This window comes from Saccoglossus kowalevskii, chromosome 6 (genome assembly GCF_978046115.1).
Source record: "Saccoglossus kowalevskii chromosome 6, keSacKowa6.1, whole genome shotgun sequence".
Classification (NCBI taxonomy): domain Eukaryota; kingdom Metazoa; phylum Hemichordata; class Enteropneusta; family Harrimaniidae; genus Saccoglossus; species Saccoglossus kowalevskii.
Window position 1 is genome coordinate 16,476,761 of NC_140646.1, and position 72,089 is coordinate 16,548,849.

The 72,089-nt window shown below is 34.3% G+C and overlaps 4 protein-coding genes and 1 long non-coding RNA gene across 6 annotated transcripts in view; all 5 read left to right on the top strand.

Annotated features, from left to right (window-relative positions):
• The first annotated feature begins 430 nt into the window (after positions 1 to 430).
• LOC144356999 (uncharacterized) lies at positions 431 to 12,015 on the top strand. Its single transcript, XM_085500595.1, has 7 exons — positions 431 to 592; positions 2,557 to 3,292; positions 4,271 to 4,352; positions 5,264 to 5,372; positions 6,903 to 8,019; positions 9,182 to 10,284; positions 11,860 to 12,015. Exons 1-7 carry the CDS (start codon positions 431 to 433, stop codon positions 12,013 to 12,015), a joined length of 3,465 nt encoding a protein of 1,154 aa, XP_085356721.1.
• Positions 12,016 to 12,173: 158 nt separating this feature from the next.
• On the top strand, positions 12,174 to 13,001 carry LOC144357000 (uncharacterized). The gene has a single exon (XM_078011541.1). The coding sequence runs from the start codon at positions 12,174 to 12,176 to the stop codon at positions 12,999 to 13,001; it is 828 nt and encodes a 275-aa protein (XP_077867667.1).
• Positions 13,002 to 20,925: 7,924 nt separating this feature from the next.
• LOC102803418 (multidrug and toxin extrusion protein 1-like) lies at positions 20,926 to 36,227 on the top strand. Its single transcript, XM_085500764.1, has 16 exons — positions 20,926 to 21,038; positions 24,019 to 24,107; positions 27,110 to 27,211; positions 27,302 to 27,370; positions 28,317 to 28,465; positions 29,080 to 29,122; positions 29,277 to 29,419; positions 29,552 to 29,649; positions 31,214 to 31,327; positions 31,543 to 31,610; positions 32,547 to 32,655; positions 32,949 to 33,024; positions 34,390 to 34,456; positions 34,654 to 34,786; positions 35,442 to 35,536; positions 35,679 to 36,227. The coding sequence occupies exons 1-16, from the start codon at positions 20,999 to 21,001 to the stop codon at positions 36,048 to 36,050; spliced, it is 1,767 nt and encodes a 588-aa protein (XP_085356890.1). The 5' UTR covers positions 20,926 to 20,998; the 3' UTR covers positions 36,051 to 36,227.
• A 13,426-nt stretch (positions 36,228 to 49,653) lies between these two features.
• Positions 49,654 to 52,980, top strand: LOC146741832 (uncharacterized). The gene is made up of 3 exons (XR_014929792.1): positions 49,654 to 49,708; positions 49,846 to 50,115; positions 52,880 to 52,980. It is a non-coding gene; the product is annotated as an uncharacterized LOC146741832 (long non-coding RNA).
• Positions 52,981 to 54,899: 1,919 nt separating this feature from the next.
• The window catches only part of LOC144357001 (uncharacterized), an 18,323-nt gene continuing 1,133 nt past the window's right edge, over positions 54,900 to 72,089 (top strand). The window contains exons 1-19 of one of the 2 annotated variants that reach the window (XM_085500765.1): positions 54,900 to 54,967; positions 55,823 to 56,082; positions 59,078 to 59,222; positions 60,276 to 60,395; positions 61,977 to 62,099; positions 62,916 to 63,071; positions 64,766 to 64,879; positions 65,361 to 65,477; positions 65,627 to 65,737; positions 66,533 to 66,562; positions 66,717 to 66,818; positions 68,790 to 69,093; positions 69,769 to 69,875; positions 69,980 to 70,143; positions 70,407 to 70,496; positions 70,861 to 70,969; positions 71,520 to 71,592; positions 71,852 to 71,909; positions 72,068 to 72,089. The exon at positions 72,068 to 72,089 is cut by the window's right edge and continues 49 nt beyond it. In XM_085500765.1, coding sequence (XP_085356891.1) covers positions 55,825 to 56,082; positions 59,078 to 59,222; positions 60,276 to 60,395; positions 61,977 to 62,099; positions 62,916 to 63,071; positions 64,766 to 64,879; positions 65,361 to 65,477; positions 65,627 to 65,737; positions 66,533 to 66,562; positions 66,717 to 66,818; positions 68,790 to 69,093; positions 69,769 to 69,875; positions 69,980 to 70,143; positions 70,407 to 70,496; positions 70,861 to 70,969; positions 71,520 to 71,592; positions 71,852 to 71,909; positions 72,068 to 72,089 — 2,203 coding nt within the window. In that variant the 5' untranslated portion in view covers positions 54,900 to 54,967; positions 55,823 to 55,824. The remainder of the gene's footprint in view (positions 54,968 to 55,822; positions 56,083 to 59,077; positions 59,223 to 60,275; positions 60,396 to 61,976; positions 62,100 to 62,915; positions 63,072 to 64,765; positions 64,880 to 65,360; positions 65,478 to 65,626; positions 65,738 to 66,532; positions 66,563 to 66,716; positions 66,819 to 68,789; positions 69,094 to 69,768; positions 69,876 to 69,979; positions 70,144 to 70,406; positions 70,497 to 70,860; positions 70,970 to 71,519; positions 71,593 to 71,851; positions 71,910 to 72,067) is intronic. The other variant, XM_085500766.1, reaches the window with a different exon arrangement.

A 72,089-nucleotide genomic window follows, 5' to 3' on the forward strand; every position in this document is an offset into this window, starting at 1 on the left:
GGCCCAATGAAGATCCTTAAAGAGTTATGGACCGAAGAGAGCGATACTTCTGAGATAGTTAATAGTTACCAGTATGTGTTTGAGTTGAGAGATCGGTTAGAACAGACTTTAGAGATTGCTCGAGAGGAATTAAAAAAAGGCACAGAACCGATACAAGTGTTACTATGGTCATAAAACGAAGAAGCGAGTGCTTAAGGAAGGAGATAAGGTGTTAATTTTTCTGCCAACTGACAACAACAAGCTATTGATGCAGTGGAAGGGTCCTTATGTGGTGGAGCAGGTAATAGGAGAAAACGATTATCGAGTGAGGGTTGGTGACAAAGTGAAGACGTATCATGTAAATATGCTAAAGTTGTATGTTGAGCGGGAGACGTCACCTCAACCAGATGGAAGTGGGACAAGTTACTCACCAAATACGGCCATAGACTTGATGAATGCTGTGCGCGCAGCTACAGCAGGGTTCAATGAGTCAGATGAAGAGAATACTGTAGACGAAGATGATCTTCTAGAGTTAGGAACTTGTAAACCTAAGGAGTCCGGTAAAGATGTTCAAATTGGTACAGACCTGACAGAACACCACAGGAAAGAACTGGTGGGTTTAGTCAATACCTATGATAAGGTGTTTACTGACTTGCCAGGAAAGACCAAGATAATCAGTCATAAGATTGACCTGACAAATGATACACCAATACGATCTAAGCCATACTCACTACCATATGCTATAAGGGAGAACCTTAGGCAAGATATTGAAGATATGTTAAAAATGGGAGTAATCAGGAAGTCCACATCACCCTATGCGTCACCAGTGGTGATTGTAAAGAAGAAGGATGGATCGAATCGCATTTGTGTAGACTATAGAAAATTAAATAAGGTCACTGTAACCGACCCTGAGCCAATGGTAACAACAGGGGATATATTTCAGAGGCTACATAAATAGTAAGTTCCTGTCAAAATTTGATTTAAGTAAGGGTTATTGGCAGATACCAGTAGCTGAAGAAGATATACCAAAGACAGCATTTGTTACTCCCGATGGAATACTTATTGGGCAAACCAATTTTGAAGTTGTCAGACCCACAGAAACCATTTGTGTTGTGGACGAACGCGTCTCAGGTAGGAATTGGAGCAGTACTTATGCAGAATCATGGTGAGAAGTTTCATCCAGTTGCGTATGCAAGTAAGAAGTTATCCGATGCAGAAAAGAAATATTCAACTGTAGAAAGGGAATGTTTAGCCATTGTATGGGGCGTGAATAAATTTCGCCCATACTTAGCCGGTGTGGAGTTCATTTTGCAGACGGATCATAAACCATTGTCTTACCTGGATAAAGCCAAGTTTGCAAATGACCGAGTGATGAGATGGGCGATGACTCTGCAAGGATATAATTATCGTGTTGGAGATATTCCTGGACGGGACAATGTGGTAGCGGACTACCTGAGTAGATTGATGGACTGAGGAACTTTGAACAGTATAGTAGAATGTTATTCGTTTATGACTGTATTTCATATTTTATTATATTCTACTGTATGTGATTTTCGAATTTATGTACTCAGTTCGATTTGATATATTGTATTGTTGTTTTATTTGAAATTGTTATCGTATTCGTATTATTGACGTCGTTGCTAGTCATGTAATATTATATGTTATAATATTCTTGAGAGGGGAGGTATGTCGCATACGACTTGTTTACCACTTCCGTGTGACTGAGAATGTTCTAGAACCGTACTGTGTCTGGGTGGAATTTTTTTTAGAAACTGGTTGAATAGGTAATAGAACACTGTAGGAGGCAATAGAAGATAATGGAACATTCTAGAAATTTGTAGTAAGTTCCAGACTCATTATGTATGCTGATGTAATGGTCTATTTATAGACAGTGTGGTTATATATAGGGGAGTTGTTCAGCACTGAGATCAGATCGGAGATCTCGTTGAATTGTATTGGAGTTTAAGTATCTAGTCATTGGAGTAGTGGAGTTTTACCGCGTTATTGTACTTGATGTTTGCAGAATATAATAATACCAGTACCAGTTGAAACCTCATCTGTTGGCTCCGTGTTAGTATGTTATCATCGCCGCAAGGGAAGTTTTTCTGTTACTGTTGCCATTTCGGTATTTGAACCATCACACCTGTACTATACCAAATACGGTAATATTACGTTGCGTGTGACAATGGCACACTAACGTAGAGAAGCAACACTCTGTCATTATGATTTTCATCTTCCCTTCCTTACTTTTTTTATTCACATAAAAAGTATTTAGCTTATCCACCTCTATAACTGAAGTTATCATTTTTGCAGCTCATTGTGATTATGTCATAAGGAATTTGATATTGTAACTGACAAAGTTGATCTTACAAAGAAAGGAGTTGCCACCCTCATCGAATAAGTCAAAAACGTAATGATACATCTCTGTATAACAGCTTTACATCTAAAGCTCATGATAATAGTTCTGTGGTCAAAGTACGCAAGAACTGCAGACGAGACTATACGACGAAGCGACAAAGCCTTCGTTAGTCTGATGACAGAAAAGACCTCTCAACACCAAATAGATTGCGTTCACAGGATGCAAATTTTCAGTGGAAAACAAAATGCTTCTTTTGTGCTGAAACCATTGACGAACGTCATCCAGAGATCCCTTCTCGTAAAGCAAGTATTCTTCCCTTCAAAAATATTATTCTTGGACAGTGCAAAATACAAAGAAATGAATGGGCAACAGAGGTGGAAACAAGGTTGAATGGATGTTTCGATTTACCTTCAGCATATGCTGTCTATCATAAGTTATGTCACACGGAGTTTATGCTAAATAGGCAGCTTCCTTCATCTGGGCAGGTTTCTGAGAGTAGCAGGGTAAGAATATCAGATGCTACCATGCTACAATACTTCAATATGCTGTTCATTTGGCTTGAGAATGAAGCAGACGAGGAGCTTTACACATTAAATGAACTTGCAGTAAAGATGTCTGAATTTGCAGATGGAGAAAGTGTATACAGTGCTGAATGGCTAAAGCAAAAACCTATTGATCGATACAAGGATTTGGTGTACTTTGCAGAAAAAGAAGGCCGATCAAACATAGTATGTTTCGGGAGTACAACAATTATCAATGAGAAATGGTACAGTAATAGAAAGAGCAAGGTACAAGATGAGGCAGAACTCATTATTGAGACAGCTGCAAAGATTATTTTGTCTGAGATCAGGGCTATGGAGTACAACAATGATCAATACCCTACTGTGGAGGTCATATCAAGGCCAGAGAAAACAGGAGTCATGCATACCAAACTGTTTGCAGAAGTTTTTGAAAGTAAAATCACCTGCGACACAAAAAAGCATTGAGCAATGTATTGTGTATACTGTGCGGCCAAGATCTGCCATACTTTCGATATTGTTTGGTTTGGGTGTTGAAATGGACCATGTCATTGGTTCAAAGTTGGCCATTAATGAACTGAATAGATTAGGATTTTTCATTTCCTACGATGAAGTAACACGATTTAAACAAAATGTTGTACAAAACATAAATGTGGAAGACGTTTTGAGCTGCCATCCTGCTGGCAGTTTTACTCAATGGATAGCTGACAATGTTGATCACAACATTGTTACAATCGATGGCAAACATACTTTCCATGGAATGGATATTGTGAGTGTCACAACAAGCACATTTGGAATTGAATGAAACCTCAACAGCATTCAATACCTAGGCAGAAATTGTTGAAAGCAAATGAAGCTGTTGCCAACAAAGGAGTCAAGATAGTCAAATATATATTTCCTGTAAGACTGGCTTGTCAGCAACCATATTTAGGCCCTTTGAAAACTTTGATTTATTATACAGTCATCCAGTTGGCCTTAAGTACGACCTAGTTTGGCATTCTATAAATTACTTCAGGATTTGAGACAAGGTTGGTCTGGATTCATGCAAGATGCAAGCATTGGAACATATTCACCAGAAGCAGATGTCCATCTTCTACCAATAATAGATCTGACACTGCGCGAAAAGGCTATAATTCACATAAATACAGCCATGCATTATATTGAGGTTTCCCATATTCCAGGCACTGGGAAAGTGCAGTTTTTGTAGATGCTTTATCATGACATTTCTACCAGTTTTAATCATTTCATTTGTTATGCTATCTTCACCGGGAGATTTTCTATTCTTTAAAGCACTGATTGCAGTTTGAATTTCTAATTGAGAGATATTTTGGTAAACCAAATACCATAAATGTTAATTACATGTATGACGCAGCATGGAAAAATTATTCCAACATGTGTTTACTTTCAATTGCAGATTTAATATCAGATACGCCGAATGAAATAAACACTTGTGTTTCTCAAGATGAATATAATCAAACAGCACATGAATCAGAAAGGTAAGCAAAAATATCCTGCACTTTTAAGCAGATGTACCCTAATGATGTATTAGTTACTTTTTTGACGGTGTACTGAAGAAGCAATGCTTCCAATAGAAGTGCACATAGTCCAAACAAAAATGTGTATACACTGCTGTATGCCAAATTGAATAAATAATGTGGAAAATTCTAAGAAAAAAAATATATGCAAATCAGCCCTAAATTGTTTGTTTCTATGCACATTAAAGTTGAGTGTCAGTTGAGTTTCTTTTGTCTTGCACAACAGGAAGTGATGCACATAATGAGGAGTGTCACACTGGAATAGATATGGAACAATACATTAATACATGTAGTGGTTTTACACAATATTTCTTGCAAGGTTGTTAGTTATAGTCTATTTATTTTTACTTTTATTTTGCTGCTTTTAAATTTGACTTTGCAGTTGGTTCTGCATAAATTATATACTAGTAGATAGATTTGGAGTTGGTGTAATTAAGTATGTACATATCTCTGATAAATGCATAATTAAAAAAAGTCTGGATAACCATAATATTCATAATTTTCTTCAATTTCAACCAATTAACCCTGGATACATATAAAAATATGATGATCAGAATGATCTTGTACTTCATGTTGGCCCATCTGTACAGAATGTTCCGCCAAATCATCATTTTCAGGATGCAGAATATTTAATTTTTTAGTTGTTTACAATCATCAGTGTATTTTTGCACATTGTGACTTTTTAGTTTACTTCTTGTATTTTTTTATCTTTGTCTGGAAATCAAAGGGTTAATCCAAACCTGTGACAATTGACATTTGCATGTCGTTCCAAAGCAGTCAGTTTTTGTTTGTATTATGTTAACTCTTTGCAAAAATTGTGTACATGTTTAGTTTCTTTCAAACTATTAAATTGAAATCTCTTTCTTGCCTAGCTGTCAGCAGTATTATGATGAACTGTACAGTGATACAAATGAAAGTGACTTGGAACAAGATCATGGACTAAATAGTGGAGAAGATGTAACTTGTATGTCAAATGATAGAGTAAGTTTTATTTTGTTAGTAGATGTATATATAAACTAGAAGATTTGCAGTGTTAGCTGCAAGATACTGTAAAGGAATACATATCTACTGGAAATTTCTTTCTCTATTTTACTGTGTTTGAAATAATGAGTTGCAGGGATCTGCCCACGCTGGTCGGCACTCAAAATTTCCGACCAGGACAAAAAGTTGGTGACCGGCACTATTCTATTTGTTTATGATACACACAGGATGTCGGCAACTGGACCATCATTCTATTGTCATTGTTGGTTTTAACACACAACACAATGCAAAAAATTATCACATAACAAAACTTTAATGCAAGAAGACACTGCTGTTCAAAATCAACGTACACATATGTGACATCGGCCTAATGTGTTTTTGTTTTAACCTCCGATTGACATTCTGTTAGTTTTAACAAATGAACCAGATCGGAATAAGTCGTACATCAAGATAACGGAAGGGAAGTCAACGATAAATAAACAGAAGGAAGGATTACCATTATAAGTTTAGTTGTGTGTAGGATTTGTCGAGTTGAACAATAACTTGCTCACTTCACCAGCAGCGATGCGTCAAGCTGTCGTTCGTTTAATCTGCACTTCATCAATGTTTTTGGCTTCATGACTCGTTCATAAAATTAAATTCATAAGCTATATTCAGTCAGCGATACAAGGAATACTTATTTCTCACTATTAATGTGATTTACCAGCATTCCATTGGAAAAGAAACATTAAATTCTTGTTTCCACTTTGGCCGTAACAAACAGATGACATACTTTGACCAAAAAAAATGGCTGCCAGGTCAGAGGTCAATGTCTCAAAATACGTATTTTAGACGTAATTAAGAAAATAAAGTGTATATATTTTTTCACTTTTATCAAAGCAGATAAGTTTTACATTGAAATATTTAAAATATTTAAAGTTAAAATAATTAAAGTAGTTAAATTGTAGCTAGTAAAATGGAAAAATGAATATTAATTATCTCATGAATATCAAATACTGTAAAGGGTTAATTATTCACTGGGTTTTAATTTGGCATATTTCGCTGACTGGGAAATGCGCTAAATTAAAACCCAGTGAATATGTAAAATTTAGCATAGTACACATTGTCTAAATGATAAAACCGTGAATTTAAAACCCACTGAGTATGTCTGAAATGGTAAATCAGTGAAATTTAAACCCAGTGAAAATTAGTCATTTTACAGTAGCGACCGGCACTCAAATCAGGCTGGGCAGAACCCCGAGTTGTATTGATCATACTGGCAAAAATGTTTACAATATATTTTTACATATGCATATTCATGAATAAAACACCCATTCATATTGCTAAAGTCTTTACTTTGGTTCATTCATGTATTCTTTACCATCTCTAACCACAATTTTGACTATGTGCATCATCATTTTTCTGGTTATGCATCGGTGAAAACATTGTGCATCTGGTGACAGAAAAAAATTCTTTAAATTTAAAAAAAAAATAACATCACCACATAATTTTTTTCTCATTGCCTAATCATGTTTATATTTTTTTCACTAGTGTTTGAGTGATAACAGTAGTACCCCAGATGATAGACGAGTGACTGATGACAATATTGCTGACACTGAAGTGTGGGAAGATGCCGCAGACATATCAGAAGTAATGCATTTCAATGAGATATTTATTGACCATGACAACAGTGATCAACCTGGTGATAGTGAACACTCCTCACTAATGAAAGCTATGTTTATGTATATATTTTCATGGCAAAATATACATGGTGTCTCAGACAGGGGTATTCAGTGCTTGGTGACATTCATAAAACATGTATTAGTTACTATAGCAACTGTATTCAAAGTTGACCGTTCAGCTAACTTCTGCAAACTTTTACCAGGAACACTCCATACCATCAGAAAATGTCTTGGACTAAGCAGAGATAACTTTAAACAGTATGTTGTTTGCCCAAAATGCCACAGCATTTATCCTTATGAAAACTGCTTTAAAGTCAAGTCCACCGGAGAGAAAATATCAATGAAATGCTCCAATATAGAATTTCCACAACACCCACACCAGTCAAGACGCAGACCATGTGGCGAAGTTTTACTAAAGCAAGTGAAGGGACAGAATGGACAGCAATATCTTTACCCAAAGCAGGTATACACTTACCGTAGTGTTATATTATCCTTGGAGACATATGTGAAAAGAAGAGGTTTTATAGATGCCTGTAACAAGTGGAGAACACGTAGTTCTCCAGAAAACTCCATGGGTGATATATATGATGGACAAGTGTGGAAGGATTTCCAAAGTCAGGGATATTTCAGGAGCAGATACGATTTAAGCCTGACATTGAACGTTGATTGGTTTCAACCATATGACCACACACCACACTCTCTTGGAGCTATATATCTTGTAATAAACAATCTACCAAGACAAGAAAGGTTTCTACCCAACAATATGATTCTTGTTGGATTGTTACCTGGACCTAAGGAGCCAAAGAAACACATGAATTCATATATGGAACCTCTTGTGGCCGAGTTGCAGCAACTGTCAACCAGTGTGAAAATGAAAGATGAATCCAGTATAGGAAATATCTACAGGGCTGAAGTGATGTGCATATCCAGTGATATACCTGCAACACGTAAATGTGGTGGATTTGTTGGACATGGTGCTCTCAGAGGTAAATATGTGTTTCTTCACTCATGGTAGATTACATACATTAACAATTTGAATACCAACATCATCCTTCACAAAATAAACCAGTGTTTTTTGTTCATTTTTTTCAAAATAATTCTGATCAAGCCATGTAGCAAATTTTAATTATAATATCTAAGGCCAGACTTTTATTATCCCTTGTTTCGCGAACCCACCGAATGAACAGGAGCCAAAAACGAAATAAAAATATAATTTTATTTCAGTGTAATTTCTCGCACCTGCCGACTTGTGAGTGCAAAAAAATTGCTAAAAAAACTTATTTTTATCTTCATTTTTTTTCTACCCGCCGCATAACAAACTCAAGTTGCATTTTCATGGGAGTATCATGATCAAAGTACCGAAGTGTCGCGCAGATGAGAAACAAGGTCATACATGGAATAAAATTTTTATTTCATTTCTTCTCTCCGATCAATGATCTCACTTACAATTCTTTGAGAATCACACAAATCTAATGGAAAAAAAGAATTAATTTAATTTTTTCCTGCCCTCCTCAAAAAAATTGCCTTATAAAAACTCGAGAAACAAGGAATAAAAAAAATCTGGCCTGATGTGCTACAGCTAAACTGCATTATGAGAAAGAAATTACCACGTAGAGAGTTAATAATTAAGGCAATTACTTTCAAAGTAGTTAACTTCTACCGGTACTAATTTTCCTCTCTGGAAAAAAAAATGATTGCATGGTTAATCCCTATGATTTTCATTTCACATACTTGTGAGTTAAAACACTCGCCTAACCAACAGATATTTTAAACCTGAACAAAGCTTTTATTTAGTCTCTACTCTATGTTCATCATTATGACATGAAAGTTTCTGAACAATTTAAAATTTAAAACAATTTAAAAAAAAACAACGTTTGTTATCGCTCCTTTGCTTCAAACACAAATTGTCATTATTTTGGAGTCTTCTCCATGGTGGTGAGCCATGGCCATGTGCATTTGCATTTGTATTGAAAAGTATTATAATTCTTCCTTATCCATGGTGTTGTATTATTACTGGTGCATAATTTGCTGTTCCAATATTATATATATATATTTATTACAATTTTAACTATGTTTTCTTATCATGCAAGAAACTTGGGACAATTTATTTTTATAAAGGTTTAATTTGTACATTTACATTTTCTGTAGGATGCAGCAAGTGCTTGACATCATTTCCAAGAGAAGAATTTGGTGCCAAGGCTGATTACAGTAATTTTGACGATGAGAGCTACCCTCCCCGCAGTGATGGTGAACACAAAGAACATGCATATCGGGCTCTGATGGCCAGAACGCAAGCTGATCAAACAAGGATTGAAAGAGAGTATGGGGCAAGGTGGACACATCTCAACTACTTAAAGTATTTTCAACCTGTTCGTTTCCACGTTGTAGATCCAATGCACAATTTGCTTCTTGGGACAGCAAAGAATGTCATCAAAACATGGAAGACACTATCAGTCATAGATGACACCAAGATGGAGACAATCCAAGACAGAGTCGACAAGATGACTGTACCATCACATATTGGGCGTATTCCAAGGAAAATCGCTGCTGGTTTCTCAGGTTTCACAGCTGATCAATGGCGAAACTGGGTGGCTGTATTTTCTATCTTCGCTTTGAAGGATGTTATTCCAGATGAACACTATAAATGCTGGCAGATATTTGTCGAAGCATGCACAATAGTGTGTGCCAGGAAAATAACAATACAAGATGCATACAAGGCACATGCTTTGTTGAAAGATTTTTGTAAAACCTTTGCAAATCTTTATGGCAAAGAACACTGCACCATAAATATGCACATGCATATGCATTTAATTGATTCCATTTTGAATTTTGGCCCAGTGTATGGGTTTTGGTGCTTCAGTTTTGAACGTTTTAATGGCATTCTTGGGTCGTTTCCCAATAACAAGCATTCAATAACTGTTCAACTGATGCGCCGATTTCTCCAGGATCAGCAGGTGTCTGACATGCATTTTCCCACTGAATTTTCTGACATGCAGTGTATAGATTTGGATTCATCTAGAGGCACATTATCAGAGATGCGTAAAGTAGAACCTGACCATTCAGTTTATTTGACCTGTACATCCACAGATATTGATGTTAGTAATATCACTGATAGCAATGTGACAGCTTTGCCACCTGAAAGTAAATTCACTTTTGATAAGGATGATACTTTAGCTCTCAATGAAATGTATGCAAAGTTGTACCCTTCTCATCGTTGTATTATTTTACAGATTGCTGAGTGTTACAAAAGGGTCAGATATTTAAATAATATTTATTCTGTTTGTAATTCAAGGGGACAAAGCTCATCATGTATATATGCAAAGTGGGTTAGTGACAACTCAATAAATAGTGTCTTTCCAATAGACACAAGTGCAGAGGTTCGACCTGGAGTAATAACTAGAATTGTTAGAAGTGAGGTTATGCTTTGTGGTTTAGACAACAAGCGACAAAGGAAATCACATGTCCTTGCACATGTATGATGGTATAAGAAGCATCCTATGATTGCCTATTATGGCAACCATGTGCAGGTTTGGAGAACAGATTTTGAATCTGTAGAAGGTGCTTCTTTTATTCCAATACAACGAATTATGGGTCATTGCATCTCTGTAACAGACGAAATCAAGTTTCCATACTGTAGATCAGTCGGTGAAACTGTTATTGTGATTGTTCCTTCTGCTCCGGTGTACCAGTGAGATGTAAATGTTTGTTTAGCTATTGATCTCAAAAATGAGTTGACAAATGTTACCAACAAGTATTAATATTAAGGATGGACATATCCAACTTTATATTTTTATCCAGAACTGTATATATAATTTATATTGTTTTATTTTTTAAAACTGTCTGTTCCACACCGGAACAGAAAAAAAATAATGAAAAGATATTATTGTGTGCAATTTGCTGAAGATTTCATTTTGTTTGTAAATAAATAAATAAATAAAAACATTGGTTCTGTATTGAATGGCAATTTATTATATACTCCCTTAGTGTTTTATGGTGTGCATGTGTGTATAATGGCAACCAAATCTTATTAAAATAAGGCCTTTATGGGTTTTTATTCCATTTTAACTACATGAACATCTTTTTATTTCGTTGTGATTTTAATTTAATATTTAATGAAGAATAAAATCACAGAAAATAAACTATTGAATCTATTCAAACTATTGAGAAATATTTAAATTGCATTGTTTGTTGTTCGGAATGAATTTACAGAAAAACAGTGACAGTGACATGAAGCAAGTAGATCACACAGCAGGTTGTGTGGCTCAAACTTAAATAGTACAATATGTTCAGCAAAGGCATACATTTTATGGACACAACAGGAGAAAATTGATATCAATTTTACAGATAGCATAGTATAGAATGTCATGCTAAAGGCACAACTGCAATGACACAAAAATAGGAAATGTATAAATGCAAATGCAAATACGTGCAAAAATACAGGCTGATAAATGTAGTATTATAGCTGTTTCACGCAGTGTGACCAAACATGTTTTTACTCAACACTGTTGTTTGTTGAATCTCCAGCCAAGAAACTAAATATTATCACACCATGCATCACATTTGATCAATCACATTGGGTTAAAGCTATGGATGTTATAAAAAAAACAAATCAATGCACATTTGTGCCGATTGAGTGGATTTCACACTTTAATGAGTTTCATGGGCAGTATTTATACTATGATGAGAGGATCAGGATTGGAAATTGTGTATGGAGAAAATGCTGTTCAGCATATGATGTCAGGTAAAGCCGTTTCAAGAGCACTGAGAGGGCACTTTCTGGTGGAGGCTGCCTTCACCAATTAGCTTTATAACATTTCCTACCCTAGCAACATAAGGACAACCCTGTTCCAGAAGATGATACAGAACACCCAGAAAGTTCTAGTGCCAGCGATGACGAAGCTGATGTGGAAACAGAAACAACAAACAGTTTTGCATTGGTTATTCATGATTCTGTGGCTGACAAAAATCAAACTTTTCAATAAGGGGGAGACCGAAAATTTGCAGAACTGCAGTCTGCCGAACAAAAATAAATTTGAGGGCTCTGAAGAAATACCTAGCTATACCTAGAAGTCGCGTACTACGCGTACTAGAAATACCTAGAAGTCGCGTACTACAAAACTCTGGCTTCAGTATATGAAATATGTTGCACTTTATGTTAGATCTGCCAAAAGAATACCCATGGCTATACTACAGATTTGCAGAGCTTGGATATCACACGGTTCGGCGAAGTGACAGGTTCTGGGAAGGATTATGGACTGATTTAATCTTTGACCAAGTGATAATGTGGTCAATAAAAAGTAGAGGTGGTTTGACAAGAAGTCGTGGATTTTCTGAATCTGTGCGATTGATGTGGGTACACAGTGTTCATGAATATGGTGAAATTCATAATGTCATGACAATCCTCACAGGTCTTGAGCATACAACGAGTGAACAGCATATTGAGCTGAGAAAATCACAGGTAAAGCGAGTCAACATTGATTTATTGAAGATCCAGTACTGGTTTGAAAAGTTTGAACCTTTTGATTCCAATGAACCAAGTTTGAGAAGTATATTATCAGGAGTTGTTACCTCGATTGAAAGTGGGGTTAATTGTCATAACATTGAGAAAATAGGAGAGACCATTCAAAAATCACTTTACAACATGGCTTTGCAATATGCCAAACTTGCCAAAATACTGGAAGGTCTTAAAATCGGTATTACGATTGGCAAAGAAACTGTGCACATCGATCCCATGGTTCTCTTCGCTAGACTGATGCTTATACTTCAAAGGGAGGTTGATCTTTCCCCCTACTTTGCTTATGAATTAACATCTGTTCCTACAGCTCTGTTCGAAGACAACGTCATGAGAAAAGCCAACAAAGCACTCCTGACAAAATCTTTGATAAGTAACACACAACCCAAAAATGCAAATACAGTGACGACAGAATATGTTCTTGATGGTGGATCGCTACTGCATATAATTCGTTGACTACCAAACCTGATCTATAATGATATAGTCCAACAGTACTACGCATATATTGACATGAAATTTGGCCACTGTTATATTGTATTTGATGGTTATGAAAGTGGAGCCAGCACTGAAGACCATGAGCACCTGCGCAGAGCAGGGAAAACATCTGCAGATATCCAAGTACGCAGTAACTTACCAGTTTTCAATGTCAGGGAGCATTTCTGTCTAACACTAATAACAAGGTACAGTTTATTAAATTACTTGGTCAAGCCCTAGCAAATGACGGTCGTCGAGTGGTAATACAGTAAAGGTGATGCTATGCTGACACCTTAATTGCATCAACAGCATTCATTTGGCTGCTTCTGGTAAAAAAAGCACTGTGGTGGTAGATGATGCCGAAGTCTTAGTCTTGCTCTTCTACCACTGGAATAAAGAAATGACCAATATATATTTCCGTTCAGAAGCTAAGAAAGACAAAAATAACATTGTTCCAATTTTTCCATCGAAACCAAGTCAGATTCTCTTGGCAACAATCTGAAGTCTGTCATTCTTTTTGTTCATGCTTGGTCTAGGTGTGACACAACATCTTCAATTTTCGGTCAGGAAAAAAACAGTATGTTAAAAAGGTTAAAGAAATCAAAGCAGAACAGGAGACATGCTCTATATTTGGCAGTGATGTTGCGACACAAGGACAAATTTCTATTTGCGCTTAGCTATGGTGGAATTGCTGGACACTCCCTGGATCATCTGTGGTATAGGAAGTATATCGATATGGTTGCTTCAAGTAAATCAAAAATTAAGCCACAGAAGTTGCCACCAACAGAGACAGAGTGGCATATTTCCACTGTCTGCGGGTTCATTATCAAGTTCGAGTGTGAAAGACATTTGACAGCTGTCACGAAAACCCATTGGAGTGGGACTGGAGACAAATTAACAATCGCTTGATGCTAATAGTGACAGATGAAGATGTAGCACCGGACAATCTGCAGATAATTATCAGATGCATGTTTGTGGTACAAAGTTGTGCTCTTGTCGCAAAAGTGGGCAAAAACGTGTTGCAGCATGTGAAGGGTGCAGAGGTGATAATTGTCATAATGCTGAAGAGCCACTTGTTGAAGAAAATGACATTCAATAAACTATTGTATGACCAAATATTTTGGACATATTTATATTAGTATTGAATTAGTATTTGTGTTTGTATTGAAGAAAATTACATTCAATAAACTATTGTATGACCAGATATTTAAGACATATTTGTATTAGAAGAATTGGTTAAGCTAAGGCGTCTATTTCTAAGCCTGTTGTTATTACCACTATTCATCTTAAATATTTTTTTTCATACACTATGATGTCGTGAATTCTGATCTGTAAACTATCATATGTCACGTGATTTCTGGTTCCATTTTCTGAACTTTCTGATTTTCTGATAACAACTCGTTGAAATGACATAAGCATGTTTCATCATTGTAAATCTGTAACCAAATTTACATCAAGAGCTTTTACATGGATGATATGCAAATCAATCTCGCCTCGGCATATATATTGGTTCTAAACTTTGAGTAAAACGGGTGCCTTCAATAAAATAGCCGTCATTTTTTCCGTGGGTGGATTGCGGTGGATTTTAGATATGTAACTCGCCTTAAAATTCAACTTGGTTTATTCCCGTTTCCAACCTAAAACGACTACAGTATACCTTTTTAAGTTGTCTTTGATTATCGTGTGACATGTTGCACTTGTAACAGTAATCTTTGTTACCCACAGGCCATGTGATTTAATTTCCGGTTTTATCATTCATATATTCTTTGACGAACAAATCCACCACAAAAAAAATGATGTATACTTATACATTTTTGAAGCACTGTTATTATTATTATTATTATTATTATTATTATTATTATACCTTCTTTCAGACTCTGAAATATAAGCGCCTTTGGACGTTGACACATTTCTGATATTGTTTGTTTCAATTACTTAGCCTACATATAAACTTCCCGATGTTTCACCATTTTGAAGAAACACAATGTAAAGTTAGTGTTAACAAATTCAGGAAAGATTTTGATCAACCACAGTGAAATAATAATTGTGAATATATTCTAGAAAATTACAGGTCAAAAGCATAATAAACTTAAATTAAACTTAAGAAACCAGTTTTAATATTATTTCTTTTTGACAGAAGTAATTTCTGTCCATCTCTGCATATACCATGTGGCAGTGATGTGGGTTTGCTTTTTCGTGTTAACGAAATTAGTTGTCAAAAACTGAAACTATATGATTTGTATATTTCAGTAATACACTATATTTATAATCAAAAAATTAAAATGAATTCAACCATCCATCTATCAGCATGCATCCCTCTATCTAGTCATTAAACCTCTTCATCAGTTTATTGTAACTCTACGCAAATACACGAGAGGAAGCACATACTCTCATTACATTTTTTAAGCAGGTCAGTAGCACTAGAAAAAATCTCCATAGTTTCGTCGATAAGTCGTCCTCTCCAATCAACAATAAGAAAATAATAAAATCAAAGAGTTCCTAGTTCAAACCAATCAAATGCCAATGTACTGTGTCTTGTGGATAGTGTTAAAAATCAGTCAGAACATTTTTGAATCATATCACGAATATTTTCCTTGTTTATTCATACATTTACTTAAAATTGTTTCAGTCATAAGCTGAGGAAACTCCTTAATTATGACTCCCGAATCTCTATCAGGGACAGAAGTAATCCATTTACGCGTGCTCGAATATATTGCACATCAGCATGTGCATGTGTGGACTGTCCAATTTGTTGACTAAAGATTTTCTTTTAATTTTGAACATACGAGGGACTTTCAATAAGTAATGCCCCTGACCCATTTCCCATAGCAAGAGATTAATGAAACCTGGCACAGTTATTAGTCCTTCTCTACATAAGAACCACCTAGAGTTATGCATTTCTCCCATTGTTTGATGCAGCTCTGGACACCGTTTTTGTAGAACATACAGGTTGGTCCTCCAACCACGTCGTAACTTCAGAAATCAAGGCTTCATCACCTTTTTTTTCAAAAACAACTTTATGGCTGGGAAGAGATGGAAGTCAGAGGGTGCAAGGTCAGGGGGGTGGGGAGGATTTCATAGCCACAGGCCCATACTTCTGATCCAGCGACATGCGAGTTGTGGACCGAAGCGTTGTCCTGCAGGAGGAGGATACCTTTACTTATCTTGCCCGCCTCTTGATTTTCATAAAAAGTGAAGCGTGATAGGCTCCTGTAATTGTGGTACCCGTTGTCAGGAAATCTGTCATCACTACTCCGTCCTGGTCCCAGAAGACTGTGAGCATGACCTTTCCAATGGATGGTTGCACCCTTGCCTTCTTTGGAGGTGGTGAGTCCAAGTGCTTCCACTGCATTGACTGGGCTTTGGTCTCTGGATCATAGTGATGGTCCAAGTTTCATCCTGTCTAATCAGTCTTTTGAAAAACTTTGACTCATCTTTTTGGCACATCTCAAAATTCATCCTCGAGCAATGGAAAGGTGTGAGCAACCAGGGAATCCATCTAGCAGACATTTTATGGATATGAAAATGGTCATGACTGATAGTTTCCACAGATCCTGTACTAATCTTGACCTCTTGGGCTATTTCGCGAACAGTTATGCGTCGATCTTCCAAAATGGCTGCCTCAACTTGACGGACAGATACCTCATCAATGGCAGCAGAGGGACGACCAGGTACAGGAGCTGTTTCCACAAACTTCTGGCCATGTTTTAATTCACGATGCCAGCGTTTTACAAGATCATATGATGGGGCATCATCACCATAAGTTTCTTTCATTTCATCAAAAGTCTCCTTTGGTGTGCATCCTTTCAAATACAAAAATCGGATCACTGCGCGACACTCAACTGGCTCCATTTCACACCTGACTCAGTTCAAACACCTTTAAATCAGAAACCACAATTAGTTCAGATCTGTATTTTGCAACATAACCCATGGAAATGCAAGTCATTACACATGCAAAATTTCATTTAGATCAGACAACTGGAAGTGGGTTACTTATTGAAGGTTGAATAAGCTGCGTTGCATTTTCAAATTTGGCCTGTTTTTTCGACTGTGGCCTTTTTTTAATTAATGATGGTCGAATCACTTTTTCGTGTTAAATGCATATGAAGACTCTTAACTTTTGCCGATAAGTTTTTCCTGAAATACGCCCGCAGAGGTTAAAGGAGAAACATTTTTAGATTGAATTTCAATCATAATCATGGTATTCTAGACTAATATATTGCTGATTTATTGTAATAGTAATGTAGTGTATAATACTAATTACAGCTTAAAACAAAATATTCCAACCAACCAAAAGCGTTCTTTTACACGTACCACCAATATAATTGTATTGTTCTAGTAGAGTTTGGCCAACGTTTAAGGTAGCAACAGGGGAAATCCCATCGTTTAGTTAAAATGATCTGAGCAATTAAAATCAAAACATATTAAAGGCAAACTATATATTTTCTGCAAGGTAAAATATTCAGGAATTTGATAACTCATGTTTTGCAAAGATTGTTATAGAGGTAATATGATCGGAGATTAACTGGACCCTGTCAAAATAACAAATCAAAACGTTCTTCCCCTGCGATTTAACCATTTATTTGGAGTTTTCAGAATAATTTCTCTGTGAACGGTTTTTATAATGTGCTGATTACCGTTTATATGTGATTATTTTTCAAATAATTATCACAAATAATCAATATTTCTACAAAAAATAAGTCATATCTGATGCTCAGGGGTCATAAAACATGAATAAATGATAGCAAAACTCTCCCCATGGACATTTTTATTGTTTAATATCCTGAAATCGCTTGGTGCTAATTTGAAGCGCGTACTGTGAGAGAAAGTAATGCCACCTTTTTCTTGAAAAGTTCAAAATAATGCACATATGTGAACTGAGAAAACAACAACTTTACCTGGATGTTCGTCGTAAAAGAACACATTGTTTTTTCTTTTTTCTTTTGTGAAATTGAGATAATTGGTTTTAGGATTGCTCAACCATTTGTCATGTTTTATTACTAAAATAAACTACATGGAGTGTGAAATCGGCGAAAAATTCGTAAGTGTTTGCGAATATTCATTGCACTGGTTTGCCAACACATTATTAATTCAAATGCTTTGTTATGCTAAACATGTTATCTCAGTGGACTCTTCCACAAATAGAGGGTGTGTCATTCTATATATATATATATATATATTCTGGTTATGTAATCGCAATCTAGTTTATTTGCGGAATAGGTGAACCAGACCATCAATATGCTTGTTTAAACTATCAATACCGTTACAATAACAAAACTAGACCGTATTATTATTACGCGTATAGTTGTAATTTATTATGCGTAATTATCATCTTCTAAAAAGTTTACATGAACAAAAAAACTCTCAATCATCAAAGTCACGACGTGACATAACTTACTTCGCTATGTTATATACCGGTTATACCAATAATTTCCATTACTCAGTCACGAAGCCATGCAAAAATATTACTTCATTCTTTTTTATATGAAATAAAAGTAAAATTAGTTTTACCGAGAGCAAATATTTATGTTCACTCGATCGCTTCAGTAAAATAACTTAGACCCGCCATGATGATGATCATGATGATGATGATGAAAATAATAGTGATCATAAAAATTACATTGCGGGAGTAAAAAGATGTCTTAGCACGATGTGTTGGCATGGATTTGAGTTGAACGTGGCGAGATCCCTGGGATCACTATACAAATTAATCTTCTGTGCCAAACAACTCCATACAGAGGTGTCATTTTCTAAATAATCTGAAATAGGATTTAATTTTCGGTTGTACCCACTGTCATGACAAACATATGTAAAATTAACAAATACACAAAGAGGTGTAATATTAAGTTTCATTTTAGGCTTAGAAATATTTCCTTTCACTCAGCACATGCATGAAACTGCCATTTAGCTTCAGCTTGTCTTCGCCTTGGGCGGGGGGACAACATTGATTATACAAAGCGTAAACACATTGTGAAGACTTATCAATCAGGAAAGAAATCCCAGACAACCACGTACTTGTGTTGAAATGCATTTTGTATTTAACGTCAGAATATTGTTTCAAATAATATATTCAATCAAAGCCAAATCGAGGTCAAAAAGGTCAGATTGCGTGAATATAATTATAGATTATATTGTCGGCTGTTCAACATCTATAAAACTAGAAAAACAATTATAAGACAATGTGAACTATGAAAATTTTCTGTTAGTCCGAATTTTAAATGCGAGCGAGCGAGCGAACGGGCAGTGATATTTTGGGGTTTGCGCTATCGAAAATAAAGCCGAAATTGTCCGGTAGAATTCAACAAGCGGTCACAAAAGCGAGCAAAAAACAAGGGAAGTCATTGATCGTGTTCGCACGCTTGCTACAACCGTACCATGGTTGCACGGCTATCATTTTTACAGTGAGCAGTATTCAAAACTAACTTGAAGATATCCTGTGCATACGGCTTAAACCGTTTTCTTTATTCCGAATGACTCCGCCTCTACATCATATTTGTAATATGCAAATCACTACGTCACTTTCGCGGGAAGTCGTCACGTTATCGGTTGACGCACGATAAGGCTGTTCTGAGATTTCAAAACACATTTCATCCTGTCTTTAATGCGTATAACATTTAGCTCTGACATTAAAAAGCATTATTTAGTAGCTGGCCGATTGGCAGACATGTTTCAATGATTATGACTTCATATTTTTCAACATTTTTAGGCCCAATTTGAGATTCATTGACCTTGGACGTTTTTTTTGCGTTTATCTCGAAAGTAATTTCTACATAGTTCTACTGATTCAGTACGCAATTTCTAACACATAAAACGTCAGATCGTCGCCAATTTTTGATCAAATTCACCGCTATATAGAATACTGAAGAAAAGTTCCTGAATTGTTTTCCGTCTGCCTTCGTCTCGATTTTTTGCTTATTTTTTTACGTTATTTTTTTTTTACTTGTATTAACGTCCAAACATTTGAAATAGAGCTACATAAATATAGATTATAGTTGCCAAAAAAAAAACATTGTACCTGAAGCACTCTATACTATTTACATGGAAAAATATATTCAGTCGTGCTGTAAATTAATTATTAATTGCGTCATTAACCGTCAGTTACGCGTATTCCTTTGATCACGTGATTTGGTAATTGCATAAATTAAAAAAAAATGCATATTTTCAAAGTTTGAAACAAGATCTTTATCATTGTGTATAACATGTATGGGTAAAGTTTATGTTTCAGTATGTGTATTGAGTCCAAAAAACTAAACCAGCGAACATATGCTAACCCCTTAAACATTTTACAAGAATAACTATTTAAATCATATGTTAAAATGCTCTGATGTGATTCGAACCACAAAATGCGGATTACCAAACTCAATTGGGCCACAAAGAACTTCGCTACCTGAGACTCATGTCATTTTGTAAGGTCATATAGGAGTACATACAAATAAATGTTCCATGAACTGACGCTAAGGATGGTAATGATATGTTGCTAACTGATGGAGTATTTTAATTCAATGAAGTCGGAACATCCTAAACTATTTTCTGATCGTGCAGTTAAATCGATGGCATATATTATATCATAATGTTTACTCACGAGTTCAGATTACAGACTATAGTTTAATTTCTTTTTACTCAACTTTGTTAGTATTGTTGGCTTCATAACATTGGTTGCATTAATCGAAAGAAGTTCTATTAATATACACTTCAATGACTAACACATTTATGTCGCCGTGTTTTATTTTGAAAAAGTGTATTTTTGTTTGTTTAATATGTGCTTAATTTTCATCCAAAAGTGTTTTAATAATTCCGACAAACACGTGAGTTGGTATTTGAAAGAACAAGCTTATTCATAATTGACAGGTGTGTGCTGGTTTCTATGATTATTTCTGGATGGATTAAACTATCAGTATTTAAATTTTTTTACACACGGGCATAGTCCTCATTGGAAGTACGTTTTCCGTATCTCAGTCTTAATACTATACACTCAGGAAATGCTCGGTATTTTGAAAAACGTCATGAAACACAGTTCAGGTATGTGTACAATTATTTGATGACACTTTATGTATGTATGAATGAATACCCATAGGCATGGTGGAAAATGTTCGCTATTGTAGCCGTCTGAGTAGCGTTAGTATAGCTCATATGAGGACTATACTCTGGTAGAATATTACATGAGGTCTTTCAAACTATCACGCTGTTATTTAATTTGTTCTGTGGTTCCTTATTTTTTCTGAAGTAAATCTGCATTATTATAACATAAAAACAACATAGTGTTTAAGGTGCGGGAATCTAAACAAAAGTGACAAATAGTACACGCATTTTTTTCTATCGAGAATTGATCAACCCTAAAACTGAATACCTATTTTTTAATGAACTGGCCGATAACCGATGACCTTTTTGTTGTCAGTTTCTACTACAGTATTCCACATCTGTATAGCTAATCGGAGTTAGGCTCATGTTTCAAGCGTATAAGGGATTAATCAATGGCCATGGTCGACTTTTATACCTTCTTATACCTTTATAAATATTAAATTTCACACATAGATTATGTCGGACATATGCACATGTACTATTTTAATGATCAGCTTCGGAATCGCAGAATAGCTGTCATTGCTAGGCGAAAAAATATCTAAATCTCACGTTTACCAAAAGCATCCAGACCCCAGCTGTACAGCTGGACTTTCTACTTAACATAATAGAACCATGATACAGCTATGTTTTAACAATAAGCTGGGTAGGTGTATCCACAGTACTGACGTACTGGGTCGTGGGTTTATTTTTCGATGAATTAAAAAGTCAGCAATTTGTACATTTTTTTTGTAAAAATTGATGAATTCCTTATGGAATATACACACATGTGCCTCCGTTGCAATATGAAACTCTCACATTCATATTTCAGCAGTTCTGTTCTGGTTTATGTTCGTCTCTTATAAGCAGGTATTTATGTCTGGCTTATATTGAGAAAAAAAGCTTATTCTCGACAAAAGGTCAATCCGATCGAATATTGGTGTCGATGTAGGGTTGTTTTCAATGAAATTTTGAAAATGAGTTTGTCATTTTAGAACTCCAAAGGTTAATGGGCAATTTTTCATAAAATCATCTGGTGTGAGTTTCATTTCGGTGGGGGGGGGGGGGTGAACCCAGTTGAAATGAAAACTGCAATTTAATTTAGAATTGATTTAAATAAATAAATTGACAAAATAAATAAATCAGAATGATTTTTTGAAACATGAAGTCCTTGACACAGGTAAAAATGGAGGATTGGTTGCCACAAAATAGACATGTTTTGAAGGGTTTTTTATCTGTAACCTATACATTATGGATTAATTGCCTTTACATTTTTAGGACGGATTGCCCTTTACCAACGATTACATTTTGCTAAATATGCAGATCGCGTTGCAATGGAAACAAACGGGATTAATTTTGTATTCATAAATAAAAAGTGATAGTTTGTCATGAGATTTTCAGAAGGGGTTGCGTTCAAAACAATTGCCATTCTTTTCATTACTCATCAAGTTAATGGAATTTTTGTTGGAGGCGTTGTAAAACATAACAGTTATATTCTAACAGATATCTGTATCGAGTTGATGTGGAAATAGTACACTCATACCGGATTCTTCACATTACTGATTTGTTGAGCATGTAAACTATTCAAAACTATATTTTAAACAAGCTTAATATGTAAATATATATGTTGGTATATAAAGACATACAATAGTGTAGATGTTCTATTGAGAATACGATATTTGAATCAATGGCAGACTTTGGGTCCTGGGAGTACAATCTAGTTTGCTTTGACATTGAATTATGAACATCTTCAGACTAGATAATTACAATACGGGAACATTGGAATTGGTAAAATCATTAATTAAAAACTACATTCACTAAGTTTATGGTTGTGTGTTTTTTGTCAAATTCGAGACAGTGTAAATGATGTTGCAGATGCAATGTTGTCTGTATGTATGCTCCTTATACTTCTTAGTTGTCATAACATGGGCACATTAAGAATATGTCCTCATTAGATATTACTAGTACACTACTTGCATGCCCAATTCAAGTCATCCAGGTAAAGTACACTAGTTGCATTAACATTCCACTTATGTTACATTCATGATATATGGTAATTATTAAATGTCCCACCGGTCCCACAAGTCTACATGTAAACTTACTTCCGAGAAGTTGGTAGCTAGATAATTATATGTTACAATACGGGAACATTGGAATTGGTAGAATCATTAATTAAAAACTACATTCACTGAGTTTATGGTTGTGTGTTTTTTGTCAAAGTCGAGACAGTGTAAATGATGTTGCAGATGCAATGCTGTCTGTATGTATGCTCCTTATACTTCTTAGTTGTCATAACATGGGCACATTAAGAATATGTCCTCATTATATATTACACTACTTGCATGCCTAATTCAAGTCATCCAGGTAAAGTACACTAGTTGCATTAACATTCCACTTATGTTAAATTCATGATATATGGTAATTATTAAATGGCCCACTGGTCCCACAAGTCTACATGTAAACTTACTTTCGAAAAGTTGGTAGCATAGTGCATTTAAGTGCAAAGATGAATAAGTACAACGATTATCACTGAAATCAGACATAGATAATTCGGAAATGGAGCTGTGTATCCTACTGTATCATTACTATTGGATTGAGCATATCTCGTTACACACGTGGAACCTCCATAGTTTGTATGGTTCGCTGTTCAAATACAGTTCTCCCACTTGTTGTGTGTTAGTGGACATACATTGTCTCATATTTGTACATTTTTGTTTAAACAATGACATCAATATTTCCTTAACATGAATGAGTTAACTAATTGAACTGGGACAAATTCTATGCAATACGCGCTCGTGCATAATATTTATGTTTACCCATTATAATATTTCCATTTTCACCCCACAGTAAGAACATACCATATCTTTAATTTTAATATGCGATTACAGCATTTTTAGCAATTGCCCAACAACCTCAATAAGTTCATACTATTCTTGTTAATTAGGCGCCACGGTTACAGGAGAGTCCGATAGTCTATTTGGCGGAAGGCTATTTAAGGAATTGGAAGAATTACTTAAACATACTTGTCCAATGGTAAGTTAAAGAATAACTCATTTTGGGTATTGTTCAAGCAAGATTTGCAAACACTGGAGGGTATGTACGACCTAGAAAATATGCCGTATGCGAGTACCAATTTGCGAGTCGCAAGTAGCAAAATATGTCATATGCGAGTGGTAAAAACGGCATATGCGAGTGGTAAAATGTACGGGACCTCGGTACTACAGGAATGCCAGTTTGATCAACAGCTGGATTCGCTTATGTATAATAACGTACGCTCAAATGATTTGTATCACGGTAAAATCTAATATTTACCATGATTAGGAAATGTTAGGTACATGGTTGGTTAAGATTAGCATTATGCTGTTGAAGCTTTTACTTTAGGTGGGATTCATAAATAAAAATAATGGTAGCAAATAGGTGTCAACGCGATCTAGTAGCATAGGTGTCAACCGGCGCACGCCACCCGGTACTCAACGTTACAGTCGGCCAATGTACGTGGATAACATTGTGAAGGTCGCAAATAAATGAAGCTTGAACTACTGTGTAGTGCGTTTTGTTTATTATTCATTTGAGTTTTTATATCAAAAAATTCGTTCAGTTGTTTGCATAGAATCGATGTTTGCTCTTCACAATTTTATTTGTGCATCTTGGAGACTTTTTCTGGAAACTTTCAATTGCTCGGCACAACACGTCCATGTATCTTGTTCAAAATGTAGAAGGTTTTCCATTTCAGATAATAATAAATCACAAACCACAAAATTAACATTACGTTAATCCAGCGAAACAGCGAGTTTAATTGTTGTTCATGTCTTGTCTGGGACAAAATTACTTTCAATCCAGCCATTATTTTCATTGGTGCGAGTTCCTATTCAGCGAGTACTGATGATAACTGTACTTCTATGATTATTTCAACGCTAACATGTCCATTCTTATTTTAACGAAACATACAACTTTTTACTACTTATACAAGTAAAGTGGTTAGGTCGAAGTTCTTGGGGCATTGAGGATAAGTCTTCTATTTACCCGTAAATATTGTCTCTCTATCCCGCTGAAGCAATGGCAATTTGTTTTAATTTGTTTCAATTTAATTTGATCGGGGTTGCGTGTAAATACACTCCATGTGTGAGGGACATCACACAACATGCACTTTATTTTTTCACGCATACTATCATCGTGTCGATGTATTTATCTTGGAATTGTGTAACAGTTTACATTTGGCTTGTAGCAAATTTAACACCTCTCAGAGGTGTGACTATTTTTGAAGCCTGCCGTTGTTTTTATTTAACCGGCGGCGCGTGACACAAGCATTCTCTTTTACAGTCGCGACCCATCTGTGACCACCCGTTTTTACTGACTACAATTATAATTCTATGATTCTTTCACGCAGACTACGGGTTCATACTAATTTTACCGAAACAAAAAAAATGTCCACATGTGAATGTGGAGTGTGATGGCTGTTTCATGAAGACACCTTCATGGTCGTTTATCAACTTATTGTGCTGTCATGTTTCCTGTGCTTGTGAAGAGCAAACATCGATTCTATGCAAACAACTCAACACCCAAATGAATAATAAACAATAGAAACTACATAGAAATAGTAGTTCAAGCTTCATTTATTTGCGACCTTCACAATGTTATCAGCGTACACTGGCTGACTGTATCGTTGAGTACCGGGTGGCGTGCGCCGGTCGACACCTATGCTACTAGATCGCGTTGACACCTATGTGCTACTATTATTTTTATATATAAATCGCACCTAAAGTAAAAGCTTCAACAGCATAATGCCAATCCTAACCAACCATGTACATACCATTTCCTAATCATGGTAAATATTCGATTTTACAGTGATAAAACTCGTTTGAACGTACGCTATTATACACGAGCGAATCCAGCCGTTGATCAAACTGGCATTCCTGTAGTACCGCGGTCCCGTACGCATTCTAACAGATAATGTTTACCACTCACAAATGACTCATTTCATCCCTCGCATACACCCGTTTTCCTGGCCTTTGTTTTACCACTAGTAAACAAACACATTTGCCCCCTGGCATAGGCCTTTTTTGCCACTCGCAAATGATACATTTTACCACTCGCATATGCCGTTTTTACCACTCGCATATGGCATATTTTGTTACTTGCGACTCGCATATGGCATATTGCTACTTGCGACTCGCATATGACATATTTTGTAGGTTGTACATACCTGAACACTGGAAATATCGATAAATATATGATGCTACAATACCACCGTTCAAAGATCACTGGCTACAGCTTTCAACATCTTTTTTCCTAATACGCAATGTACACATGAAATGCTTTCGTCACAAAAAGATGTCTTATGTTCTCATTTCAGTGTATTGTCATGATTTATTTCTATGTGTCTAGAGATCGGTTACTTATACAACTTGATAACTGCTTTCAAGTGAATAGCTGGTTTATATTATTCAACACATTCCCATTTAAGTTTATACGAGGTCCTGGACGAAACTTGAATCAATGATTGGAACTAAATCTGACAGTTTGGTATGTGTGGTTTTCTGATATAGCGGATGATTAATCAATATATATGACGTGTTAAGTACTTCGAGTGATTGGCTGTATGCGAGTTGAATGTTTGGAGGCTACGCCTTAAGATTTTAAACTTCCCTGTAATTGGGTAAGGTTTGAGAAGTAAATAAAGCAGGTTTTAGTCAGTCGGTGGCGAGCTCTCGACGAGGCAGGCAATGAGAAAGTCTTGGAAGAGTTCCGGACGATGCGGTGAGCCTTGGCGAGCTCTCCTCAGGGCGACTGAGACGAGAAGGTGACACGTATTCTAGATCTGTGTATGTGTGTTTTTCGGTGAAAGGTCGGGAACTCCCCGATCCCCTGTACCTGAGATTGAAGTTTAATAACACGATATTTAACTGCATCATAGAATTACATTGACATGGCACCTTTTCTTTATTTATATAGCTTATAAAAAATAATTGTATTGTATGTCCGTTTACGTTATTTTGTAGATATTATGCTAAATAGTAATGATTTGTTTATATTAGTTTATAGCACAGTTTGCAGTGTTAACCTTACCGGCCGTCGTAATCATTATATGTGGACATATAGGGGAAGAAGAAATGGACGGTTCCACACTGGGTTTTGCAGTGAGTACCACAATATTATAATATCTTAGTTAGTTTGCATGTGTTTGTTGAGGTCATATTTATAATCGTGATGGTTATGATTGTTTTCAGTTGTTTTGTCCTTTGGGTTTAGCCATTGGTTATGGTTTGTCAAGTGCCAGTAGTACACTGTTATCGCAGGTACGTTTCAAAAATATATATCTTGCATCTGAATATGTCTTTCACGATTGTTTACTTGGGAGAATTACAGTCGATCAAAACGAAGTTGAAAATTGAAACTGAAATTGTACCCGTAAAACGATTTTAGATTCACCTAATATAATTATTTTATTCTCCCTGGTTTTTAGACTACAGAACAATCGAGTGAAAGACTGATTTAATGCTTGTTATTAGTTATCTAGCAGACAATCTCTTTTGTTTTACCATCAAATGATTCAACAATACAGAACTGCACGTTACTATTAATTAATACACACACTATGATGTATTGTTTCAGTAGCGTTGTTATAGCTAATAATTATTAGAACATATGTTAGTAGTTGGAAATTTCAATACACTTTGTATATATTAGTTGTGTAGTTAAATGCTTCCCATAAACCAACAGAACAATTTTCGTTAGAATAAATAATTTTTCAAACAAATACTGCTAAGTAAGTAATATGCTCAAACGTGTTTAATTTGGTTTGTTGATATGAAGGTAGCTTATGTATGAATGTCGTGATTAATATAAAGCATATCATTGTTTTAGAGGCTGACTTTATTTCATATGCACCATAAATAATTTGATTACACAAGAATATTACAGAAAACGATAATTTGTTATTTTGCCTTTTATTTGTCTTGAATTATGACTGAAAGAACCTGAATGAAAATAAAAACTATCTATGTGCTCAACAACTCACGTATGAACAATAACTTTAATAAATGTGATTTTATTTGGTAGAATATTGTATCTTTCTGCATGAAAATGAAAGGATTTCACAATGTCAAAAACGAAAAGTTTATCTCAGCGTTCTGAGCTGTATTGCAGTCAGCATGACTTCACGAGCGTAATTTGTAAATATGTGAAATATGAATATGAAATTTTAGTAACCACTAATTCATTTACAATTTGTTTAACCTAAAGACGTTTGGAAGTGGAAATTATATACAAGTTGGTATTGTGTTGCAGCGTTCTATCTATGTTCTTCTTCTATCTGTTTTCCCATCTTGTGCCATACTCTACAATGCTGAAATAATATTGTTGTTTTGCAAGCAAGATCCAACAATTGCAAGGTGAGAACACATTGACAAATTGACACATTTTAAAGCCCACCATCAAACAATTACTATTTTATAGAAAGACACCCACACCAACATTCACACAAAAAACAAAAAAACACAACTTTAGTTATTTAAGTTTGAACTACTCTGACCAACTGTACAAAGCTAAATGGGAAAATGGCAAAGCTACATAATCATTCACAAATTACAGACACGCATGATAAAGTGACTTTTACATTTCATTCCTCATCTGCATTCTTGCAAATTTAAAAAAAGTTAAAAAATATACATTATTATTTCTTTTCCAGCCTAAGTATTTTTATACAACAACAAAGGATGTTTAAGTAAATCGAGTTGCATCTCATAGTACAATTTCGTCTAATAACAGAATATTGTTCATAGTATGCCTTGTTGTACATATACATACTCATTAGAACGTGGCGATGGTTTCGTTTTCATTCATTGATGTATGTTTTTTTCCTTTATTTCATATCTTTACTTTTTATAATGTTAAATACATATTTTGTGTCAACAACATCTTGAGTATTGCAAATTACAGTATGAGACTTTGCAAAGTTATGCATCATTGTTTAAGTAATAAACACTGTGTTCATCCCGTTTTAAAGGTTAGGTGGCGTATATTGCAAGATTTCATGCTTCTCACTTCCGGTAAGACACCCTCCTAAGTGATTATCTTGAATATATCTTGAATATAAGCTACTTTCTACTCGCCAACATGTGCATCCAGATAAGGTATGCATTCATATCCTTTATTTTACATTGTTATATAATAATATACACTAGTTTTCTACAATGTATTCAGAGTTTGTTCATTAGCTTTACGTTGGTGGCATACCTACAAAGCCAGAGTATTATCAAGCCGATAGTCATTACTCACGTTGCTGCAGCAGTCTGTCAAGCTGTCACAAGCTACTTTCTGGTATTGCAATTTTCGCTTGGTTTTAGGTAAGTTTAGTTTTCATTTAGAAGCGAGTACATACTGCACCCGGTCATTATATCAGTTAAAATGGTTGTCTATCTCTATCGACGCTGATAATACATAATTTACGTACATTGTCTGGTTATTTTTTTGTTTAGTGGGGCTGTTTGGTCACAGGTTGTAACCTATTGGTTTTTGGCTGGTGTGCTTGTCATCTATATAAAAGTAGCATCTATACAAGAACAAACGTGGGGAGGTAAGTTGTTATACTATTTCGTAATATAAAGCTTTATTGTCGAATTCTTTACATTATATACATGCTATCCCTGCACCGTGACGTCTATTTTTAATCCATATATGAGGTGTACACACACATAAATGAAAAATCTTCCAGGCAGAAAAATATACTATGTTGTTGTAGGATTAACTATTTCGTATACAACATGCTATATGTGCACATGGCGCCCTCCTGTGATGAACTATCAGTATTCTTTGGTATGAACTCATTATCTGATCGCCACCTTGAATAATTCACGTCGTGGGGAAGGGCAATACAAAGAATTTGCCTAATTGGGACGTGTCCCTGAAATGGGTCTCGTTTTTTTGGATTTTAGATATAATTATCGGTCTTATTTCTGGTCAAGATAGGTATAAATATTGGTAATATTTTTCCGATTTGGTATACTATTTTCAAAATTCATATTTTAATAAATCAATACACAATGCAACTGTTCGCTTACATGTGCATCTATTGAAGATGCTCTTCTAATAGAGCAAATACGATAACTGTTTTATTTGGAAGAACAGTGATGGCAGAAATGGTACTTTGGTATAAATATGGGTATAGCTTTTGCCACGATAATTTCAATATGGCTGCATTTCAATTTTTTTGTCAAAAACATTGATATGTTTTACTCTGAGTTGCATTGTAAATAAACTATATCGGTTGACAGGCGCTATCTATGTTGGGGAGAATGGAATTGTCGGATACCACTGCTTGATATTGTCTCGATTGGTGCTCAGATTAATAGTATTGTCATTAGCAGGTCTCGGAACATTGTGCAGAACGTCATATCCAAGCTGTGCGTTCTGCCATGTCAGCCATGAATCTACCTAACAAACATTCTCTCACAATAGTCCTGATATACTGATTAGCTGTATTGAAAGTAGCTGGTGAATTAAATTATAGAATCATAGAAAAACATCTCTTCCACCAATTCAATCAGTTAGTGCCTCAGTATGCATTCGTCTTGTGAATTATGATTAATTGCATGAAGTTGACTGGGATCTAATGGCTTCAGGTCTCAACATCAATTTTTTTTTTCACATGGCTAAAAGTACAGGATATAAAAAGAACATTGTTATGAACATCTGAATAAATATTTGACCTTTCATCCAACATTACCCTGCTTTTTATTAGAAAAACTACATTACTCATTAATATTTAAGGGACATTAACAAGGAATATGCCAATCCCCATATTGAGTTACACAATCTACACATCCTGGTTATTTTCCTGAATTAAAACAATTCCTGCACATTCCGTTACTATGATGCACAATTTCAAATAAAAAACAAATGCTCATATTACTACATACCTCAAATCGGAATAAATTATTAAAAAATGTCAAGTTTTTGTTGGAGCCATATTCCAGGTATTCGTTAATGAAGTTGGTTCAAATCTGTTACTGAAATGTTTATACATGTCGAGATGCTCAACACGTACAATATACAGATATATACACATGCACATAGATATAACATGCGAGTTATACAATAATGAACCATTCCAAATTTATCTTTGTGTTGTTATTAAACAGGTTGGACAGTAGAAGGTCTATACGATTGGAACGAAATTGTACATTTGGGGATCCCAGGCATAATATTTACGATTATGGAATGGAGTTGTTTTGATATTCCATCTTTGGTAGCAGGTATCCATTTGATTAGTTCAAGTTCGCGAAATATTAGAACATGGAATACAATGTATTTTGGAAATCGTCAGCAATATAATACGTGCATGATAATATAATATGTATCGATCGAAGTGAGTAATCATTGATATCATTCTGAACCACTCATATGCACATTTAACTTCATTGTGTTTCATTTAAAATTCTCACTTTATATTTTGTTCTAAAACATGCAGGCTTGCTAGGTGACGATCAACTTGCAGTCTATTCCATAATATGGCAAGTGCTAAACATTTCAATTATGGTAAGTTGAATATAAAAATGTAACGCTTGCCGAGAAAACGGAGCAAAGGTAAAAAGCTCAGTGTTATTTCTATACAATCGGGTTGTTCAAGTGTACATATAACATTTAAATGTTTCATCCCAGAAGGAAAATGCTACAAGTTAGATCTGAATAATACATGCTTCTTCAGCGTAAAGTTCACCAGAGTACGCATTCGCAAAATACATTTTCTCTATATATGGCGTGCATTGGTAAATCTATACATTGTGGATGAATACATCCAATCCAAAACATGCAATGAATGGGATATGGAATTATATAAATTATACGCTTAATAAACCAACACATATATTTATCCCATCAACAAATCTGTCTTGTCTACAAAGGATTTTAAATGTTACTTCATGTTATTGTTTTTGTTCACTCTGTTATTATTAAGGTTACTAGCAAAGCCTGTAACCTTTATGTTATTGTTCTTTTTCTACACAGAAATGTTCAGTCATTCTAAAATAAACAAACAGATAATCAATCAACTTGTGAAAATGTGCAGTGAAAAATCTTTCAATTTTTGTCGGCCATCATTCCCAAGCACTTAAAATAATATATATATATATATTAAGGGAAACCTCAAAATAGTCTATTTTGTAATTATTTTCGCTATTCTATTTTATTTTGAACATCCCCCAGTCCTACTCACAAAATCACTCAATACTCAACTTTCATAACTTCGTGTCTTGGTGTTGGAATATCACCGTGTGTATTGTGAATTCATATAATAAATATTAGTATTCGCCCCACAATATCGAAGAAACGTTATTAAATGATATTTTGTAACATACAACAAAATGGTCGTTAATTGAACCCATTCTACGACATATTGTGAAACCGCGGGAAACTAAATTTTAGTACTCACATTTTATGTTTGCAAATGTAACATGTCTGTTTTTGCTATCATAGCCTTGTTTCAGCATGGCTCGAATTGTCATTGTACGTGTTGGAAATTTCCTGGGAAAGTACGAACCTTCCCACGCACGAATCGCTGGACGTGTAGCTTTATTGATCAACGGTAAGTGCGTACCTTGTTTTGTCATTTAATTTCGTGAAAACTGTGACGGTTTCAGACTAGTTTCTTGCGGAAGTGAGCACGAGTTGCTTTAACGTTGTGTACAATACATTACTGCGTAGCCTCCCGCGTGACAATAAATAAATTTTATATCATCAAATATTGAAACTGACAAAATAATAAATGGAGTACACAAACATATCACAACAAGGATACATATGAGAAGTTTGTGATTGATTCGTTTACTGCTAACATTTTTTTACTAATCACGATATTTCTTTCTTTTGTTTTTGCAGTGATTTCCACCATCATCATTGTGATTATTGTAGTGTGTATGCGCAACATTTTACCACTGCTTTTCACTAGTGACAAGTGAGTTGAAATTTGAACTTGATGAACCATTTAGATGTTCTCATGGCGTGGCCAACCAGAATGTTTTTTTTTTAATAATGGCGTCCAGCGATGACATTGCATGTAAACATTGACTTTGCTGTCTTTATTGACGTTTCAACAACTGCATGGTAGACAAAATTACATATATAGTGAGATATATATTTGTTAATAAAATGTTCGAATAAAAATTCATTGATGTTTTAAGTATAAGACCAAGTCGTGTGAAAACAAGTGAATGTATTGCAGCCATTTTGTAGATGTACTGTCAGTGGATGGCCGAAAAATGTTACTAGAAAGTAATGTTTTGGTAAAAATAGCCTATTGTTCCGAAATGTAATAAAATTGTGTTAAACAAAATATTGCCAAAACACTGAATTCTCATATGAAACCAGTATTTATTTTTACATTTTTTGATTAAATGTTTTTTTGAATCGACGCGTATTCTATATTAACCACGCTCTGGGTACTATATAATTAATCGAGCAGTAATTGACAATTAATCACATTTCCGTGGTTTTAAAGTAATGCGATGTGTGTCAAAATTGACTGATTATGAAATATCAAATATGAAAGTACTCCAAGTAATGTTTTTTTAAAAAAGTCTCCAGTAGTTAATGGGAATAACTTACGAACTTAAGAATGGCTCGATGACAGAATCGGGAAACTTCGATATCAAATTATGGGAAATATAATGTCAATTCTGAAACTTGAATTAAAACTTAAAAAAAATATACAAATAATATACATGTTTTATTTTATTTTGGTGGGTATTGATTAATTATTTTTGTTTTATTCCACCCACATTAGACGCTACTCACGTCCTTTGTCATATAAATAAAACATGGCGTTTTAAAGAGACATGTACATAAACATAATCAGATGTAAGTCGGTATTATGGTGGGCAGTGTTACCAACTAACATTTAGCTATATTGATGTAACACGATGTTGTATTGTTACTGAACGGCTGTATATGTATTGATTGCGAGTGTACATGTACGTGTTATTATCAAAGCAGGTTATCAAAGCAGCATGTAGCGGTCAAAACAATAGAGACTCGAACGCGTCTTTTATTAATCAATGTACAGAAATAACATTGAAACCGTTAATTAGTTCAAGTTTTTGTTAATGTTTCCTTTCACAACATGTTCCAACTTATCGTGTAAAAAGTAATATCTGTTGCCAATTACAAATTTATATGCCAACATTAAAGTGCTCAAGTTGTCATGTAGAACGATTTGCATATCGCGTAAACTATATACATTACATTACATTACATTACATTTGCTGTATGTACATTTCATGGGACACATTTTGATACTACGTATTTCTTTTTATTGCCATAGATATATTGTTCAGTTGACGTCATCAACCTTACCAGTTTTAGTATTGCTTATTCCCTACAGCAACGCAGTAAGTATTTATATATGAAATTACCGTCGCTGATTCTGATATAATGTTTCTCTCGGCATGTATGAATCGATAAATGTGGGTGTATAAAAATAAAATGGCTTTCTATAGCAGGATATATACACCTCTCATATAAACAATTATTTAATATTGAATGAGTGTTCAGCGCACAACTGTCTCAAATATCCGTCTTATACCAGATTACCCAAGCTGCTATTTTACAAGGAATCGGACATCAACGGACAGTAGCAATTTACAGTTTTATAGTATACTATCTTATTGGTTTACCGATTGGTTTTTTCTTAATATTCGTCGTTAAAACTGGAATGGTTGGTAAGTCTTCCGAATTAATTACATTTCTTTTAATATCGTTAATTTATCGACACTGTTAAATCTGCCAGGAATAATGATATATTTGTAACTGTTCGTGACATGCATATCATGGCAGTTCCATGTGACATATATTGTTAACACATATACACAATTAATGAGTCATGTTGAATACTGACTTCAAACGCTGCTCCATTCATAGCCAGCTGTACTTCACATGGTATCTAGCGATCACATATATTAGAGTTGCTATGTTTTGATCGGACCCTTCCCCTTTTATTCTCTGTCTCGGGGTGTTTGGCAACCTTCCCATGATGTATCCATAATGCAACGCATGCGATAATTTAAAGAGCCACCCTGGTGCCAGAGAGCTGTATTTTATCGCGTGATTGGCGGATAACCTAATATCTCATTTTGACAATGCACTTTCATTACCTGGTAAAACAAGTTGACCACTTGACGTGTGTGGCTTCACGAATTTAACGAAACAAATAGCGATAATATACAATATACTTATACTATATACAAATAGCGACTGTAAATTGTTTAAGAACTAAAATATTATTAATCAATCAGATATTGTGAGGGCCCTCGTGATATATGATATATGCAAGAAAGTAGTTTACCACGTCATAATCAACATGTTCATATTTTGTAGGCTACTGGATTGGTATATTTTTAGCCTCAGTGTGTCAGAGTCTCTTCTATGATATTGCAATCACGAGGATCGATTGGGTACAAGAGGCAGAAAAGGTGATTTCCAATTATAATTTAGGTTGTAGTTGTGACATTACAAGTTGCATTCATAAAATAAAATAAAAGTTAATATATTCTATTTTGGTAAAATTTCCCACGAGATAATAACCTGAGTAATACATCTTTCTTTCTTTGCCAGGCTCACATGCGTGCTTACATCAATATACAGGGCAAGTATACTACATCTTTAAACACCTCCGATGACGATTTTGCGGAAGATTATATAATAGAAAACCTTAATTCAAAGAGCAACTATCATTATGATGCCACATACGATGGTCAGAATGAGAGTACTTCACTCTGTATGAAAGAGAATGGCTCAACAAAATCATTTTCTACAAATGAACGACCAGTTATCAAATCAATAATAATGAAACGAATTGCAGTCCTTGTTTGTATGATTATTGTTCTTATAGTCGGTGTCTTGATTGAAAGTTCGATGACGTCAAGAGTAAGGGAATTTATGAAGGAGGAACTTAATGTGGATTTCAATGCTACATCTATAGAGTGACAGTGTATTCAGACATGTAAACGTATATAGAGCCTCGAGAAGTTTAATCCATGATAACCACCAAGTGTTTTAGAATATGAAGTGTGACCCATAAAATTTAAATTGAGTTATATTACAACACTACTGTTTTGAAATAAAACATTAAAGTATAAATAAATGTGTGCGCACTTAGAAAAACACTTCAAGTGTATATTTTTTTGTTTACATATAACACATTACGTAGTATTTTTACCCCGGGGATTTCACATGCATTGAAAGATGTAAAGGCATGAGGAATAGTGTCTTAACTGGTTTTAATGGGGCGTTTACTATAATAACGCTTTGAAAAGTGATTTCACACATTTTTGAAAAGTACTTTCACGCAAAACACAACCTGAATATTTAGAGGGCTTTTACCAGGGACACAAAAAATATTAATGCACTTGCGTGTGGCACACAAGCATTTCTCCATTTTGGAAGGTTTCGCAATCTAGCACTTTGCAATACTGCACAATAATGATAACATGCAATAAAGAAATTACATTCGTAAATATTTAGTACTTTAAACAATAATAAGGTAAGTTTGTGTAAAACGTTTAAAAAAAGACATGTATAATTATGTCATTGACTTATGTTGCACCTGAATAAATGTGTTTACTGAAATTAGAAGATTTCCTGAACTGTGGAACAATATCAATATTGTGAACATGAACACATTAAAACCTATGAGTAATACACCTAAAATACACCATCCCTCAGCACTTTGCCTGATTGCGCTATCACAAAGCACATCATATTCCTGGGGAAAAGAAAAATAGTGAAACAAATAAAAAAAATCATTAGTTTCAGAGAAACTTCCTTCTTCACTGGAAATAAATTTATCATATTTCAATCCCATTGTCATCTATTCATCAAATTTGTGCATCTATTCATTTTTCTATTTTTCCCATTTTTAAAATAACCCCATAACACGGCTCAGTGTGATATTTTACAAGTATATTTATCTATCGTGGCATAGGAGAAAAGGCGAAAATCAGCAATAATCCATATTAACATGACAAATATACTGGCCAAATCATCTCATTCGCTCTAGCAAAACCTGCTATTTTCTCTCCAAGCTGAAAAATATATTATTATCAATAGTAGTCATTGCAACCAATGCAATATTAAAATCAAAGATATGTGATGTAAAATATTATTATAATGGAAGTTCATGCCAGGTGGAAACAAAAATATGACCACCCATCAGTAACACAAATCTAAGTCCATTTTCTGGGTAAATTCTGGTTACTATAATTTTATTTTGTAACTCATATAAAGTCTCTAAAAGAGTGTGATAAGAATCCTTTTGTACTGATAATGCATTTATTTGAGTTAAATAATTTATACTACGAATATGGGACACACTTGTACTATTGATGCAGGAATTTAAGACGTTATTCTGCGCATATACAGACAACGAATATTTCCTTACAAACCCTTAGTCGGGGAAATTGTCTGCACGTATTGAATAATGTATGAGAATACTTTTTCAGGACTCCCGAATCTACTATTCCTCACCAAAAAGTAAGCTGTTAACAACCATTTACACGGTTGTGGCAATATTTAGATAAGCTTGCGATAGGTAGATGTGATGCTTGAATACATCTTGTTCGTCTTTCCATATTATTTGAAACCATATGTTTATTCAAAATCAGGCAATTATAAGAGAGAACAGATATTCTTGGGTGACCGGTACATCAGTGACACATACATTAGTTTCTCATGCTAAATCAATATAACCTAATATATGTCAAAATAAATGGAGCATTCGAATTACAAAACACATTCACCATTTTAAAATTTCGTTCAAGAAAACTAAATTTAGCGCATAAATTCGTTTCATACTGCACCAGGTACCATTGAACTCGCCCCCATTAAAAGCGTGCTCCAATGTATTAGGAACCAATTGTGGTCACTGGGGCTGAACAATTTCAGAGGTTTGTTCTTCCATTGCTAGATAGCAAATTCATCTGGCATCAGTCACCATGTCAGACCCTACTCTGATAGATTCAAAAATACAACAGTTTCAACAAGGGATTATTGATGTAGAACAATTTTACAGAATTGTATTTGGCCGGCCAGTGCGATATTCATTAAAATATAGATTCACATATACTGTTCCAATCAGTGACGTTTTTGTCTTGTATTGCAGTATTATATTGCAATCCGAACTTTTGAGGATGCTGTGGACAACACAGACTAATTGAGACATGTTAAATAGATCTCCCCCAAAAATGAGAGGAATATTTTAGTCGCAACCGTTAACACTAACATTCAATTCTAAAATTTGGTGCAACGTTATTTACAGATCGGCACGCCAATCAGGGAAATTACATTTAGCCAAGCAATTACACTTGCACAATAGAGAAATAACGCATGGCATTGGACATGTTTTTACTTTCTTGAGCTGTTGGTCGAACAAACAAACCTAGTGAAAATGAATTCATGGCATTGTCGATATGTTATGCTATATGCTAACCTCTTTAAAATATACCGAAAGCGTTCTTTGTGCCCCCATCCCGAACTCCTAACTCTACCCCTACCCTCCAGCTCTTCCAAAATGAATTGTATATGTCCCTCTTAAGGACCCTTATCTAGAAGGGCATATACAAGTGAATTGGTGGGGGGTGGCTTTGGTCAGAGTTAGAATTAGGGGTATGGGTACAACTTCTTCTAAAAAGCCTTTCAATTCATTTTGTAATAGTAAATTATAGTCAATAAAAGCAACACAATATCTACAAGTTTTGTTAAGATGGCTTCCGGCGTACCATGTGCCCTCGGACACTTCAATAATATTTCGGTTGCTGTTTCTTCACTCACCTATATTTTAGCTCACATGTGCAATTGTTTATAGCTATATCAATTGTGTCATAGAAGGCTCGTGCGCAGGTCACTTTTACATACGTAGTGGAAACAACATCAGTTTACTTGTTTTCACTACATTACAAAAACGCTATTTCATTGTTCAAACACTAGTATATTGTATATTTTAGTTATAACTTAGAGGAGCGCATTCAGGTTATACGTAAATAATTTACAAAGGTGCCGATTGAATCAGCATATTATCTAACATCCTAAACTATTTCCTGATCGTCTAGTTACGTTAATGGCATATATATCATAATGTTTACTCACTCGTTCCAGGTTCAAATCACAGACTATAGTTTAATTTCTATTTACTCAATTGTGTTAGTACTGTTGGCTTCATCACATTGGTTGCATTAGTCTAAAAATGTTCTATCTATAAACACTTTAATGACACATTTTTGTCGCCGTGAAACACTCAGTGTTTGATGTGAAAAATTGTATTTTAAAGTGTTTAATATGTGCCTAATTTTCATCCAAAAATGTTTTAATAATTCCGAAAAACACTTGCCTATAAATCACGTCTGTTGGTATTTGAAAGAATAAGCTTATTCATAATTTACAGGTGTGTGTATATTTAGAAATGACATGCTCATTTCTATAATTATTTCTGGATGAATTAAACTGTCCGTATTTAATTTGTTGTACACACGGGCATAGTCCTCATTATAAGTACGTTCTCCATATCTCAGTCTTAATACTATACACTCAGGAAATGCTCGGTATTTTGGAAAACGTCATTAAACACAGCTCAGGTATGTGTACAGTTATTTGATGACACTTTATGTATGTATTAATGAATACCAATAGACATGGTAGAAGAGGTTCGCTGTTGTAGCCGTCTGAGTAGCGTTAGTATATCTCATATGAGGACTATACTGGTAGAATATTACATGAGGTCTTTCAAAATATCACGCTGTTTTTTAATTTGTTCTGTGGTTCTTTACTTCTTCCAATGATATTGAATATTACACAGCTATCAATGTCTCGTATCATGGAATAAATCTGCAACAAAATCGTCTATTTAAGGTGGGGGAATCTAAACAGAAGTGACAAATAGTACACGCATTTTTTCCCACCGTGAATTTATAGTGATCAACCCTTAAACGGAATACCTATTTTCTAACGAATTTGCCGATTACCGATGACCTTTTTGTTGTCAGTTTTTACTACAGTATTCAAAATATGTATAGCTAATCGGAGTTAAGCTCATGTTTCAAGCGTATAAAGGATTAATCAATGGCCATGGCCGACTTTTATACCTTCTTATACATTTATCAATATTAAATTTCACACACACATTATGTCGGACATATGCACATGTATTATTTTCATGATCTGATTCGGGATCGCAGAATAGCTGTCATTCGAAGGCCAACAATTTATCAAAATCTCACGTTTACTAAAAGCAACCGGACCCCAGCCGTACATGGATGGACTTTCTACTGAACATAATGGAACCATGATACAGCTATTTTTTAACAATAAGCTGGGTAGGTGTATCCACAGTACTGACGTACTGGGTCGCGAGTCTATTTGTCGATGAATCGATGAAAAAGTCAGCAATTTGTTCTTTTATTTTGTTAAAATTTATGGATTCCTTATATACACACATGTGCCTCAGTTGTAATACGAAACTCTCACATTCATATTTCAGCAGTTCTGTTCTGGTTTACGTTCGTCTCTTATAAGCAGGTACTTATGTCTGGCTTGTATTGAGAAAAAAAGCTTATTATCGATAAAAGGTCACTCCGATCGAATATTGGTGTCGATGTAGGGTTTTTTGAAATTATTGAAATAAATTTGTCATTTAGAACTCCAAAGGTTATGGGTAGATTTTTCATCAAATCATGGGGTTTCCATTTTGGTTTAGATGTGAACCTAGTTGTAATGAAAACTGCAATTTAATTTCGAATTTATATTTGTGTTCAAACAAAATAATGAATGAATGAATTCTTGTGACAATGTAAACATGTTACCCACAGGTAAACACAGGTAAAAATATAGGATTGGTTGCGATACAACAGACATGTTTTGAAGTTTTTTTTTTCTGTTCGTTATGGATGAATTGCCTTTACATTTTTAGAATGGATTGCCCTTGCTAAATATGCAGATCGCGTTGCAACGGAAACAAACGGGAGTATTTTTTTATTTATAAATAAAAAATGATAATTTTTTATGAGACTTTTTGAAGGGGTTGCCCTTGAAACAAGTGCCATCGGTAAGCCGTTAGATTTAAATATTTTTTTCATTACTCTTCAAGATAATGACAAATTCTTTTGATTTTAGAGGAAGGCGCATAACGATTATAAAGATATCTGCTTTGAGTTGCTGTGGAAATAGTACATTCATAACGGATTCTTTTCATTGGTATTGCTAATTTGTTGAGTATGTAATCTACTCAAATACTCAAAACTATGTTTAAAAAAATAAAATGCAAAATATATATTTTGGTATATAAAGATATACAATAGAGCAGATGTTCTATTGAGAATAAAATATTGGGGTTCTTGGAGTACAGTCTAGTTTGCTTTGACATTGACATTGCAATACATAAACATTAGAATTCGTAGAATCATTAATGTGTTTTTGTCAAAAAGCGAGACAATGTAAATGATATTGCAGATACAATGTTGTCCGTATGTATACTCCCTATACTTCTTAGTCGTCCTCATTTGACATAACACTACTTGCATGCCTAATTCAAGTCATCTAGGTCAAGTACACTAGTTGCATTAACATTCCACCCATGTTACATTCGGGATATGGGGTAGATGTCCTACCAGTCTCACTCAACACAAGCCTACATGTAAACTTACCTCCGAGGAGTAAGGTAGCATAGTGCATTTATGTGCAGAGATGAATGAGTACAGCGATTATCACTGCAATCAGAAATAGTTAAATCGAAAATGGAACTGTGTATCCTTCTCTTGATCATTACTATTGGATTGGGCATATCCTGTTTCCCACGTGGAACCCCCAAAGTCGTATGGCTCGGTGATCAAATACAGTTCTCCCATTTGTTGTGTGTTAGTGGACATATATTGTCTCATAATTTAAACAATGATATCAACATTTTCGTTTACATGAATGAGTTAACTAATCGAATTGTGACAAATTCTATGTAATACGCACTCAAGCATAATGATTTTAATTTCAATATGCGACAGCAATTGCAATTTCTTGTTAATTAGGCGCCATGGTTACAGGACAGTCCGATAGTGTATTTGGCGGAAGACTATTCAATGAATTGGGAGAATTACTTAAACATACTTGTCTAATGGTAAGTTAAAGAATAACTGATGTTGGGTATTGTTCAAGCAAGATTTGCAAACACAGACAATATCGACAAATATATGTTGCCACTTTACCATCGTTTAAAGCTACAGCTGTCAACATCTTCACACAGTGTATGAAATGTTTTCGTCCCAAAAAGATGTTTTTTTTGTCCTGAATTCAGTGTATTAAATTGAGATAATACCTTATCTTTATCTATATAGTTTGTTAAAATGACTGAATTATATGTCCGTTTACGTTGTTTTGGAAATATTATGCTATATAACAAATTATATATTATGTTTATATTAATTTATAGTACAGTTTGCAGTGTTAATATTGCCGGCCCTCGTAATCATTATTTGTGGACATATAGGGAAAGAAGAATTAGACGGCTCGACACTGGGTTTTGCCGTGAGTACCACAATATTATAATATCTTAGTTTACATGTGGTTGTTGAGGTAATATTTATAATTGTGAAGGTTATGGTCGTTCTCAGTTGTTTTGCCCTTTAGGTTTAGCCATTGGATATGGTTTGTCAAGTGCCAGTAGTACACTATTATCGCAAGTACGTTTCAAAAATATCTTGCATCTGGATATGTATTTCGCGATTGTTTAATTGGGAGAATTACAGTTGATCAAAACACAGTTGAAAAAAACAACAACAAACAAGCGAATGATTTTAGATTCACAGATTCGCCCCATACAATTATTTTATTTTTTAGACTACAGAACAATCGAGTGATAAGACTGATTTAATACTTGTTATCAGTTAACTATCTTTTGTTGTACCATCAAATGATGCAACGATACAGAACTGCACTTTATATAACAATTATTACGCACATTATGATGTATTGTTTCAGTAGCGTTGTTATAGCTAACATTTATTATAATATATGTTAGTAGTTGGAAATTCCAATACACTTTGTACATACTAGTTGTGTAGTTAAACTTTTCACGAAAACCAACATGACAGTTTTCGTTAGAATAAATAATGAGGCACATGTTTTAAAACAAATACTGCTATGCCTCTTGAAATAGAATTTATAATTCATGACCCATTCATCTAGATATATATATAATTAAACATGATCGAACGTTTTGATGCCTGTCTAATTTGGTTTGTTGATAGAAATATAGCTTATGTATGAATTACGTGATTAGCAGAAGGTATATCATTGTTTTATTTCATATTACACAAAATAATAGTGAAAACAGATTATTTGCTATTTTGTCTTTTATTTGTCTTCAATTTTGGCTGAAAGAAGCTGAATAAAGATACAAACTACGTATTGTGATCAGCAAGTCATGTATGAACAATAACTTTAATAAATGTGATTTTACTCGTAGAATATTTTATTTTTCTATCGAAAACGAAAAGTTTATTTCAGCGTTCTGAGTAAATATGTCGAAGGACAAACATTTTTAGTAACCACTAATTCATTTACATTGTGTGTAACCTAAAGACGTGTGGATGTGGAAATTATTTACAAGTTGGTATAGTATGAGACTTTGTAAAGAGATACATCATTGTTTTGGTAATAAACGCTGTAAGTGAAATAAGGTTTGACCATCCCGTTTTATAGGTTAGGTGGCTTATATTGCAAGATTTCATGCTTTTCACTTCCGGTAAGATACTCTCCTGAGTGATTCTCTTGAATATATTTCAAAACTTATATAAATAAGTTTCTACTCGCCAACATGTGCATCCATATATATGAATGCATTCAAATATATTTGCTATTTTACTATATGATAATATACACTAGATTTCTATTATGTACTCCGAGTTTCTTCATCAGCTTTACGTTGGTGACATACCTACAAAGCCAGAGTATTGTCAATCCAATAGTCAGTCATTACTCACGTTGCTGCAGTAGTCTGTCAAGCTGGCACAAGCTACTTACTGGTATTGCAATTTTCGCTTGGATTTAGATAAATTTAGTTTTCATTTGGAAGCGAGTACATACTGCACTCGGTCATTATATCAGTTAAATGGTTGTCTATCTCTATCGACGCTGACAAAACATGATTCACGTTCTTTGTCTGGTTATTTTGTTTGTTACAGTGGGGCTATTTGGTCACAAGTTGTAACCTATTGGTTTTTGGCTGGTGTGCTTGTCATCTATATAGAAGTAGCACCTATATAAGAACAAAAGTGGGGAGGTAAGTTGTTTCTTTATCTTATATACTTATGCACTGTGACGTATGGCTTTACTGAATATTTATTACATATATGAGGTGGACACACACACAAATAAAAAACTTCCAGGCAGATAAAATATACGATGTTGTTAAAGGATTAACTACTTCGTAGGCAGAATGCTATATATGCACATGAAGCCCTCCTGTGATAAACTATCAATATTCTTTGGTATGAAATCATTATCTAGTCGCTTTCTTGAATAATTCACGTCCAATTATATATGATATTCTGCCACTATATTTGTGATTTGTGACCCGTGGAATGCAAAATCAAGAACCACATGTAACTGAGACATTAAGACAACAAGGAAATGGCCTTTCAACTACAGAGAAAGATGTGATTTAAATGGTTTACGTACTTTAAAATATACTGATTGGCGCCTTGTCTTCATAACCGAATCTAACGCAAACAGGTTAGCATACTACTCTATATACGATTAGTCAATATGCCATTAATAATATTACAACCAAATATATCAACAAGACAGAAATTCTGAGAGGAAGTTCGTTTTATCATAATATTAAATTCATATTCATATGTAAGACATGAACAAGCTATCTAATGAATGTATAATCCATTTATTGGAATAATATGTAGAAGTATTATAACATCAGTCAATATTAATAATTTTGAAAGCGTGAGAACAAAAAATGTCATATCTTAGTAGAAACACTTAACCAAGAAAGTTGTGACGAGCGGGAAGTGTGCGGGAGGCGATAATTTCAATATTGCTGTTTTTTTTAATTTGTTGTCAAAACATGAACATGTTTTTTATTCCGAGTTGCAATGTAATTAAACTGTATCGCTTGATGGGTGCTATCTATGTTGGTGAGGATGGAACTGTCGGATATATGTGTTACATACAATGTAATGTTGGGCAATCGGTATAATGTATATAACTCACAAAGCTCTTCCTATGTCTGAAATATGAACTGTAGCGCAAACAGAAATTTCTGAACTTATTTGGCCGTTATTTACCACGGTTTGATATAGTCCCGATTAGTTCTAAGATTAATAATATTGTTATTAGCAGGTCTCGAAATATTGCGCAGAACTTCATATCCAAGCTGTGTGTTCTGCCATGTCCTAGTCATGCCATCCATGAATCTACCCAACAAAAATTCTCTCACAATAGTCCTGCTATACAAATTAGCTGTCTTGAAAGTAGCTCTGAATTAAAACACAATTGGCAGTAGGATAATTTATTTACGATCCGGGTCGAGCAAATTGTTTCATATTTATTAGTTGGACATCAGTTTCCTATCAATTTCGCGCGATAAATCATAGAAAGACAATTGGGGAGTTTATATCTCTTCCACCAATTCAATCAGTGAGTGTCTCGGTGCGCAATTGCCTTGTGAATTATGATTAATTGCACGAAGTTGACTGGAATCTGATATCTTCAGGACTCAACATCAACATTTTTCACATGGCTAAAATTACAGGATATCAAAAGAACATTGTTATGAACATCAGTATAAACATTTGACCTTTCATCCAACATTACCCTGCTTTTTATTAGAAAAACTACATTACTTATAAATATTTAGGGACATTACAAAGGAATATGCTAATCCACATATTGAGTTACAAAATCTACACATCCTGGTTATTTTCCTGAATTAAAACAATGCCTTAAAATCTGAGGCACATTCCAGTACTATGATACACAATTTCAAATAAAAAAATGCTCATATCACTACATATTCGTTAATGAAGTTGGTTCAAATATGTTCCTGAAATGTTAATACATGTCGAGATGATCAATACCTACAATATACAGATACATACACATGCACATAGATATAACATGCGAGTTATTCAATACTGAACAATTTCCAAATTTAAGTTTGTGTTTTTATTCAACAGGTTGGACAGTAGAAGGTCTATACGATTGGAACGAAATTGTACATTTGGGGATCCCAAGCATAATATTTACGACTATGGAATGGAGTTGTTTTGATATTCCATATATCATAGGTATAGGTATATATTTGACTAGTTCAAGTTTGAAAAATGCATTGAACATGGATTACAATGCATTTTGGAAATTGTCAGAAATATAGTACGTGAATAATAATAAAATATGTGACAAATAAATAAATGTTATACTATCAAATATTGAAACTGACTAAATAATGAATGGAGTACACAAACATATCACAACAGGATATATGAGAGAAGTTTGTGATTGATTTGTTTACAGCTAACAATTTTTTTACTAATCGCGATATATATTTCTTTTGTTTTTGCAGTGATTTCCGCCACCATCATTGTGATTATTGTAGTGTGTATGCGCAACATTTTACCACTGCTTTTTACTAGTGACAAGTGAGTTGAAATTTGAACTTGATGAACCATTTAGATGTTCTCATGACGTGACCAACCAGAATGAGTTCTTTTAATAATGGCGACCAGCGATGGCATTGCATGATAAACATTGACTTTGCTGTATTTATTGACGTTTCAACAACTGCGTTGTCGACAAGATTATATATATATCGCAATCTATATATAATCAATGAAATGTTAAAATTGAAAGTACAAACGTAAATGTCATTGATGTTTTTAAGTTTAAGATCCGGTCGTGTGAAAACAAGTACATCTATGTATTGCTGTCATTTTGTAGATGTACTGTCAATGGAAGGCCGCAAAATGTTCTATGTCACTAGAAAATAATGGTTTGGTAAAAATGGTCTATTTTTCCGAAATGTAATAAAACTGTGTGAAGAAAATATTGCCAAACACTGAATTCTCATATGAAACAAGTATTTATTTTTTACATTTGTTGATTAAATGTTCTTTTGAATCTACACGTAATCCATATTAACCACGCACTGGGCACTATATAATTCATCGAGCTGTTAATTGACAATAAATCACATTTCCGTGGCCTTAAAATAATGCGATGTAGTGTGTGGCAGAAATGACTGATCAAAAATCATAGTACTACAAAATGTTTTTTTTTAAAAGAGAATAACCTATGAACGATAAATTATAAAACGTGGCTAGATGACGGATTCGAGAATTTTCCAAAAAAAAATATAATGTCAATTCTGAGACTTAACTGTATTTGAAAAATATACAAATAATATACATGTTATGTTTTTGTTTATTTTGTTGTGTATTGGTCGTAATGGGGATTGTTATTTTTTATTGCACCTTATTTTGGCACCAACATTAGACGCTAGTCACGTATTTTGTCATATAAATAAAACACGGCGTTTTTTAAGAGACAGATACATAAACATAATTAGATGTACGTCGGCATTATGGTGGGCAGTTTAACCAATTAAAATTTAGCTATATTTATGTAACACGATGTTGTATTGTAACTGAACGCATGTACATGTATTGATTACTAGTATGTATGTAGGTTTTGTCATCAAAGCAGCATGTGATGGTCAAAATAAGAGAATCGAACAAGTCTTTTATTAATCAATGTACTGAAAAACCATTGAAACCGTTAATTTGTTGAAGTGTTTTTTAATGTTGTTACAACTTATCGTGTAAAAAGTGATATCTGTTGCCAATTGCAAATGTATATGATAATATTATAGTGCTACAGTTGTAGAACGATCTGCATACCTCGTAAACAATATACATTACATTACATTTGCTGTGTGTACATTTCATGGGACCAATTTTGATAACTATGGATGTTTGTTTATTATCATAGGTATATTGTTCAGTTGTCTTCATCAACCTTACCAGTTTTAGTATTGCTCATTCCTTACAGCAACGCAGTAATATTTATATATGAAATTACCGTCGCTGATTTTGATATAATGTTTCTCTCGGCATTTATGAATCCATAAATTTGGGTGTATAAAGTAGGATATATACACCTCTCACATAAACAATTATTTCAACGGACAGTAGCAATTTACAGTTTTATAGTATACTACCTTATTGGTTTACCAACTGTTTTTTTCTTAATATTCGTTGTTAAAACTAGAATGGTTGTTAAGTTTTCCGAATTTAATACATTACTTTTAATATCGTTAATTAAGTACACTGCTAATTCTGCTGGATTAATGATATATTTGTTTATAGCATGCATATCATGGCAGTTCCATGTGACATATATTTTTAACACATATACACAATTAATGCATCTGTTTGTACATTAACTTCAAACGCCGCTCCACTCATATAGCCAGCTGTACTTCACATGGTATCAAATGATCACAGATATTAGGGTTGCTATGTTTGTTATCTCGGACCCCTTCCACTTTATTTTCTGTCCCGGGGAGTTTGGAAACCTTGCTATGATGTATTCATAATGCAAGGGATGCAACAATTTAAAGAGCCATCCTCGTGCCAGGGAGCTGTATATAATCGCTTCATTGACGGATAATCTAATATCTCATTTAGACAATACACTTTCATTACCTGGTAAAATAGATGTCCACTAACATTAACGAACAGAACTGTGTTATATGATGAGTGACAAGTGACAAGTCACTCAGTTCTATATCCACAATATATCGTTTTATTCACCCTTCACTGTGTTCAGCTTATTCACATGAATCACATTAAATCCGTCATGTGGTCTTTAATTACATTGACAATCACAATCGCAATCACTTAAAACTGTGACGCAAAATAAAACAATAACATATTATTCTGAATAGGATAGTGCGGTAAAACGCCATCATCGACTAATACAAGTGCGAACGAATTAGGGTCATAGGCCAGACCAACACAACACGACCATTTTATACCAGTCGGGCTCACGATCAGGAAACTCTCGATTTTTCTTGCAAAAGACTTCAAAATTACACAAAATCATATCGACTAAAATCGATGAATGTTCATGAAACTATAAAATCATACCTCGTTTCCGGGTTACAGCTAATAGTCATGAAACACTAAGGAAAAAGTAGACGCACATTACAACTGCGTCATAACTATTTAATCTTCGCTGAAGACCTTTAACCCCAGAGTACGCTATACACCAAAAAGTAAAACAGCACTTAAACAGCGCCAAATCGCAAAACGAATAGATCTCACTCCTCAAGAGTTACAGTAACAAATAGCGACTATATACAATATACTTATACTAATATCGACTATAATTTGTATAAGAACTAAAATATTATTAATCAATCAGATTTTGTGAGGGCTCTCGTGGTATATGCAAGAAAGTATTTTACCACGTCATAATCAACATGTTCATATTTTTTAGGCTACTGGATTGGTATATTGTTAGCAGCAGTGTGTCAGAGTATCTTCTATGATATTGCAATCACGAGGATCGATTGGGTACAAGAGGCAGAAAAGGTGATTTCCAATTATAATTTAGGTTGTAGTTGTGACATTACATGTAACATTCATTAAATGAAAGTTGATATATTGGATTTTGGTAAACTTTCCCACGAGATAACAACCTAAATAATACATTTTCCTTCCTTTGCCAGGCTCACATGCGTGCTTGCATCAATATACAGGGCAAGTATACATCTTTAACCATCTCCGATGACGATTTTGCGGAAGACTGTGAAATAGAAAACCTTAATTCAGATGAGAGTACTTCGCTCTGTATGAAAAAGATTGGCTCAACAAAATCATTTTCTACAAATGAACGACCAGCTATCAAATCAATAATAATGAAACGAATTGCGGTCCTTGTTTGTATGATTATGGTTCTTATAGTCGGTGTCTAGATTGAAAGTTCGATGACGTCAAGGGTAAGGGAATTTATGAACGAGGAACTTCAAGTGGACTTGAATTCTACATCTATAGACTGACAGTGTAGTCAGACATGTACATCAAACTTAGATAGAGCCTCGAGAAGTTTAATCCAAGATAACCACCAATTATGACAGATTTATTTCCCACCTTGAAATCTTTTTTAAGATTTTTATAATTAAACATGAAGTGTGATCCATAAAATTTAATTTATATTACAAAAACACTGTTTTGAAATAAAACATTTAAGGTAGAGATTCAATTTATTAGTGAATTTCAATTAAAAATAGTTTTTTTTCGCTATTGATATTGATTTTTTCTGTGACAATTTGACCGTTAAAATTGCTGGTTATTTTCTTGGTAAAACTAAAAAAAACACTCACACGTGGCAATGTTTATGTTCAATTGCCTAATTTGCCTGAGTAAGCAAATCACAGGACTTTTGATTGACAATATGCAAATCGAGATTGTACGTGTCATAGTTCATTAAATCAAGCGCATGTGCAATTATTCTCAAATCAGTTCTCGCTCGCTCGCTAGCAAGGCAAACATTATATTTCCACGGCGTTTTCCCCTATTTTTTATCATTAAATTATGCGTTGTGTGAGAAGAAAGAGAGGTAGAAAGAAGATTCAGAAGAAGCAAAAACTACACTGAAGGCATCAGACCGTGGATCATTTTATGACTAGTACAACGATAAAGTTGGCATCCAAAATTTCGACTTCACTAAAAAGTGAAGACTCATTCTTATTCGGAAAGTTCGGCTAGTTTTGGTTTCCCGCCGAACGAAAAACAAAATCGACGTGAACGTCCAAACGTGACTTACCTTGAAGGTGTGAATCCGAGTTACTGATTGACTGAGAGATTTTATTATTTTTATTTTTTATGGTAACGAAAGTATATTCTAAACGATGTTTCAAATAAAACATAAATAACATAACTGCATTGCGTAGCAGCAAATGATCGTGGTTTCATAATTGTTGATTATTACTATAGTAGTAGTGATAATAATAATGTACAAACAATATTCGTTGAATTGTTATGAAAACTGTTATGAAATGCAAATAAAATTCAACTTAGTTTCATCATAAGCGAACGATTCCGGTCGCAGATAAACGCTCGATGCTGTACGTTATCCGCCATGTTTGTTCTCTTGCATAAGTTCACTTAATCGCTAATTAACCAATAAAAAGCTGAATATAGGACATACCTGTACTATTGATGCAGGCATTTATTCTGCGCATATATAGACAAAGAATATTTTCTTTCAAATGCTTGGTTGGGGAAATTGTCTGCCATATTGAATAATGTATGAGATTACTTTTCGGGACACTCAAATCTACTATTCATGACCAAAAAATAAGCTGCACGCTTGTGGTAATGTTGGTGTGAGTTTTGATAGGTAGATGTGAAACTTGAATGCAGCTTGTTCGTCTTTACATGTTATTTTCACGCGTATATGCCAAAGATATTTCCAAGCTACCTAGTAGTTTAACTATTTTTAGTTAAGGTCTGAATAAAGCTGAAAATCACTTACTTCAAATTACATTTTGCCATATGCATATGCACTTTGGGACAAATTATAGTTGCACGTTTACTTACACGCAAACATTTAAAAATGATAGTACAGAGAAGTTAAAGTACATATTTGATTACCCTCTTCAAAAAGAAGAGTGAATCATTGTCAGAAATTATTACAACAACTAAATATGGCAATTCTAGCAAATTGAAATATATATTCAAAATCGTTTCATACTGCACCAGGTACCATTGAACTTTGCCAAACCCAGACCTAGCCCTCATTAAAAGCATATAGCATGCTCCATTTTTTTAGCAACCAATAGTGGACATAGTGGCTGAACACATTCAGAGGTATACTTTTTTCTTGCATGACAGCAAATTCATCTTGTATCAGTTGGAAATATTGCCCTGTCAGACCTTGTTTTGATAGATTAAAAAAAAGTTTTAACAAGGGATTATTGATGTAGAACAATGTTATTTATTTTAGTTTTATTTGGCCGGCCAGTGCGACGATCATGAAAATGTAAATTCACAGATACAGTTCCAAGTAGATAACTAATAGCCATTGATAGTGCATGTATGTTGGCGGTACCTGGGAGATGTTAAGAGAGCTATGGCAGTCAGTTTCCAAGATCGATTTCTTTTAGACATTGTGTCTTCATAACTACCAGGCTCTTGTACTAGTAATGGTGTGAGCACGACTAGTATAATTAGTATAATACCAAGATACATGTATCCTCGGGGACAGACATCCGGGCATTTTCTACCGCCTGGCAACCCTCGTGGTGAAAACAAAAACCAAAAACCCGCAGAAAACGGTACTTTGCGATGGTTGTTGAGAGTCCCCTGAACAGTGTAACAAGATTAGCCCTACGTGTGTAACATATATGAATTTAGGTGTTGAGGATTACTTCAAAGTTGAGTTTGTGTTGTTTTTTCGAATTTTCACCAGCTCCACCAGCGTTCCACAGCAGCGCGCACAAAGCCCATAGAAATACGTGGTACAGTGGTGCGCGTCTTAGCAACGTGGAACGTCTGTGACGTAGGTTGAGGTTTCTACTGGTGAAAAGAATATATTGCATTGCCAGCGAAGCAATGTGAGCTACGTATGTAGTATACACATTGCTACTAGTGCTCGGCAAACCTCATATTGAACAATTATCAAAATGTAATATTAGTTTTGAACCTGACATTTTTATTATCCTTATTGCATAACATGGTGGAATGTATGATTGCTTTCAGATTCATCGCCGGATACTTTGGAGATAGTAACCAAAAGCTAAGCTGGCAGTAATAATGTCCTAAAATGATTTGAAGTTATTTGAACGTTATTGATTGTGACACAACCGTACAGCTTCAATGCTATCATACCTGAATCATTGAAGGTGACACCAATGTCTGCACTGCATTTCACAGTGCCACATGGTTTCAAATGTTGTTTCCTGTAGGATAGAATTCCATTTATTATACGCAAGGTGAATTGCACAGGGTAAATTTACCTCAATATTATGTAAAATTAATGTCCTTGACTGAAAAGGCGATTGGCGTTTTCCGGTTAATCGCAACGTGTGTTTATGGCAACATAACAATATTAGTTAACAAGATTAATGAACGTCTTCTAAACGATTGATAATTAACTGTTTTAAAATAAGAAGCTCCGACATACCCATCTATTAATTTGCCAAAGTCGTATAGGGATTTTAACAAAATATGCAATTTAACAATGGTAATATATAACCACACTGTGTATATAAGTCATGGATAGTGGGGTTGAAAGTTTATAAAATCGGTTTATGTATGTCAATTATGATGATTTTGAACATGCACTCTCAATGAATAGGCAAGCCAAATCACGTACACCAGTTACCAATGATACATATGGGGCAATAATAATATTCATAATATTATTTTATAGTAACTCGCCCCTAATAATAAAAGGATGTATGGTGTATATTATCATAGAATATAGTGCTATTCACAGAAAACACTGTTCCACCTCGCAATCTTAGTTTTCAAAAATACATTGTATCATTATGCGTTATGGGAAACCGGATTTCTTGTTCGAAATTAAAAGTAATAATTCCACATTTTGATTTTCAACGTTTTCAGTAATACGATGTTTTTAATTCTAAATGAGGAGACATAAAAACGACTCTATGCATAGCTTTTTAAAATGTACAGGCTTTTGAATTAATGGAAATATATAAATTTCGTTCATTTTCAATATAGATTGGCTAATAAATTTGATCGGTTCGTAGGACAATCTCTTAGGTCTAATTTGTAAACAAACGTTTTAATCGCTTTTTTTCAAATTGCTTGAACCTTGAAGGCAATATTCGTCATCCAAGCCACATATATAATTAATAAATGCAATTTTAATGTGTTGCAAAAAAAATCACTAGGTCATATGGTCTGGGGGTCTTCCATGCAAGTATTTACCACTTTGATAAAGCTTAACATTCCACACCGGGCGATGATCGTTCTGCTGCGAGTTTCTGAATTATTTGGATATATTTCAAAATGTATATTGATTGCACTTGTACGTTTCCGACTTGACCTCTGCATGCTTTAAATACAAAAAATGTTTTTCAAAAAAAATCCAGCAATTTTGCAATCTCTTTACACACATTTTGACGGTATTTCATATCATTATACGTTCACCTCGTATGGCCATCGGTTTGTATATATTTTCGGCAAGCTTTCGCTCGTCTTCTGGGTATTATTTTGAAACTGTGGGGTTTGATATTTCAATTTCATTACTTTTGCAATATTTGGAATAAAATTTATATGCTATTTCCTAAATGAATATTGAGGCCGTATGACATTTTCCTAACCTTTAACTGGTCGCTATAAAATGGGATATAACGCTGTATGCAAATTGCATATTCATCTGGTATTACGCAGTTGTAATGGATTGTTGTTGTGGTGCTTTTAAAATCTCCATAATGCTTGTGTGACACGCACAACTAAATATCAATCATGATTTATTATAATCTGCATACTATCGAACTCAGTAAACCATAAATAATTTTAAACAAAAACACCTTCATAACGATGAACCTACTACGTCATGTTACCTACAACTACAAACAAAATCACTTTTGCAGACACTAAATTATCTCGGTTATTTTCATTTGTTTTGCAGTTGTGATATTAAATGGAGTATTGTAAAAAAATAGACATCCAAGCACTAGATTATTAGATTACCTACCAGAAAAAAAGATAAAAATATATAAATAACGAATATTGAGGGCAGTGATACAACATATACATTTTTTATCACTGGTTAACAAAGAATATTGTACATCAAACAGTTGGGTAAACATTTAGGTTAGTATCATTGTCTCTTGTTAGGTTATATATTATTTCACGTTTCTAACCTCTCTATTGTAAGGCACGATGACGCATGTATCATTTGAGCAGTGTAACAAACAGTTAATACCTTGAACAAGAATATCAGTAGATAACATACTGTGCATTATTATTTGATGTAATCATTGCAGTTGGAATAATTAATCAGACATCAGATTAAAAGGCATGCACAACTGTCAGATTTTGAGAGGATTGTTGTCTCTCAAACCTATGTGTTTATGATGTTCATACGATGTAAATTAGGTATTATAATGTAGAAATATATAATATTAAATCGGCATAATAGAAAATACTCCATGGAAAAAACCAATTAATATGATCCACGTCGATCGTCATACAATATATTCACCATGCGTTTCATGTTTCATCTGGTTGTTCAAATGCGATTGGCAAGTTCTATCATCCGGAAATCTCATAATGACCCGTTGCTCAAAGCAGAAAAGTTGTTACACCAGCTTACTAGGTCCTGGTCAGGAATTGGCTTAAATAAGAGAATGTGAGAAAAAAAATACAAAAATGCAATCCATTGAACTGATCGCTTTCAATAAGAATTGGCATTTGAATAAATTGTTAGTCAGATTGTCGGGTTTAAAAATATATCAGAATAATAATATAGATGTTCCTGCAATCTTAGAAAATACGAAAGTTCACATGATTGAATTACATCTGTTATAGTGTAACTGGACGAGAACAAATTTCTACCCAATGATGACTGATAATTTGCATGACACATTTAATTCTTGTCGGTAAATTTTGTGATATAATTTTATTGCCGTCAATCAAAATAACGAGTATTAATTAATTTATTCGTAGTCATGGAAGAGGCCAGATTACCCTTGATAGAGTCCAACAATCAAACTAATTTTAGCGATGACGAGAAAGGGGACGCTAGAAAGGTAGTGGAAGAATTTATGAGTGGCACCTCTGCACATGGACTTCCGAGAATCTTTGACGATAGAGGCATACTTTTTAAACTCTTCTGGATTGCAGTTTTTGTAACGGCACTGACAGTTACAATATTTCAAATACAATTATTGGTCGTGCAGTTCCTGCAAAGAAATGTGAACGTCAGAGTAAGTGAACAAATGTAAAATTATTCTGCTTTACAAATATTTTTTTGATCTTGGTGTTCATAATGTAATCTGTCCCTAAAATACATTGCCACTGTGGTCTTAATTTAATAAGTAGTACAATACATATGCTGCTGACGTTGACAGTTATACAATTTATTTAGTAAATGGATAAACATCTCTGCATATTGACGTATCTTGTAGTTAGCGTTTGTATAGAATTACACTTGTGATCATACCATGCGTTTATTTTCCGAATTTCATGTAACAACACATGAATCAAAATGTTTACTATGAAGAGGATTCATATGGAGAAAATGTATTTTTGCACATTCCAAGATGCTTTGAGCGTCCAACTTGTGGTACACATCCACACATTTCAACAGTGTTGAATTTGTGCACGGTTGCAACTATCCATGACCTTGTACCACATAGTGTATTTTATCAATACTCACACGATCCAAGATGGCGAACAAAATGGCCATCAAATTATATGAAATTTAAAAAAAAAACAAGGTGGTTTCACTGTGATATTAGTATTACCATATAAGTGCACCAGTGAAAGTGTAATTTTACATTGTAGTGGTTCTGTATCTGTACATGTAAGCATGTATGTGTTGATAATATGCCACAAATAATGCTCTGCACTGATGATGATTTTGCCGTCATTTCACGATTTTAAATAATTTAAAACATTGAAACACATATTTCTGAGTGAACACAGTGACTATTGTTTCTAATATACAATGCTGGCAGTTTTCAGTCATCGTCATTATATGTTAGCTTGTTTTGTGTGCAATGAAGCATGTTTGTTCGTGTCATGTACAGAATACAGTACACACTTGATGGAACTATGTCAGCTACATTTTTGTCTGCTACATGAAAACAATCTCCCACATGGGCATTTAATCAAGTTAAGTGACTCTACTGGAGATACCAGCATGAGCTGGAACTGTAGCTGGGTAGCATATTAGTGGAGCCTTTTTTACTAACATTTGGTTGGATGCAATTTGGGTGAGTCTAGTTCTACAGCATTTGTCCTTATTTGCACTCACAACCTAGGGAAAGCAGAGTTTTGCTGTCTTTGTGCCAACATTGGATGGCCAAATTATTTGTTGAGCATGCAATCATGAATGGTTGAGCTTGATTTACAACGGTAACCCATTTGTTCGCAAAACTCCATGTGCTCCTATGTGCTATCACCTCATTTGGCTTAATCAACATTGACGTTGGATAATGGGATAACTCATTATTCAAATGATTACCTGTCTCCTGGACATGATCACATTTCTTTAGGTACATGGCATGTACTGCTTCATATAACCTTTTCAAACACCCATTTTGATGTGCTTACATGATCATCAATTTTCGTTATTGTGTCATAGAATTCATGGGTAAGATGTAGGACCAAGTACTGATGGATTATGGTTTTAATGTTACACTAATTAGCCCTCTTTTTCCATGGTCAAACCTCGTGAATGTGGTTTCACTTTGTATTGAGGTGAATTGTGTGCTTGCCATTAGCATTATTTCAATACAAGCAATAAGTAGCATATTTTTGTGCCCTGCAGTTCAGCTTCAGTGGATAATGTTCAACTCTTGTGTACTTCATGATAAAGAACACTAGTTTGATTAGACAAATCTACCCATAGATTTGTAGTACGATTTACCAAAAAAGAATCACCCAATTCACGTATGAGGTCAGTCATATTCTCTATATTGTGGTTCTGAAATAAAAATTGCAGAAGTTAATCACTAACATTCTGAGTGATCTGATATCCTAGGGATATTTCATTTTCAATAAGCATTTTCAGTACTTTATATACCTGTACCGATATCTGTTTCAGACATCAGTGTACCAATGCTCAGCAGTTCATCAACATTTGCATACCACCTAATCTCAGAATAATGGATAATACTGGCTAAGGTCTTGTTTTACCACATTACTTGTAACAAAATGTGGTACAATTGTTGATCACATGTAAAAACATAGTCTTGTCAAATGTCCTTTGACATGATTTGGTCTTTATCAATGCTGTCTTAATAGAGGGATCTACAGACTTCATGTCTATGAGTGGCAAGTATACAACTTCAGGTTATGGCTTGAAAACAAGACCCAGTTTATGTTTATACTTAAAATTTGGGGCAGTCTTCCGAACTAAGAATATCCCTGAAAAATGCAAGTTCATTTGCTCTTCTTCTGGATAGATACTGATAGGCTTAAAAGTTCACAAGCTAGAATGGGTAGGTTTCTTTGGTCATCGTAGCGATTCACGAGAGTTTTATCGTCATCATGTATTGGCAAAGACATCTCTTCATTCTTGATTCGCCAGATTGTCTTCAGTATCATTGGATGTTTGTTGTTGTAAAATTATCATATTGCATGAGTGAGTAGAGAGCTTTCTGCTTTGTGGTGAAACTGGTTCTAACAATTTGAAAGCATGCCACTGTTCCCACAATTTAATTGATAGCTTTTATATTTACAAATTCCAGAAAAAGTATGTTTCTCTTGTAGAAAATTGTTTAAAAAAGTATACTTTGAGCGTACTTTGAACACATATCTCCAAAACAAATGGATTCAGATCTCTTCTAAAATATAATTGATTAAGTTAAGTAAGGACAGCCGTATAAAAGAGTAAAAAAAAATTAACTAATTTATTTACTTTTCAACAAATAGGCATTGGCATATTTGTTTCTGTGACACTGAGATTAAGAATCTACCAAACTAAATGCCAATGCAAACTTTTCGTATTATCTATATTTGATTATTCACGAACATGCTGTTTTCCTAGCAACCAAATCCACATCTCTTGCAAACTGTACTCGATTGAGACTTATTTCCAAAGGGGAATCTTTCTTGAAAATTTACTGAGAATCAGTATCTTTTTGAGTTATAAATGAAAGTGCTGTTTAGAAGGCAACTATATCCGCATTATACGGTTGATATTATACACTTCTCACAGCTTATCTCATCTTTCCATAAATATCATTTTCACAGATAATAGTGGTAGCATCTCAAGGCCTACCATTTCCAAGCGTTTCAATTTGCAATACAAATAAATTGCGAAAGTCGGCCATCGCTGATTCACCATACAAGGACATTTTAGAAGTAGACACGGATATAGTTCGGCCTTACTTTGACGGTAAGTGCACAGGTCATTTTTTCAGTCCTTAAAAACGGAGATTTATGGATTGACCCCCATGCTTGCGTGTCCACTCCGTCTCGGACATGCCTGAGCCAATCAAAGCAAACTTTACACATATATTATATATCATAGGCTACATATATATGTCCATTCATCAAAGTTGCTATCAATGTATATTGATGGATTATGTTCAAACATGGTACATAATTTGTTTATAATGATACACTGATGCACGTCACTTGTTTTGTTTTTTCATATCAGTTTCAAAATGGCCGTAATGGTGTAATTTTTTGTATAAAAAATGTTGTTCCGGACCATATCTCTCTGACACACCTTGAACGAAAAAGCTCAAATTTCATAGGTACACCATACATCATGTCGCCCATACATTTGTTTGACAATCGGATTCAATATGGCCGGATGGTGGCCATTTTAATTAATTAAAGACGATTGGAATATCAACAACTTTGACGCTCAAACTTAGATTTATAGATTAGAATATCTGATAAATAAAAGTGTTATAAGCCAACAACAAATATGTAAGAATTGTATAAAAGGGTGGTGCTCGTTGTGTTTAATATAAGTGTCTATATATATATATATATATATATATATATATATATATATATATATATATATATATATATATATATATATATATATATATATATATATATATATATATATATATATATATATATATATATATATACAAGGCCTGTAAACCGTATATATATGTTTGTCAAATATAAACTCGAGCTGCACGACGACCACTACCTTTCGAGAGTTGTCTGTATGTCAATCATCCTACTTTCCAATATTCAATTTAATTGTTGTTGTTTTATATTAATCATGATACAATTTTTTCAAATTTTAGAACAAAATGGCAATTTGTCTACAGTTCTCAAAATGAATGACGACACATTAAGTGTATCTGAATTAGCCACATATGTTTAAGAGCGATAGGAATGATTTCACTATAGGAGCATTCTAGACATACTAATCACGTACTGTTAATCAAGGAATAAGTGTAACATATGTTCATTACAGTTCATGGATGCCTTCTCGGCGACTTTCAATGCAATAACACTGGCTGCATTAAAAGTTACCTTAAATGCGATGGATTTGATAACTGTCGAGACCTCAGTGATGAACAAGGTTGTGAGTATGGTGAGTATAACTAAGACACATCAGTATTTATTTATTTATTTATTTATTTATTTATTTATTTATTTATTTATTTATTTATTTATTTATTTATTTATTTATTTATTTATTTATTTATTTATTTATTTATTTATTTATTTATTTATTTATTTATTTATTTATTTATTTATTTATTTTGTTTCAAACAAATTGCACTGGTAAAAACTAGTTTTTCGCATAAAACATTTCCTCCTTCCTTCCTTCCTTTTTTCCTTTCTTTCTTTCTTCCTTCCTTCCTTCCTTCCTTCCTTCCTTCCTTCCTTCCTTCCTTCCTTCCTTCCTTCCTTCCTTCCTTCCTTCCTTCCTTCCTTCCTTCAATCGTTCATTCAATCGTTCGTTCATTCGTTCGTTCATTCGTTCGTTCATTACTTCCTTCCTTCTCCGAATAACCTTGCACATTAAACGACAGTTCAGGTGTAAGTCTTACACATTCAGGGTTGATTTTAGTTACATCATGATACAATACCAATGGTAAATGCACCACTGTAATAACATAAATAGCCCAAATGAATTTAACACTGCCTGTTCTGTGAGTATATGATACATGTATACATGTACAGACAGAATACAGAAATGAAACCATATAAAAACTGATGCCCAGCCAGACATTTGCTGGTAGCGGGAAGCATCCAGTAGACAATCCTGTCGGTGACAGTTCTGAGCTGTACTCCTCCATGCCTCACCAATCCCTTGACCTCATACCAAGATTCCTTCTTTCGGAAATATCTTATATCATTTACCAATTATAAAGTGAATATAACTCATTCTACGTAAAAGTACTACAACTAGGAGAAGCAAATAAAAATATGTGTTCTTTCAAATTTACTGTTGAAATCTTAAATAACTGACGTAACTGCCAGTTGAGCAGTATCTACTGTGTCCAAAATATCATATATATAGTTTTATCACGACCACAATAGATTGCAATGCTCGCACTTGTGTTGTATATTTATGACAAACAATACGTAGAAAGTGTGAGTTTCTATAGTGAATTTCTTTGGTCACAACAGAATAAATGTACTCGAAACTGTAGGTTTATATTTGTAAACCCACACTTGTTTCTTATACTACCAAAAAAAGCGATAACAAACATGGTAAATGGCTATGCAAATGCACAGTGCTGAACACAGGTTAATTTACATAAGTACAAACAATGTATTGTGCATTTTTTTAGTTCAAACCTCTTCCTTAGCAAACCTTTTCAAGAGTTGAGGAAGACCCCCTTATATAAGATGCGAGGTCTGATTTACAATAACATATGCCACAATTATGCAGCAATTATGCAGGTTTACAAAATATGACAGTTATCTGTAGCACTTAGCAAATAAATGCAACTGACACTTTCAACTTTATTATTTATTTGTGGCATAATTACGAAACATTTACTCAAAATTGTGGATTATCAAATATAAAGCGCAACGCTTTTCGTCAAAGTCTTTTAACGCCGTGGATCACATGATCAAAATGATCAAAAGTGGTATAAACGCATTAATCATCCTCTAATGGATATTGAATATGTTTCTCCCATACACAAACTCTGTTTAGGTAACTGTGGCAGTGATCAATTTAAATGTGACACGGGAAGTGACATGGGAATATGCATCAATAGCGCATTCCAATGTGACAGACATATACAGTGCTATGGCGGAGAAGATGAGGATGACTGTGGTAGGTCATAATTCAGTATTACATAAGACCTCATTCGACATCTTATTTGACTATCATTCGTTATTTTATTGTATGTCAAACGGACTTATATTCCGCACTAAGTGAGAACATTTCTCCATGATTAATCACAATATTTGTTATTTATTTATTTATTGAGTTCTAAAAATAAATGTTGAAAAAATATTGTGTGTTCTTATTGATTGTGATTGTAATAATCATGTTAATCAATCCTATGCAGAGACAAATCGGGTTTTGGCTAACGTCATTTGTGATACTCATCATGTGTTCTCACCATGCAAATAAAGTAACAATTGATGGTAAACAGAACTTTTTGTTGGTAAAAGTATCGGGCGTGGACGTTTGAGGGTTACCGCAATCGACAATAATACAGATAGTAACATCCGCCATCGAGGGCGTTTTGTCTCAAACAGCGCCATCTACTTATAAAATGACTCTTATCAGGGTATGCTAATTTCCATCTGCAGGCGCACTGACGAGGTTAGTTGTTTTTATATGCAAGTTATTCTGCATACATTTTTCGCAGGATTTTTGTCCTACTATATTATTTCTCAATAGTGGCTTCTCCCGATGATTTTCTTTAAATATTGTGTTAATACTTATTCTATGTGTTTTCAATCATGTATTTAATCATCTAGCTGAAGAAGCCCTGTTTTCAATACGGAACGCATCAGTGTACAGTTAAATGTTATACACATATGATCCTATTTTGAAGTGATAATAACTAATAACCACGTTTAATAAAAATGTGTAGTTTGAGAAATTATTACCAACAAATTCCTGGTCAAAATGTTCCAGGTACCAAAATTGGATATTGCGCCCCTGGGAATCTCCGTTGTGATAATGATCGTATGTGTATAGAACCGAGTTGGAAGTGTGATGACATTACAGACTGCCTGGATGGAACTGATGAAAATTGCAATATTTGTGAAAATATCACTGCGAGATGTCAAGGTATCTGTGACGTACTATTTTGCAGCTAAGCTTATCACGAGTTTTCGCTCTCTGATCTTCTTTTGCCTTTTGCTTATTTTTTAATTTTTTATTAACATACAGATTATATTGACATAATTATTAACATCCTGTGTTAAGCTTCTTACATACACATAATTGACCTAGTATCACTGCTGCAGCATATCTGTATATGTGATTAGTATAGACCTAGGTGATTGTAGTTGAGGTAGCCTGAATAGGTGAATCGCTGCGCTGTCTTATATGCCAGTATAAGAGTTTTAGTTGATTATCGCTTATGTACTAAAATAAACCAAGGGGTGACCAAGGATGTATTTAGTAAAGGTTTGCATCTGCTGTGAAATGTGTGTTGATCATCGAACTTAGTAAATGCACGTATATATTATCTAAAAAAAGGCTGAAATAAATCGTGCAGAAAACACCACATCTCATTATGTAACGAGACAACCAACAAACAAAAATACAAAAGGTACATAGACGTACGGTTTTTTACTGTGCCAAATATCCAATATTTTCATGAATTACCACTCGCACCGAAAGTGAACGCCGACGCCTTCAAAATGAAAACGGCGAGTATTTTTACTGGTTGATCGTTTGACGATCACGTTGTCAAAGGCGACAAACCAACAACAGTCGTTTCAAAACTTGGTTATTTATATTCGGCCCTTCAAGATTAGACAACGTCTTCGCTTGCAACACTAATTTAGTGAAAGTAATAACCAATATTCATCACGAACAAGTTCTAGTAACCAAATACTGGGAAATACTGTGTCTATTTTTAGTCTCTGTGATGTGATGTGATGTGATGCAATTTCAGTCATTGCCCACAAATTTGTTATTTTCAGATATTAGCTTGCGTAACACAATCGTGCAAATGCTCAAACGTCAGGAAGTGGTCGTCTGTTACTATTAGTATTTTGTATTTTGTCTATTTTCCATGCATCATTTATTTGTACGTTTCTTTAAAAAAAATGTAGACAGTATACGCATGCAGAACCGACCCACAACATATAACATCCGCTCTATCGACGCATGTAAACACCACTTCTGCACCGTACAATCGAAAACGACCCACGAATACGACGTTGTATAAGTTCACGACCACCAGTGATCGCTATTATTATATTAGAACCTGGCGCCAGTGGAAAACTACGCATAGTCAATGACGGACTCGTTAGATCCGTGGATATTCGCTGGAGATAAATGGAAAAGCAGCCATCACATTTGTAAACCTCATAAACCTTCACAGACTGTTGGCAGCCCCAAAAATGTCGGCAATGTCCTTTACATTGTTTATCCAATATGACTTTGTTTATCATAGTTTAAATTAATCGCAAGCTTATAAATTAATCCCACGTCTTCTAGATAATCTTAATTCTTGCAGCTAGCCACACACTTAATAATATTTACATAGCACGTCTTTATTTGTTGCGTAACTGTGCCGATATGTTATATAAATGAATGTTAGGTGTATATAAATCAATGTTCTTAGTTAGCAGTCAAACAGTATACTTCGTGTTGCTTAAGTATTATCACCTTTCCTTTTAGCTTACCCACTACTATACGAGTCGCACACATTTTTAATATGAACAGCGGTTCATGAAAGATTCACACTTTCTGCTGTGATTTTTGTAATGGTCATGTATGATTTCAAGTTAAACTTTTGTTTTGCACAGAATGTGAAGAGGGCATGTACGAATGTGATGGTGGTGGATGTATTCCTGAATCGTTCATATGTGATGGAATTGTGGACTGCATTAGCGGAGATGATGAGAGTTGTAATGGTACAGGTATTGTATCAAAATATTCGACAAACGTGACACAAAGACATGTTTTACACATACACATCAGATTCTTGTCGACGTAAAATTCGTATACTACAGAGTACGTGAACGCATCTATAACTGTTTCTCAGATATACGTGGGCAAATTTCAATCAAACTTGATAAGATGTTAGTATATTTCAGCATACAATTCTGTAATGTTTTACTGTCCGTGATCTCAGTGTCAGATTGGTTTGTCTGGCGAGTAATAATCAACTTTGTTTCTATATATAAAGTTAGTAAACTAATGTCTTTTTCATACCATGCCTTTTGGCCACTTTCATTATGAGCTGGTGGCTATCACTAATATTTAGTATAATACATATTGGATAATTCATATGAACCCCTTTATTTTTGCAACCTAAAATGACATCTTCATCTCCGTATTTATTTATTTATGTATTTATTTAATGCAATATATTATACAGATCGTGTTTACGTGGTTCAGTTTCAGTTTGTATGTTTGACCAGTTTAAATGCAACAGTGGACAATGTATTCCAATATCCTGGTTATGTGATGGTTTGATGGACTGTTCAGACGACTCCGACGAATTATCCTGTGACAGTAAGTAAAAATAGATAAATCTATTCAGTTTTCCGTCTACCATAATCTAACCATTTTAATGTATTTTCAGTGATGCTTATTAGGCAGCATTTGTAGAAAATAGCAAGTATATAATAAAAACATTATAATTCTGATTATTTCTAAACTAGCTGGTGACTGGTTTACTTGTGATGGAAACAGAACAATACCACCAAACTCGGTATGCGATCATTTCAATGATTGTACAGATTCAACAGATGAAGATATTGCACTATGTTCAAGTAAGTCCCCTTGTTTAACAGCAGTGTTTATTGTTAATATTTTCACTTATATACATAAGCTCGATTACTAATGACAGTATTGTGGTAGAATATATATCGGTTGTCGCTTTAAAAAGCAGGGCTAAGCAATAGTAACTTATTCTTTTGACAAGTTCTGTGTTTAGTATTGTTATTTGGTAACATAGTTTGGTCGGGAAGAAATTAGTTATGCTATAACAATATAATAAAGTGCTTCTGTGGTTCTGTGGCGCATATTACTATAGCAGTGTTAGCTGACATTGGATCATGACTAATTTAATTCGAATCGAGGCATGTGACAATATCAAGGAGCAGCCAGGGAGTTGTGCTAACATATCACATTACAACTGAACAAGTAGAATGTGCATGAGTATAGTGACATCCACTCGCGGACTTGACCTAAGTTACTATTCTATGGGACCGTTGAAGTGCATGAGGGTGTACACCCTGTCACACCTGTGAGTGAACTGTGGGGAGTACTACCCTAGTCCTCATGTTACACTGGAAATCCCAAAACAAACCAGAGCGAGTACCACTGAAGGTTTGATAGGACCAGAAAATCTATATTCATTGAGCGAAGGGGAAAGATCACAAATGTTTGGACTTTCATTGATGAACTTAAGAATGAACCGTCAGCCATCGTTAGGTTGATATTTTGAAGATAGAATTGAAAATGTATATTTTGGTTTTAAAGTGTATGTAAGTCTCTGTTGCTACACATATGACCGTATTGTAATAATATAATACAATTTGAATTTGGCTTTATTACATATTCAGATACTACTGCCTTTCCAAGTAATATTTCAGGTAAGTAAACAAACATGTTATCAAAGTTTTCACAGATGAATTTCATATTTGAGAGATTACATGCACAAAATTGCAAATGATTTTACATAATTTAATGAAATTGCATGTACAAAGATTAAGAAAATCACTAACTCAGAATATGTACATAACTCAGGGTTTACGTGTGATAAGTCTGGCAAAGAAGTAAGCACGTCATTTCTGTGTAATAATGTTGTTGACTGTGACGATGCTAGCGATGAAGAAGGATGTCCAGACGGTAAGTGATATCAAAATATTGATAACAAGTCAACCTCCCGGAAGTTGGAAAATTTATCCCCCTCTGATCGAAATCGTAATGTCAAAATTAATGGGAAACCACTTGAACAAACAACGTCTGAAAAAATGCTTGGTGTTGGCGTTCATAGTTGGAAGGAACACATTAAGTTACTTTCTAGAATAATTGGCGCATAAAGCGCATAAAGAAATATTTGCCAATTCCTAATAGAATTACACATTATAACTATTTCATTTGCCCCATTTACATATTGTTGCTCAGTTTGGGCTTGTCATCAGGTATTTCGGCTACAGTGCGGCTCATGTCATTATTGATGTTTTAGGCAAACACTCATCTAAAGTTCGTATTAGATCTCTTCGTTGGTTACCATTGCATGATCTTGTCGATTTTCGCATAGCAAATCTAGATTTTGTGTCATATATAAACGTGCTGCAAGATCAATATGAAGTATCAAATAATATTCCTGGCTTCGGCGGTGGGCTATTGCTTGTATATTATTTTAGAAGTTCAGCTTGATAAGAAAATGTTCTATTTGAAGTCTTGTGTAGAAAGTCTTCTGCTCACAACAGTGGTTAAATGAAATGGACCTAAGAACAAGCATTTTAAACACATTGCTTTTCGCACTCTCGAGTACGAGCACCAAGTACTATCAAATGAATTGTGTTGAACAGTTACAAAATAATGTTATAATAAAATAACATTAATTACAAAATACATTATAAATTACAATTATAATTACAATTACGAAATAAATTATTACTTTGCTGCGTACACCATGTTGTCATTTTGAAATTGTAAGTGAGGAATCTAAAAATATTGTTTCTTTTAATTACATTATTGAGAGTAGTACTGTCATTTACTCTACCACTAAAAGTGCAACTGTGAAATGGTGCCGATTCTTTACTTTGTTGTGAAATTGCTGCGATGCCATATACTGTTGTTGTTGATCAAGAGTTTTCTGGGGATGATGGTGAGACTTACATTTCAAACAATCTCGACACTGACTGCTTCGCTGGGTGCAGTGCATGCAGTTTTCATCATCAGAGTGATCTTTCGTTTCTTGAGTAGTTAAATTCTACATATCTCGTCCCAATTTAACTCCTGTACGCGGTAGCTAGCTTTCGTGAGTAAAACCATTACGCCCAGGCCTGCAATATGAAATCAAACCACACTTTCTGACTCGGGAATCGGGTCGCATGACGACAAACCACACCACACTTCAGCAAGTCGTAAGTGCAGATTGTGAATCGTTGTTTTATCGTTCGTCTGACTTGAGCAAAAAGAACATCATGAATATGTTGGCTGCTTTGAATTCACAGTAGGGGATGATGGTATGTGGCACAGTGGAAAATTTCGATGGTGATTGTTTAAGTAAATCCCTCGTATATCGTACTAAATTATGTCTTTTTTGCACACGACAACATAATGACTAAAATAATACAACACACTGTGAAGGTCAAAGAGATTTGTTTATTTAATCAGTTCAAACATGGAATACACATAGTGGATGTTACTCACAGTTACTAATAACAAACAATGAATATATTTGATACATAGAAATACAAATAAAATAAAATAAAATAAATGCGATACCGATATTTACTTTATGAGGCATTCATTTTGAAAAAAAGTTTAAAACGAAATTATTGCGAATTGGGCCAACCAATATTTCACAATGATTTCTATTACCATTTTTACGTGGAAATATATCAACGTTTTGTTGAAAATGGGAAATCTTTTTTAAAATGCAATGAAAAGTTTTCTTCGCTGCAAGCACTGCTCCATCTAAGCAGTCATGAAATGTTGAGCTTACAACACATGTACACAGAGTACATACATGTATATACATATATAAACGCATATGTGTGGTAAAATTTTGAACTCATTTTGACTGCATTGTTAGTATCAACGATTATTTTGTATATAGTCATCTGTATTATGTTATTCTTACAGACAGGGTAGCATATTACCAGCCGAGTGCAGATGACATGTTGAATATGTATCCTGAAATCAGTAAGAACCGATCTCTATGTGTGGACTTCGTTGACAACTACTATCATGATCACATGCTCGGACGAGTTGTCAGTGAAGATCCTGCGGACTGGCATGGATTTTTTGCATATAGCACCAGTCCTGATTACAGTGATTTGGAAAATGTTGTGAAACTAACCGAGGATGATATTTCCAAATATGGTCACCAGTTGAACGATTTTATACTGGAATGCACGTTTGATGAAAGTGCGTGTAATATGACAAGGTAGATATTGTAATGCACTTGAATAACCCCACTTACCCCAGATTGAATAAATTATTTTGTACTTTACTATTTGATTTATATGATGTAATGGGCAGAAATGAAAATAATACATCAATCAATGATAAAGGTGTTAACAATTATGTATATCTTACATATATGTTCTTTAGTTTTTGGCAACTACTTTTGACAATCCAGTTTAAATCTACATTTATGATGTGTATAACACACGTTGATAAGCAATACAGGTAAAGGTATCGTCAACTAATAACTAAAAATGTCCATGATAGAATATAATGTAATTTTCACAATTACCCACTGTTCAGTTAATGTACCACAAATCTGGAAATCTCCTTTAATTAATAGTTCAATTAAAGTTTCCAGTCACTGGCATGGTATATTTGTTCTCTGTATTGCATTTAAAATTGTATCCTGGGACATATATCATGATGGCAGATCGAAGATCAATATTTGTTTTGCATAAAATTGTATGGAACTTTACCAAAGCTCATTCCCCCATAAATTAATACAATTCGTGCCCAGGGTATCTGATTTGTGGTGTTTGTCGTACATTCACACAAATGAAAGGAAATAAATTTAGGAAGTCATTACGATTAACATGGCAATAAGAAATATTTTGACTTGTATGAATTGATATCTATATCACACTTATTTCAGCGACATAGTAGAATTCCACGATGACAAGTACGGCAATTGTTTCCAGTTCAATCCAACCACAGGAAATGGGAGAATTCGTTTTGCCACCAAAACAGGCGCAAGATATGGTACGTTTTTAAATATATATTTGCCTTAAACGATGGTTCGGCTAATATTCATTAAAACTAAGATAACAAAATAACGGAACACATTATTTCTTTATATATTACAGGACTAAAGATGACACTTTTTACCGAGCAAGATGAATACATCAGTGTGTATGGTCGGGATTCTGGTGCAAGGGTTGTGATTCATCCACCACATGTCCCTGCCATCCCATGGTCTGAAGGAATAACTATTACCCCGGGAAAGGATACTTGTATAGGAATAAAAGAGGTAGACAATATCATAATATTTACATGGGGGAAACTACATGGCTAAAAAGCAGCATAACCATATACATATTATAACGAACCAGCACATTTTCATGATTATGAGACAGCTCGATTCACAAAAAATAGCTAGATGATCATTCTTTGGTCATAGGATGTTTATTTCTATATTCAATATGTTTTCCTTAAACATGTCGAAGATCATTTCATGCCGGACTGTATAACGAAACAGATTAAATTCCCTTTTCTAATGTATACTTCCAATAGACAAGAATACATCGGGAGTCCCAGCCTTATGGCAACTGTACGTACATCACTGATTTTGAATCCATATATGGGAATTATTACACAGAAAAGGTGAGTTAATTGTATGAAGGAAGTAGCGTATATTATTTACACATTTGTGGGTTTCTAGGATTTGCTGGGTAAATTAATTTTACAATTCAGAAAGAAGAATAACAGCATTTTCTGATAGACAGTCTGATGAATTAATTTGCCCCATGGTAAATATTTAATACTGTCAAAAAATGAACTCAAAATGTAGATGAACCATTGAAGCCGTAATATAGATGCCATGCATGCTTTAAGCGTGTGGACACACATGATTTATGTAAAAATGTGCCTTGATACAAACAAACCATTATGATTATCCTGATTTACTGATACAATTACTGACAATCATAATATCGACGATCTGTTTTTTTTTTGCTTTCTGGTAAAGGCATGTGAAGAATCATGTATACAAGATAGAATGGTGAAGCTATGTGGATGTGTTGATACTATGTTGAAGAATACATTCCCAAGATGTAAACTTCTTGATAGGGAACAAGGTATATTAACCGTTGTATAAGTAAATAGAGTTAAACAAACCCAAATAACGTGTAGCTTCAGTTGATAAAGTACCACTAATTAGATACGTTTGATACCAATTGGCATATGAAAGGTCGAGATAACAATTAGGGCAGATATTGTAATTTAGCATGTCTTACTGTAAAAAATGTAGTATACAAGCTCTACCTAAATATTTAAGATAAAAAAACGTATACATTTTGGAATAAAACAGAAATTGTCCCAGTTAATGTATGTAGATGAATGAAATTACAATATTAAAACAATCTACAGTAGGTATTTTCATGCACCTTTATGGCGCAAGGCATAAGCATGTGGAACTTAATAAGTTTAGTTGGCCCAACCAGGGCCTTTATTCTTCACATTTTAAGACATTTAGGAAGTGTCGAAGTCACCAAATCCAATTTACCAATACATGTGTATTGTTGTTTTACATACAATACATATATAGTCCACAATTAAAAACGTTAATCTATTTATTTTAATGTAAAAGTATTATGATATTAGATTTAGCCATGTGAACTTTTACAGACACATGTATGCAGTTTATATATTATCTTGCACACAAACAATTATTAGACTGCGATTGTGACAAGCCGTGCACGTGAGTATACACATATATGTAGTATTCTATCATAAAAGTTTCTATGTTTTTGCAGTTATGCATCTTATTTGTGTTAGATTATATACGTACATATAAGGCATACAAATTGCACTGAGTCATTCGCACCACTCACATGGATATTTTTAAGCGTAAGAACACTTTGCACTTTGGTAACTAAGTACTACACGGCCAATTCGTACAACCTGTTGTATTAACAGGAGTCAATACTTTTTAAAAATAGAAATTGTCTTATTTTCAGTGAGAGTTGGTATGAAATAGATGTATCCCAGTCCACGTGGCCTTCTAAAACGTACCTGGTGTGTATCTAATTATGCAAGTAGTAATTCTTAAAATGTGTTTTCATTCATACTACATCAATGTGAGACTTCAGCCATCATATATGTGATAACTAAGACAAACTACTGCGATATTATATTATATGTCAGTTGCACTCATGAACAAAATTGTGTTGCAGAAACATTTGTTGAAGCAGATTC

What these genes read in the sequence shown, in the direction of transcription:
- LOC144356999 (XM_085500595.1), top strand. Translation starts at nt 431, where the DNA reads ATGAATGCTGTGCGCGCAGCTACAGCAGGGTTCAATGAGTCAGATGAA. An exon ending in GTTTGCAGAAGTTTTTGAAA is followed by an intron (nt 3,293 to 4,270) that starts GTAAAATCACCT and finishes TTTCAATTGCAG; the next exon opens with ATTTAATATCAGATACGCCG. An exon ending in ACAGCACATGAATCAGAAAG is followed by an intron (nt 4,353 to 5,263) that starts GTAAGCAAAAAT and finishes TTTCTTGCCTAG; the next exon opens with CTGTCAGCAGTATTATGATG.
- LOC144357000 (XM_078011541.1), top strand. Translation starts at nt 12,174, where the DNA reads ATGTTGCACTTTATGTTAGATCTGCCAAAAGAATACCCATGGCTATAC.
- LOC102803418 (XM_085500764.1), top strand. Translation starts at nt 20,999, where the DNA reads ATGCTCGGTATTTTGAAAAACGTCATGAAACACAGTTCAG. An exon ending in GTAGTACACTGTTATCGCAG is followed by an intron (nt 27,371 to 28,316) that starts GTACGTTTCAAA and finishes TTTAACCTAAAG; the next exon opens with ACGTTTGGAAGTGGAAATTA. An exon ending in TGTAGCTTTATTGATCAACG is followed by an intron (nt 32,656 to 32,948) that starts GTAAGTGCGTAC and finishes TTGTTTTTGCAG; the next exon opens with TGATTTCCACCATCATCATT.